At 36.9% G+C, this 72,089-nt stretch overlaps 1 protein-coding gene across 2 annotated transcripts; it reads left to right on the plus strand.

Annotated features, from left to right (window-relative positions):
• The first annotated feature begins 4,748 nt into the window (after positions 1-4,748).
• LOC117399380 (ALK and LTK ligand 1-like) lies at positions 4,749-37,017 on the plus strand. Of its 2 annotated transcripts, none has more exons than XM_033998485.3 (5): positions 4,749-5,368; positions 33,139-33,192; positions 34,146-34,229; positions 35,020-35,091; positions 36,371-37,017. In XM_033998485.3, exons 1-4 carry the CDS (start codon positions 5,101-5,103, stop codon positions 35,082-35,084), a joined length of 471 nt encoding a protein of 156 aa, XP_033854376.2. In that variant the 5' UTR covers positions 4,749-5,100; the 3' UTR covers positions 35,085-35,091; positions 36,371-37,017. The 2 variants fall into 2 exon arrangements, with proteins under 2 accessions (XP_033854376.2, XP_033854377.2); XM_033998486.3 differs by having other exon boundaries at positions 4,751-5,368; positions 34,149-34,229.
• Positions 37,018-72,089: the final 35,072 nt, after the last annotated feature.

Below are 72,089 nucleotides of genomic sequence, written 5' to 3' on the forward strand. Positions count from 1 at the left end.
AGCAGAGTAAAAAACAAAAAGAGCAGATGCTGTAGGCTAGAAAGCAGCCTACAATCAGAGGGCGATGTAGGCTGTTGAAATAAAGAAAGTTTTTCTTTTTTTTTTTTAAACGGAGCGCAATTGCGCAGCATTTGCTCAGTCCTCAGAAGCCAAGTTAAACTTACTTCCAGCAATATTTGCCATGGAATTAGCAGAAAATCGAAGTGAGAGCTCTTTTTCAAAGATATAATCACACAACTGGAGAGATTAGTTATAGCGACCTTATCTACCTGATGGTGAGAAGCAAAATAGAATGAGTACTCCATGTAGTGACTATTTATTACCTCAGTGAGGCGGGACCGAGGACGTCACTCCACGGAGGGGCCTACCGGCAGCTCTGACATAAAATGCTCAGTAAGTACCTGACCTGTGGCAGGCATATCCTAAAAGTATGTTGGTGTTCGTCTTTGACTTGAAAGGGAACTGAAAGTTAGCCCATATCAGAAGATGACGAAACATAATTTACTACTCTAATAAGTGCAGTTTCAGTACTATGACCAGGGCGGAAGCCTGATAACAAATTCTCATATATATTATATACTGCAAAAAATGTATTAAGTTGGTTATCGACTGCTCTCTCTAAAAGGGTTGAATAGAAATAGACATTAAATTGTTAAGAACTTTGGATAACATAGTACAGCAAACTTAAGGGAGTTAGGAACAATACTAGACAAAGGGTAACTATTGATAATACTTAGTACTAAAGTATTAATCCTAGATATAGTTATTTTAATCAATCAATTATTTTTTCTCTTAGTGATAAATAAACCCATGACAGCTTGTTGATGATAATGTATTTACAGCAGGCACCCTCTTTCATATTTGTTAATTTAGCTATAGTCTCAAATAAATGAAGGATTATTCATATTTGTTTTGATTTGAATAGTATGCTGATCTAGCTGAAGACAGTCCTGTATTTAAAAAAGAATATCTTTCCAGGTGAGATAATGGACCTGTAATTTGTTGTCTTTCCATCTATGTTCTAGTTTATGACACACACGTTTATATGGCAAGCCAAATTATCATTTAGATATATCTCTAATTAATTTATAGATATCTTCAAATATTTTAAAATATCTCTAAATCATTTTAAGATATCTAAAATACATTTAGAGATATCTCAAAATGATTTACAGATATATTTAAATGGAGCTTTAAATGAGCTATCTAAAATGCATTTTTAGATATCTTTAAATCGTTTTAAGATATCTCTAAATGTTTTTGAGATATCTCTAAATCCTGTTCATTTAAAGATATCTCTAAATCATTTAAAGATATCTCTAAATCATTTGAAGATATCTTCAAATAACTTCCTGTTCATTTAGAGATATCTCTAAATCATTTGAAGATATCTCTAAGCCATTTCAAGATATCTCAAAATAACTTCCTGTGAAAATGTTCTATGTTTTCAATGGACTTCCTCTCCATTTAAAGATATCATCAAATGAACAGGAAGTTATTTAGAAATATCTCTAAATGAACAGGAAGCTATTTGAAGATATCTTCAAATGATTTACAGATATCTTTAAATGAACAGGCAGTTATTTGAATATATCTTTAAATGATTTAGAGATATCTTTAAAACCCTCATTTTAAGATAACACTGTCTCAACAGCTGTCACAATTTATTGAAGAACACATAAAAGGCCTATCTATTGAAATCCTTAACAACTTATTAGACTGTATTTGAATTACTGTGTGACTGTTGGGTGTCAGTTATCTAGCTAGAATGATGGTTGCAGAGGATATACCGGTATATGCAATTATAAACTGAAAAAAGGTTGTTTATAATTAGCATTTTTTGTTTTGTGTAAGGGAGATTGGGAATGATGTGTGTGCATTGCATACACTTCTGTGTTGTGCATGTAACAATTCTTAGTAAAAACAATTAAAAAAAAATTCCTAAAGTAAATTTTCTCTGTCTAGTCTTTTTTTTATCCATTAATAAATTAAGAAATAACTTTAAACAAGATGTTGAGAGCTGTGAATACCTACTGACCAAAAACAAACTTTCTCTGTGATTGCTATAATCCTATGATATCAGAGTACAGCATAACTTGTCTTTTACACATACAAGAAGTGGTGGATCTAAATCCTGTACAGTGAAATGAGGCTAAGAAATATTAGGATATAGGTATTAAGATCTGCCACTGTTTAGATTAATCAAATAGACCCCACTATTGGATAAAATGTGTCTACAATATGTATTTAATTGTAAAATTGTACCAGTTGAATCTTTACACCCCGACACTCGAGAGCCGATGTCAGTAAGGTACCAGACCACGGAACACAAAGGCCAGTCCTGCAGGTGTCCGCTTGGTCTCATCTTCGGGATTCCCTTCTGAAAAGCACAGGTTTTCAACTTCAGACGTTTTAAATATATATGATGGCTGTAGCCAGCCATGTAAAATCACCGCCAGCCCCCTATGGTGTCACTGTCTGCAATGACAGTAAAAGATTTTGAAGAGCACAGAGGCTATTGATGGAACTGTCTTATGAGGATATGCACACACTGCAGTTTTCTAAATAAGGTCTCTCAATACTACTTAGTGTGAAATAGGGTTTCACCTCCTTGTAGCTATATAGCTGATAATGTAAATACAGCGTGACTAAACTTCCTCCATATTGCTGTGTAAACTCCACAATGCTATGTGCACAGCTGTGGTGCAACAAAGATAAAAATTGCTGTGTGTGTGGTTCTGCATTCTGACGCTGGGGGTACAATAGTACAGTATCATAATAAGCCAATTAGAACCTGATCAACAATCTGAGCACAATATTAGGGATCCACAACACAAACTATTGACCAAGACCACTATTTTCCCAAATATTATATAAAAAATTGATATTTAAATAAAAACCAGGACACTGATTGTGTGAAGGAATTAGGTGTGATGTGCAGAAGTATTGCTTCTAGTAAACGTGTTCACAGATGGATAGGCCTAACCTTTTTGATATTATGTACAGGCATACAATTATGAAAACAACAATACATTTTAATTTAGTAACAGTAACATGCTAAAAGTTATTTGCAACTGATAACATCATAAAACAGTGTTTGTTTGTTAACATGGTGTAGATTTAGGAGGCTTGGTGGTCTAGTGAATCCTTCAGATGAGACTTAAAACGGAGGTCCTATTGTAAGTGCAGCAGCAGTTGTAATGCATAGTTCAACCCCTAGCCTCTGTAAGTCGCGTTGGATAAAAAAGCGTCTCCTAGATCACTAATTAATAATAAGATTAGAAATATCAACATCTAAGCAGTGACCTTTTTTTCATGAGCGTCACAGGTCAGATAAATAACTGATTGGTTGACTTCTTAGGAAAAAAACAAACTAGTTTTAAGAACAATGTACCCGCTGGTCGGGTCAGCTGTAAAGCTAATTAAGCAACAGTCTGTAGGTTGGGACATATCTGTTCTGATTACAGGTAGGCTATCTTTCATCAGCGGGATCCCTGAAACGTGTAGGACTCATGCCAGTTCTATTGCAGCTACAATAAACGGGCGTATTCAGACGAATATAATTATCCTGCTACAAAAGCATTTGCAGCAGTTCTTAATATTGACTTTAATTGTGATGTACTGCCGAAAAAGGGCACCTGCCAAAGGGAGCGACCACGAGCAAAAGAAAGAATGCCAAAATGTCTTCACCCAGTAAGTCGATAGTATTAAATAACTAGCACTTGCTGAACATATATATGAGAACTGTATGGGTTTTTTTTTTGCCAGAAACAATACAACGCACGGACCAACAGGCTGCTAACTCCTTCAAAAAACAAATTAGCAGTACCGGGGAGATTGTTTTTGTTGATTGATTCGACTTTTTTTGCAGACTTCAAACAAAACAAAACAAAAAGTTTTCAACCAGATCTTAAAGTGTAAGTTATGAAATACAATATTTATTTTATTTTGCAATGTTGTTTAACACCATTTAGATGATTTTCGTGTTGCTGCTGTTTCTTTTTGTTTCAGTTTAAACCCATCGCAGCAGTTGTGGAAATACTGTCTGGGTTCACATGCGGTAGATCATAGGGTTCATGTTGAAGAATGCTAACTTAGAAATAGTTCAGAATGGACATCATAATAGTTTACAGTCCCACATGCAGTTTCTCTTAACCTTTACATGGTAGCCTTTTGTTAGCGTTTCACTGTTCCGTCTGCAGATAACTACCACTAGTGAAGTAGACGATTATGTGGGGTCTACCTAGCATAAAGTTACAAAAACTCCAAAACCCCATATAGCCAACAATAGACGTAGCGATGAGACAATAACGTTAGTCCTTTCATCAGAAAATCCTTGGCAATAGTTTCGCATGTATGTTTGGAAATGCGGTGACAGATTTCACAGTAATAACTGCATGAATATATTGCTTTCTAATGAAGTGTTAATGTGCTTTTCTGATTGTTTCTCCAAAATAAGTGAACCGCACTTCACTGAAATAAATGACAATAGATATGTACGGAATAGGCTAATGACTAACTTTTCTTTATGTGCTCTAGCATTTTCCCCAAATGCTAAGAATAATTAAGCATATATGGCCTTATATAAGTTACTCGTGTGGGTATGGTAGTTTAAGTGGATATTAAATAACATCTGAGTTATGTGAACAGTCGTTCAGGAGGCTATACAGTATAAGCATCAGTCACAAGCGTTTATGCAAAAATCTTATGCCACTCCCACTACAATTTCATTCAGTAATGCATCTGGACGTTTTTAAAAACAACTAGAACAAAATATTCTGGCATTGTTGCATAGACTCACTGATAATGTGAGGATAAGTGCAAAGTAAATCTGAACTAAAGCCTGGATTGTAGTGTGTTACTTTGATAAGACCTTTTTCTAATCCGTAGCTATAAATCCGTCCTAGGCTAGGGAGATGTGAGTTATGGAATTAAATCAGTGCTGTGGGAGGGGAGTTTGTTCAGTCAATTAGGGTGAATAGTCAGACCATGTAAAAAGAAAACAAAAAGAAAAAAAGAAACCAGATGAAAAGTGTGGATCAGAAGCAGGAGCTTTATATATATTTCTGTATCTTTATTTGCATATGCAGATAGTAAGCGATGCAGACTGAAAGGAAATGGCACATAGTCCTGGGCATTATCTTTCTGCTGGTCACCTCGGGTCAATGCATGGACAGCAAGGAATCTAAGCAGAAAGAAAAGAAAACACTTCTAGATCTCATCCTACAGGTCATTGGGGACAATCAAGATGATTCAAGTGTCTCCCGGCGGTATGCCGGTGGTATGTACTCTGTAGATCAAGACTACAGATTTTCCTCCAGTGAAAAGACCTTGGTTATTCCCCGGCCGGACAACAACAGACCAATAGGTAAGCGGTTACATTTTATTCTGAGTTGATGACACACTTTAATCCTGTGGTTATTGTATCTGACTAATAGATAACGCTCATTGAGGCTCTTTGGATATCTGAAGTAGCGGAACAGTCAGGTCACTTCCCAAAATTCTCTTTACCTGTATTTGTGTTTTTTTCTAAAACATATTCCAAGTTACTGAATAATACCTGTTTATTTATTGTTTGATTATTTTATTTGTTTGGATGTTTATTTTTAACAACATGTACTTATTTTAATATTCATTTTGTATAATGTTGAAATAAATAATCAGTTACGTTTTTTTTTGTGGCAAAAAGTTATTTGCTGCCTTTCTGTATTTCTTTTCAAAATCCAAACGCATTTAGTTAATGCAGAAAGTTAAGTATAATGTGCCTTGTATTGTGTATAGTGTATTTCATTTGGAAACGTTTTTTTGAGAGGTAGCTTTTACCAAAGCATTCTATTTCGTTAAAATGTAACATTTACCCAAGGCTATGATTTAGAAAGTTTTGATTGAAATGCGTGTAACCATTAGTTTCTTACAGAGTAATCCAGCTGTGATAAACACCTCAGTGGAAACAGAGGATCATATTTTTTCCAAGAATAAATAACCTAAAAAGAGCAACAAAACAAAAACAAAATAAATAAATAAATAAACAAATAAATAAATAAATAATATTAGACGATTCAACCGCTGCTATGTTTCTTAGTTTTTGTTTAAATCACCTGATTAGCTTTGTACATCGGACACCGAGAATGACTGCAAAAACTCATTCTTAAATAAAGAAGGGATTTCGGATAACCGATGCAGAACGGTCACTTTGTGTATTTAGGCACATAGGTTTGCGTTTGGAGTGTATGCCTCATCGATTTAATTCCAGTGAATGTCATAATAAATAATCAATTTGATAATTATATTACATTAACAGCAGTAGATTTAATTAGAGCAGAGTACCCTGTTCCATCTTTTGCATGGCAGTAAAACATGATGTTTGTTTTGTTTAATTCAGCTGTCTGTTAAAACGGGGTTATTGTCTTGAACAGTTTCTGCGTAGGGATGATGAATGGCCAGAGGCGAGATTACTAAAATTAGAGGGATTTGTTTGGTTATTTTGTTAATTTAGTCAAAGATGTTAGGATTCCCCTGTATTATTCTACACAAATATACTCTGATAGATACATAGAGATAGGAAATCCGAAGTGAAGAGATACACTTTGGGGGATAGGGACGTATCCCTAGCTGTGTCATGTGCTTACATAAATTCCATATCAAACAGATGTTGCCCAGGGCTGTACTCTGAGTTTAAAATGTTTAAACTGTGTATTTATACAATATACCTTGAAGACCACTGTTTAATTCTTAAATCTACACAATGTATTTGACATCAGTAAAATTGTATATTCTGAGAATCAATTCGGCAACAATACATTGGCAATGTATGGTGTGAACGCATGTGTCCAAAGTCCTGTAGTTTTGCCCAAAAGCATTGACAGTGCTTCAGAAGGAAGAGCAGAACGAGAATACCAACAGCAGTCATGCTTGAATCCCATGATTAACAAAGAGCAGTACCACTTGATAACAAATAACAAATAATGAACATCCACATTTTTATAAATGTAAGGGATTCAAGAAAAAAAAAGTTATTAGAAAATCATTGAAAAATAAAACTGTATTCACAGTATGCACATTTAAAGCAATTTGTGTTAATATACTATTACTATTCAATGGTTTGCATTTTTTCTGCCCAAGCTAATCTTTGTCCATTGTTTGCTACTGCATCTTCACCCCAGTATAGCCTGAAGGCATTCTACAAGATATGACCATCTAATTGTAAGCAATAGAAATATATAAGCAGAAAACTGTATATTGGAAACAATGTTGTGTTTCTGAAAATTTAATAATATTATTACTTCTTCCTTGAAATTTATGACATTGAGTATTGAACTGAGCTTAGTTCATAGAAACAGCTCCGTGAAGCATATTTAATGCTAGTATTATGGGTAGCCGAATGTGAGAGCGATCACGTGCAAGATTGCAATGCAACATTCATACTCTACAAGTCAGTCTTTCCAAACACTGCATTGGGGCGACAGTATGGAGTAGTGGCTAGGGCTCTGGGCTCTGGACTCTTGACCGGAGGGTTGTGGGTTCAATCCCCAATGGGGGACACTGCTGCTGTACCCTTGAGCAAGGTACTTTACCTAAAATTGCTCCAGTAAAAACCCAACTGTATAAATGGGTAATTGTATGTAAAAAATAATGTGTAAAAAAATAATGTGATATCTTGTAACAATTGTAAGTCGCCCTGGATAAGGGTGTCTGCTAAGAAATAAATAATAATAATAATTGTACTTTCACATTGCCATATTCATCCACAGTACTTGTTTCAGTTCACTATGCATACTTGCCAACATATAGAAAAACTGAGGGGGAGGGGTTGGTGCAGCTAACTGAATTTCCTGACGTTCCATTGGCTCCCACATTTTACTCTAAATTATACACATCACATTTTACTCCAAATCATACCCATCAAATTACATCACAGCAGCAGCGAGGAAACAATATGCTTTTCCAATATGACTAGATATGACTTGTATCTGTGACTGGGTCTCGTGAACATTGTCCCTGCAAGCAGTGCACAAGGGTCAGCAGTGCTAAAGACAGAAAAAAATAAATACATATAAAATAAACCACTACGGATGCTAGAGGTAATGCCCTAGGATAAATGTCAAGGCTTTTTTCCTATGGACACGGGATATTTTCTCGGAAATCGGGACTGCATGACCATATAGGGACTGGCGGCATGCATGTAGTATGTGTGAAACTGATCACATCGGTCTCGTTTACCTTCTGTCTTATGCTGCTGATAATATGGGGGGTCAGACTTTGGAGCTCTGCTGAAGTGGAACCACGCAAACATGCTTTAAGGTTTTCGGATGGCGTGTAGCAGACAAAGTTATTGGCAATTTGGATAAACGGAGGCAGGTGCCTGCGCTGCACTGTGCTGCACTGTGCTGGGTGGTGCCGTGCTGTGTGCCGCTGTGTGGCACTGTGCCGCTGTGCTGTGGTGCACTGTGCTGGCCCTCCCCGCTCCAACAGGTGTATTTCATCATACATGCAGCTATTACGTTCATTCTCGTTCCAGACACCTGCTTCTGTAATTGCACGTATATACAATCATTCACACTCAGTTCACCAGATCAATGAATAATTCAAACGGTAACTTCATTGCACCCTGGGCATTTCGATATTGTTATTTGCATTATTTAGCAAGGCAGGACATTCATATCTTGTCTCTTTGCTCTGTATCTACAGTGAAAACTCCACTCATTCAAATTTTTCGGGTTTGAACTGGATTTACTTAAATTTCTTTCTGAAATATGACAACCGACTGAATCAGATAATTGCACGGGAATCGGGAGATGTGTGTGACTCTTGACTCTGCAAGCATGTAAAATACACGGCGGTTATCAGCGACTCCGATTTGTGTACCATCAAAAGTGGAACTGTATAGGTTGGGTTAATTATCAAAGGGGAGTTAATTTATATTGGTACGTGAGCACAGGGATGTGAGTTTGTGTGTGTGTGGAATAGTGGTGACAGGAAGCCAGTTAAAATCCTCCCTGTAAAAACACGTGGGAATGTGGCTGGAGCCATGAATTGAATAAGTGATGAAATGATTAATTAAGGCTCCAGCCACAGGTGTATAAATAGGGTGATCACAGGTGAGAAAGGGGTTGGAGCATTCAGGAGTGGAGAACAGAGATGGTGTTTGAGAAATCTATGAATGAAATACAGAAAGCAACTGCTACCTACCGGATCACTGTACCTGCACGGCATTTGTTTTGTGTTCTGTTTATTGTGTTTGTTTATTTTGGCCCTTGTGCCATTTTATTTTGAGTTCAGCGTTTGTTCCTGTTTTGTTAAAAAACCTTGTGTTTATTTATTAATAAAACGCACAAGCCACACTTTCATACCCTGCAGTACTGTCTGTGTGTGCTACTTCTTCCGGGTATGACATCATCACCACCAGCCAGCCTGGTCACAGGCATGTAGAGAATCAGACACTGATGTTTTTTTCCTAGTGCACCCCCACAGAAAAGAGATCACTTAATCTCTATATAAGCTCTATATAAGCATTTTCATAACAAATCAGTAAAGATCCTTAAATTAATTCTTAAGTTAAGGATCTGCCTATAGAAAAAAGTACTGGAACAGGGTTCCGGCTCGACTACACCAGTGGCTAGCATAAACTATGACAATAATTAACAGCTCGAGCCATCAGTAAAGAGCTGAGCCTCCCCAAGAGGGGCTTGCTCTTTGGCCCATTACTGGCTCGCTAGCACAAGTCTCTCTACCAGTTTACATGCCCATTGTTCAAGGACCTCATCAGATACCAATTCATAGACACACATTTGTGATACAGCATTCAACCTAATGGCTAATCATTTTCTAAAGCAGCCAAGCATCCTATAATATGGGGTGGCAATTGCTATCAGATTCAGTATGCAATCAAATTCGGGTTGCATACTGAAAATTTCTACAGTAATTGTACTTTTGCTTACTCTGTGTATTTTGGGTCTCTCTTCTCTATTAAGAAGGTCCCTACTAAGAACATCCCCTCTTTAATTACAGTTGAATCATGCTCGGTCATGTCAACTACTGGGAGATCCTCTAACAGTACCATGCTCAATCTTCAAGGATCTCTATATTAAACCAGCGTCCTCCTCAGATTCCCTTATTTCTGAATCAGCACTCAATCTAATGGCTAACTCAGTTTCTCAAAGTACCCGAGCAACCTATAACTCACCCTGGCAATTGTTCCTCAGATTCTGTTCCCTTTCCCATTCATGTTTTACCTCGCCCGGTGAACATTCCATTATCGAAGTTATCACTTTAAGTTCTTCTTCCCCCTCTAACTTCCTTCCCACGGATTCAAATGTTGCTACAAGCATCCAACGATCTGCTTCCAGTCCTCCATCATCCAACCTGCCCATTACTAAGAAGTCCTGGAATTCCTTGTTAACACTCTTCACTCTGGCTGCTTCACTCTATACAAAGACGCCCTCCAGGAAGCAATGCTCATCTCTGCATGCTGCGGATTCCTCCGCTGTGGCAAAATCACCTCTAGGAGCCAAGCTTTCGAGCCATCTTCCGACCTCTGCATCGGAGATCTCCATCTTCATCAGGTCATGTATTCCTTACATTTAAAACATCCTAAGACTGTCCGGGAAAAGAAAAGGGGTACACATATGTTATTTAGAACAAATGATATTACTTGTCCTTTCTCTGCTCTTTCAGTTACCTGTCCATGCGCCCGACTGCCAGTTCATCTGAACCCCTTTTCCTCACCCCAGAAGGATCAGTCATCTCCAGGAATTGGTAATGCAACTATCTACGCGCATCTCTTCTACACGCTGGATTCCTCCTGATAATTACTCCGAACATTCCTTCAGAATTGGCATCGCCACTTCAGCTACGTCCAGGAACATTTCTCCACATGATCAAGACATTGGGGCGATGGACTTTGGGGGCATACAAACTTTATATCTGGAAAAAATGACTCAGACATTTTAGCAGCGCACTAAATCACTAAAGAAAGGGAAAAATGTATTCTGTTCTGAACCCAGAGGAAGGGTAAACCCTCGACCATGGATTCCCTAAGGTTTCCTCCTGTCGCCTTTCTGGTGAGTAGGATTTTTGCTCGGCGGTTTAATTCTGCAAGGTGAAGGATTTTGAAGTGGGGAAAGTGGTCTTGGCCACTTCTCCTGCCCACTGGCTAGATGTTTTCATTTTATTTATTATTTTATTATTTTATTAGGTAGGTTGAACTCCAGTGATCAGCCCTCAAATGAAAATCCATCAATTAATTATGGGGATTCTTCTTTTCTCTATTCTATATAATGTCATTTATTCTAATCATGGGCTGGGCAATTTATTTTGTATTGCAAGGTAGGCTAGGTGGCCTTGTCCTTTTGGGGGAAGGTGGCCCAGAGTGCCACTTGTCCTGCCCACTGGCATTAGTTATCATTCAATCAATATACATTTACATCATAGTCAGGACAACGTATAGGGGCAACTATCAAGCTCTAATGGACAAGGCCATGGGCTAAATTAGATTACGTTTCATTATGGGCATGATCATTTGTCAAATGCAATAAAAAATTGTTCATTTTAAATCGTTTGTGGACGTCTCCTTTCTGAATCTCAGGAGATGCACCTCCAAGCTATTTTGTTTTTTTAAAGCTTTTACTATTAGAGGCACCACTAAGGGGTGCCCAGGAATCATTCTTCCTACCAAAATCTGACCTCCATGCAAAAGTTTTAGGCAGGTGTGAAAAAATGCTGTAAAGTAAGAATGCTTTCAAAAATAGACATGTTAATAGTTTATATTTATCAATTAACAAAATGCAAAGTGAGTGAACAGAAGAAAAATCTACATCAAATCAATATTTGGTGTGACCACCCTTTGCCTTCAAAACAGCATCAATTCTTCTAGGTACACTCGGCAGGTAGGTTGGCCCAAACATCTTGGAGAACTAACCACAGTTCTTCTGTGGATTTAGGCAGCCTCAGTTGCTTCTCTCTCTTCATGTAATCCCAGACAGACTCGATGATGTTGAGATCAGGGCTCTGTGGGGGCCATACCATCACTTCCAGGACTCCTTGTTCTTCTTTACGCTGAAGATAGTTCTTAATGACTTTCGCTGTATGTTTGGGGTCGTTGTCATGCTGCAGAATAAATTTGGGGCCAATCAGATGCCTCCCTGATGGTATTGCATGATGGATAAGTATCTGCCTGTACTTCTCAGCATTGAGGAGACCATTAATTCTGACCAAATCCCCAACTCCATTTGCAGAAATGCAGCCCCAAACTTGCAAGGAACCTCCACCATGCTTCACTGTTGCCTGCAGACACTCATTCGTGTCCCGCTCTCCAGCCCTTCGGCGAACAAACTGCCTTCTGCTACAGCCAAACATTTCAAATTTTGACTCATCAGTCCAGAGCAGTCCTGCTGCCATTTTTCTGCACCCCAGTTCCTGTGTTTTTGTGCATAGTTGAGTCGCTTGGCCTTGTTTCCACGTCGGAGGTATGGCTTTTTGGCCGCAAGTCTTCCATGAAGGCCACTTCTGACCAGACTTCTCCGGACAGTAGATGGGTGTACCAGGGTCCCACTGTTTTCTGCCAATTCTGAGCTGATGGCACTGCTGGACATCTTCCGATTGCGAAGGGAAGTAAGCATGATGTGTCTTTCATCTGCTGCAGTAAGTTTCCTTGGCCGACCACTGCGTCTACGGTCCTCAACGTTGCCCGTTTCTTTGTGCTTCTTCAAAAGAGCTTGGACAGCACATCTGGAAACCCCTGTCTGCCTTGACATTTCTGCCTGGGAGAGACCTTGCTGATGCAGTATAACTACCTTGTGTCTTGTTGCTGTGCTCAGTCTTGCCATGGTGTATGACTTTTGACAGTAAACTGTCTTCAGCAACCCCACCTTGTTAGCTGAGTTTGGCTGTTCCTCGCCCAGTTTTATTCCTCCTACACAGCTGTTTCTGTTTCAGTTAATGATTGTGTTTCAACCTACATATTGAATTGATGATCATTAGCACCTGTTTGGTATAATTGTTTAATCATACACCTGACTATATGCCTACAAAATCCCTGACTTTGTGCAAGTGTACCTAGAAGAATTGATGCTGTTTTGAAGGCAAAGGGTGGTCACACCAAATATGGATTTGATTTAGATTTTTCTTCTGTTCACTCACTTTGCATTTAGTTAATTGATAAATATAATCTATTAACATGTCTATTTTTGAAAGCATTCTTACTTTACAGCATTTTTTTCACACCTGCCTAAAACTTTTGCACAGTACTGTCATATATATATTAGGGCCTTTAATCGATTAATCATGCCTGTGGGTGTTGATCGATTTAAAAAAAACATTTTTCCATAGCTCAGAACAGTGTTTTTCATATGTTATTAGGGGGGCCCCAAGACCTGACTGGAAAATACATTTTTCTGACTTCCCGGCGATTGTAAAAGCTCCATGGTAAATGGCAGACTCGGTGGGTCTCCAGGATGATTGACTCTATAAACTACCCAGCCAGGGATCACGTTTAATCTGACCAACCCCCGTCCACAGAGCTTGTGTCGTTTCAGACTTATTGTAGCTCAGCGCCTTCGCCCAGCCTTCCTTCATTTGAAAGTATAGTGGCGGCGGATTTTAATATCAGATATATTTTGTTCACAAATAAAATAAAATAAAAATCTAGATTTAGAAACAGCTTCAGTTTATAAATGGGGGGGGGGGGGGGGGGAGGGGGGTTGGCTTATCTTTAGTTTAATTTACGTGATTTGCTGTGTGCAGAATGTAGAAAAGGGGCAAACGAGGGTACAACATTTTATTAATCAAATCTTTAATAAAGTTATAATAAAATAAGCTGGACAAACATTACAATTACTATTTGTAATTGCATTAACATTATTTAAAGGCTAGTCACTGGTATACTGTAATAACAATACTGTAATAATAATAGTAAAATCTGTTTCATTTACAGGGTTTTGCAACTAAATGGGCTTTTAAATCCTCTATGTCCTTACTTTCTCATTTAAAAGTGGAATGAAGAACGAGAAAACGAGAGCGCAACATTTAAGTGACTAGTTTTTTGTATTGGTGTTAATACAATTACTAATGGTGATTGTAATAAGGTGTAGCCATCTTAATATATATATATATATATATATATATATATATATATATATATATATATATATATATATACATTTTATTTGACTGTTTTAGAAGTGCGGGTAGGGAGCAAAAAAAAAAAAAGCTCTGAACGGGGGTGCAGCAAAAAAAGTTTATGAACCACTGGCTCAGAAGGAAGGAAAAAAGACAACTTGCAAGATTTGCTCAGGTATTCTGTACATTATGAAATATTGCAGGTTTAAAGGGTCCAGAGGTACCTATTAGTCATATTGGTCACTTTAATGTCCAAAATCCAGCAGTGTGTTCATGATGTTACAGAAAACTGTAAAATTAAGTTGAGAGTTTTCCTGAATATGGTTTTAAGTATGCTGTGATACCAAATGTTTAAGACTTAAATCACACATTCTTGATTGGCTGATCTGGACTGTGAATGGATTGAATTTGAATGGCATATTTGTATAAATCAACTATGCTAAAATAGCAGTAATTTCATAACTTCTTGCTAGAAAAACGTTAGCGCTAATGCATTTTTTAAACATATACCATTGCTTCAGTGCTGCAGAAGTATTATGCACTTTCTAATAGATGTACTTAAACCTGTTCTAAATCATGTATTTACTTAAGGAAAAGAAAACCTTATGTAAGTTGCTATTTTAATGTTTGAGAATATATTTGCAAAAATGTTTTAAACCTGTTGTAAAAATGTTATATTAAATTGTTCGATTACATTGAACTACTTTGGATTACATTGTAGTATAATTCCTTTATCTACAAGGACGAAACAGAATTACATGGTAAGGGTAGGGTGGATAGATAAAGGAATCAAAGGAAATAGAAAGCCGAAGAGTAGATATTACAGTGTCAAGTCCTGAAACACATGCTATATCAGCAGGAAACAAGCTATCTCTTGAAGTAGAGCAAATTCCATTGGATAAACACATAGAGAAATCCAGCTTCACCACAACCACAGGGTTTATTGCATACGTCTGAGAATAAAGGCTACAATAATGAGAATGAGATCAGTTGGTCTACTTAGACAAGATGTTAACAACAGTTGTCTGTCTGGAGTCCATTTTCCAAAATAAATTGGCTAACATCATGTAGAGAGAACCATAATACATTGGCATGGGATATACCCTAGGTGTTATAAGAAAAAAAGCACAGGTTTGTAAGAGGGTATGTAATTGACTGTGCATTGGATTGTTTATTATCTCTGTTAATTGCAAGATTGTTTTGTTCTTGAATTATCATGAACACAGATCATGGTAAGTGAGACACTGCTACCACATAATTTACTTCACTGGTCTATGTTTCCATTCTTTAGAAACTCAAAACTGTTAATCACTTCCAGCTCAGTCAGGGATTCAACATGAATCACATCATAATTACTATAGCTTTAAGGCTGGTTTTGTGCAACTGCACATTTATCCACTTGGTAGGGCCCAGTATTGCTCTTAGATTGGTGGAATCCAAAATGTCCTTGCCTTGAGTTAATATTACCAGGTGTAATTTTCATTTAAAATGAATTCTACATGCTACTGCTGTACTGACACTTCCTAATGTAAATACATACATGACATTTTCAAAGGCCGATTGATTAGCTGATCTGGACATATACAGTGCTTTTTTAATGGCATATTCATATAAATCAGCTATGCTATACAATAGTAATTCCAGTATTTTTAGGGAGTGTGTCTGTTGACTTGGAAAGGTAGCGCACAAGAGATTGAGAAAGGAAGATTTACAGAAAACAACTATAAAAACCGTAACAGCCTCGTACTAGTGGGAGGAGATTCTGTGAACGCAGTTGCTAACTACATCGATAATAGCAACTTCCCAAACTAGAATATTATGAAGGCAGGACTAAATAGCTACGAAAAAAAAAAAAAAAAAAAACATATACTGTACAGAGCGCTCAATATATTACATTTTCCAAAGGATTTCACTGTGTGCAACTTCCAGAGAGTTGAGCAATTCTGATGGTGATGTATGTTAGGACAGAGAGTTCCAAAATGGGGACAACTTGAGTCCAGTAAGAAAATCCTAAATGGTCTCTGATATGTTCCCCAACATTAGTAAACTTCGTTACCCTTTTCCAAAGTCCCAAACCATTTATCTTCCAAGTGCTTCTTAAAACAATACTTTTTAGTAATCATTATTAAATATTCCTTACGCTTGGAATCAATTGCTGCTAAAATAGAACCACACTGTAATATTTGCAATTATAATACAGTTTGATGCAGTTTTAATGTATTCTGTAAAACTTAGTAATATATAAAAATTACCAGTATTTGTATAGGTTGTAGTATAAATGCATATATTTGGTAGTCTGTTGGAAATCCCTAAACTCCAAGGTGAGGAAACATTTTCCATTCTCAATTGTGCGTATGCACATATAAACCAAAATGATGTGGCACATCAACAGAGAAAGTTGAGTGAGAACATTCTTAGATTCACACACACTTGGGAACAACATACAATCATTTGTTAGGCTACTGCAATTGCCAACAGCCTACACGAAATACATAATTGTCCCAGCCATGAATATTGGAGAACAGCATCCATCCATTTGTACTGAAATAACACCACTGGTTTTGCCTTGTGCCTCATATCACACTTTAGTGTTTTATTACTTAAAGGTAGAATGAAAACAGCTTTAAAACAATGGATTATTCTCTTACCCGCAAGTCATTCATGTTATTTAATGTTAGACTTATTTTTAAAAAGTAGAGTATAACATCAGCAAGATTTATGGCCTTGCTGCTGAAGATCGTTTCAAGTTGCCTTTTGTTAAAAAAAGCACCCAATTAAATCCATCTCATTAACAGCAATAATTAACACAACTAGTGAATCGCAATACAATTGTCAGCAGGAAAACATGCACAGGTGTTGAACCCACGCATCATGTGGTGCGAATCTGACAGAATCTCTCTGTTTCTCTTTTCATTAGGATTATTTTTTATTATATAAATGCTGGGGAAATGTGTGCTTATGAACACTCATTTATATAGAAAAAAAGAGTGAATCTTAAACATTAAAAAAAAGAGAAAAGCCTCAATGATGTGATAACTAGAAACAAGACCAGAATTAGAAACCAAATAAGAATGAAAACATGAACGACAGAATAATATATATTGTATATTAATATATACACTTTCAATTCTGCCTTTTAAACATTCTGTATATGGACAATTAGAAGATTGGAATTATCATAACCAACTATTCTGAACATCTGCAATTCCATACAACAGAAATTTATGCTAGAACATAGATTCATATCCCAACTACTTTGACTTTGGATGCTAAAATATAAAAATTTGTAAATGAAAGGGGAAGTCGCATTCTATTTCAGTTTTTGTTTTCAGCTTGTTTGCCCTCAGTCTTGGAATGCATTCTTCTCTTCAGCAGTTTCAGATGATTCCCTACAAAAATTACTTAAGAGGAGTTTTCCAGAAATTAAAAACAATTAATTTCGAATTACAAACATTTTAAATAAAAAGTGCTATTATTCCAGATTAGATTTGAAAAATAACCAACAGATGCTCAGCCATTTATAAAATGTAAGTAAATGCCGACTTGAATTTGTATAGGGTTACCATATTTCCGATCCTCAAAAAGGGGGGTTGCTGACGGGCAACCAATTTTTATTTAAGATTAACCTTTCGTTGTGCAAAATGAACACGGAAAAACTAAATTTAAACTAAACTGTAAAATTTATTTCTACTTTGAACATCTGAAAATGATTAAAAAAATTAGTATAATGACCTGCATCAAACATACATGTAACTTTTTACAGTCAGTACTTTTATTGCTTAGCAATCAAAGTTTGCAAGATAACTGTCAATCTGTGCACCAAACATCCCTTTCGTAATGTGCTTCTTTTTGTGCCCATGCATATTTCTCTGCAGAGCGTATCTTTCTCAGTAGTGGTTGAAGTAGTGCTGAATGTCTTTGCAAGATGTGTGCCTGAAGTTGTACTGTACAAGCAGGATCCCTTTCAGAGAATCACCAGTCAAGTTGTTCCTTTCCTTTGTCCACTGGCTTTGCATCAGTGAAAGACCTTCCTCTACATCTGCATTGTGAGAGGGAACAGCAAAGAACTGTGCAATCTTTAACAGTGCTGAGTGACATTCAATATTTTTGGACCTGTCGAAATATTTGGCCCATTTCTGGAGTGCTAGCAAGTTGAACTCGTCATCACTTTTGCAACATTCCACACATTTCTTGAACTGAACTGTTCAAAGCACTTACCTAAACCACAAGAAAACATAAGGTTAGAACTCGCTGTAATTCGGTGTTTACATTATCATCTGTGCCCTGCTGCAGTTTGACGTTCAAGCAACATCTACATATTTTAAGTGATGGAAACTGAAACTTTCAAGTACTTTTTTTTTTTAAATTTCAGTTTTCTTAAATACCAGTACAGTACTAGTAGCATTTAATAGCAAACTGTATTTATTTTACGTACCGGTATTTGAACCTCAGCGTTTCCAGAAATATATTTTAAGGGGAATTCTCATACCTCCCACTAAAATCTACATTATGCCACACTCGCGTTAGCGTTCAGGGATAATTAAGATCACATTTTAACATGAAAATTGGAAGGTCTCAAACCTCCGCTGGTAAAAGTACAATTTGTCAGCACAATACGTACCGGTAGTAATTTTGTTATGTAAATCTCTTTGATTTATTTGCGTAGGGCAACTGAATGAAATAATTCCTGTATATTTATTTATTTGGCAGACTCCTTTATCCAAGGTGACTTACAAGTGTTACATGGCAATACAAGGTTACAAGAATATGTATACAATATATAAGCCTATATAATTTGTATTTATTTTCATTGTTTTCTAGTGATGGCCAAAAAACAGAAAGATAAAAAATATGAAGTCAGACCTCTTTTTGAATTGGTTACATGTTTTGACACATATGTATTTGGCTCGTTTAACAACATTTGTTATGTTATAGTTGTACCAAACAAGTGTTTTATTTTTGTTGCTTTTTGGGGGATGTGATGCAAATGTATTCAGTGCACACAAAAAAGAAGGGCTGTTTTATCCGGTTTCATTTTACTATATTTTGTATTACACAGTGCATTCAAAGCAAAAACTAAAGGATTGCAGAGCACGCTATAATGAAATAAACCCTAAGAGGCTTTTGCCGATCACATAATACGCACTCTCATCTAGTTTCAGTCTATGAATGAGCCGCTGTAGTTTAAGTTCCTCCATTTAAAAACATTTGATCAAGCTCTGATCAGATTGTGATCCTGCTCTGAAGCAACATCGAGTTAGGATCAAATTCTGGGCTCAAATTGAGCTCAGGATCAACCCAATATGTCACAGGAGCAAAATCCGGGATCCAGTACAACCGGCCCCAGTGAGCTATATATTTAAATTAAGTATAAAATCAATTAGTGTCACTATCATACATTGCATTAAGGACTGTTTAGACCCATTTCCATCTCCAATGCCCTCTGTGCGGGACTTATTGTTTAAACAATACTGTATCACTTTTGAAATGAAAATGCCTTTAAGAAAACCAGGTTTAGAATACTTTAGAATTTGTGTGCATGTAAACACATGCCAACAATACATAAAACACAAAGAAACGTGCATCTTGTTGTTATATTAAAAATAAAGTTCTAGCCATGCTTTAAAAATCAATCCTGCAATAGCAATACTCATGTTTACCTTTTTCTTTCTGAAGAACTGGTCTATCAGCAATCAGAAATAATAAAGCTGTTTTCTTTTGTTGTTTACCATGTTTAACAATTCCAGCTAAAATGTCCCTTTTCAACAACCTCCGAATGCTGAATCTCTGAAGTGAGGTTGGAGATTTAAAATGTTCTAATTCACAGTTGCCGAAGTTACTGAGGGGATACAGATTACAGTTGTATTCACCTGGTGGACATTTCTAGATCCACCTCATTTCAGAAATCCAGATTTTCAAAGTGCTTCAAAATAAATAGTCTATTGCTGTCCAATGCTGGGATACAGTACTATCTCCAAAGCTCAAGCACAAGAACCACTGAAAGCACAAAAAGGACAAAGTGGTTATCAGTTTTCTTTGCAAGGTGGCTGTGACAGGGTCACGTCATCATGGCCCAGGCTGGTTACCGGCAGGAAAGACCCAGAGACAGAAACCTCCAGTTCAAGCGCTGGTGCGCACATTTATTAACAAACACAAATGAAAGAAAAAAGCACCAAAATAAAAAGTTTAAACAAAGCACCGGAACAAACACCAAACAAACATTTTCCCTTACACTGGGCAGTCGCCTTCACTAAAGGTTCAGAAATCAAAGTAAACAAGTAAGCAAGCAAGCAAGCAAACAAACAAACAAACAAACAAACAAACAAACAATTACACTTACCTAACTCCCTCCACCAGACAACAGAGTTCTCCTTCCTTATACATGTAGCCACTCCCCAGTTAGCACCAATTACCTAATTAGAGAATGGCCACACCTGTGATTGCTGGCAGGGATACATTTAACACCATCCCTGCCAACCTTACATTCCCACACACACACTATTTACAGCAGCAGGGCTTCTGCCCTGCCACATACCTCCCCCCTTGTGAAATGCACACATGGCCACAATCGGCCACCTCCCCTTTAAAACACCAACCCTTGTCCGTTTTTCTCCCTCCAGATTCTTGTGGGTGGGTTGGCAGGTGGGTTGGTCGGGGTTGTGGTGGAGGTGGTCCCCACTCCTCCTCCTTCAGCTTGGGGGGGGGGGGGGGGTCGGGGTCCTGGGCCTTGTGGCAGTGGGTCGATGCTGACACCAATCCTGAAATGGCTAAAAAAAAGAATTCCAGGAGGTGAAAACTACATTCCTGGTGTAATGGAGCCACTACACAGTACAGAAACAAAGGAAACTTTTACTTGCTTTCTACCTTGCCTTTCATTCGTGGCTTTGTTAAGGTGAATTGGGATTTCATGGAGGCAGCCCATGGAAAAGGGCCTCATGATGGTGTTGGAGGCACAATCGAGTCCACAGCTGAGAGAATTTTAGCAGAAGCACAGGATATTGAAGACTGAGCAGCTTTTTACCTGAAAGTTCAGCAATGCCCTAATATCACCATGTATCAGATGACCAACTGACAGTTGTTCTTAACCCTTTACCTGTCCAATAGTTAAGTTCAGTATGTAAAGTGTTACAGATCGATTCAATGGTCCTTTTGTTTTGCACTTAGTATAAGCATTTAAATACGTGGCGGTTATTCCGCTCTTACCTGCGAGTACACAAAGCGGTTCAATGCTACATGGTTTGTTAAAGGTTTTTACAACAGAGATTGCGTATGTCCAATTTGCTGTCTGTAATCACACCTTTGTGTTTGTCCCATGCCCTCTAGTTTTTACTGGCATCATCCCATTGTGTCCTAGACATACACACTACTGGCATTATGGCTTCAAAGTAACAATGCACATGTGCAAAAGCCTCGAAGTGCCAGTACTTCACAGAAAAGGTTTTTCTAGCAATCAATCAATCTTTACTTTATATAGCGCCTTTCATAGTGGACCACCATCACAAAGCGCTTTACAAAATGCAGTAACAACAAGAAATCTATAATACTTTAGATACAGAGAAATGCATAATACGTGATATACAGTAAAACAAAAACAAAAAATGCCTAATGGCTCTGTATTTGCTCTAGAGCCCCATTTGTGGGGACATTGTAGCATGAAAACCAAGGTAGTGTTAATCATTTGAAACTGTGTTTTTCTTTTACTCTGACATGCACTGTTTCAAACTGTGTAACTAAAAAGATAACTTTAAAGCAGCCTTCCTAAATATTGGTTCTTTCATAACTCAACCTCATACTTGCGCAACAGGATGGACATGTTCAAATGCATTCATATACATGTGTGTTACACTTTTTATGTCTCATCTGATTTTGTTTAAAAGTGATAATTGTGTTACAAGATGCTAGAACATGGATATTAAATACACATAAAAGCTAATGATTAATTATTTGATTTACCACATAAATTAGTCCTTGCCTGGTATGAATTCGCAGTAAGTTCACTGTTGATCAAAACTTTAATCCTTCAATTTAGTCTATGTCCTACACTTGAAACTTACTTGACTACTTGCAGGCACATAAATATGTGATTTCCAGTCAATACAACATTGATATTATAGAGATTAAAAAATAAATTAAAAAAGTGAAAGTGATGATGCCATTTTATTGTTCACATACTGTGATTATTGAAACAACTGTTTAATTTAAAAATATAAATTCTTTCCAGTAAGTCTTTGTGACAAGCTGGCTTTAGTGGTGATGTTAGGCCAGAAAGAATCACACAGACAGGCAGTACTTGCAGTGAAACTGAGACGCTGCGGTGCTCAGTGTCTTATTAAACAAACAAAAATAAAAGGTTGAAGAAAAAACAGGACACGGCACTTGAGGCCAAAATAAATAGACAAACAAAACGGATTAACACTAACAGTGGACGAACAGACAAACACGGTGAGTCTAAACAACTTATATTTACTTTATTTTACTTTTTATTTTCTCCTCTCCACACCCGTTCTCCACTCACCGAACACACAACCCTGAGTGAGTAAAACGTGCATCTATATATACTGTTGTGCCGGGATTCAATTACTAATTATTCACTTGAATCCCAGCACGTGAACTAATTCTGTGCAACCCCGTGCTCACATATTATTACATCCCCGTGCCTAAATACAATTATACATTTTAAACACTTGTGCTCATTACCCGCATTATATCCCGTGTACCAACTACAATACACAAACATTATCACACTACATGCAACATATAACACACAAATGTACACAGGGGCGGGGCACATTGCCACAGTCTTGCAACAAATTAATAAACAACCACCTAATCTGATTGGAATCAGTTGATTGAATGGGACGTTATCAAGGAAAATCATCCCATAGGAATGGGCCAGTAGGTACCTAGTAGCCTCTCAAGAGGTACAGTAGGTTGGGATGAAGCTCTTTAATGGACGTTATATGTAGTAGCCACTAGAGGGAGCTAAAAAGCGGTGTTGAAATAATAGTAAAAATTACTTTAATAGTAAGGTTTAGAGGTTGAGATTAGGTTTAGGGGTATAGATTGGGTTAGTTGTAGACATTAGGTTTAGGGGTAGGGGGTAGATTTAGGGGTTAGTAGTCTAGTAGGTACCTACTGGCCCATTAATATGGGATGAGTTTGACTGATAACATGCCATTTAATCGACTGATTTCAATCAGATCAGCTGAAACAACAGACAAGTCTTTAATATATAATAAATGACAGACAATAAGTCTTGAATATATACTAATAAGGAAATAGTGTTTTTTGTTAGTTATACTGTTCAGCTGACCTTAAAGGCATAAAGGATGAAGTACAAAATCAATAACAAATTTAATAACATTGTGACACTTTTCTTTTTGGAGAACCTCATAGATAAACAAATAACTGCTAAATAACTTAATAATAACTTAATAAGATAAACAAGCAGTCAAAACAGTGTAGTGATTTCCCCCTTCATTTCAACTGGCAGTTCCAGTCATTGTTAAGGAGAGGGATACCCAAAAAATGTTCAAGAGTATGTTCAAGACACAAGGTTACACTGTGCTGGTGAGCCTCAATCAGGATGAAACTGGTGTGTAGTTACTGAATGTTTTGGCTGCTTGTATATCTATGAGCTTCTCCAAAAAGAGAATGATTTTTTTTTTAAATAAATTTAGTCGTTGACAGTTATTTTTTATTATTTTCTCCCCAATTTGGAAGAAATGGCCAATTATTTTTTTAGACTCAGCTCACCGTTACCACCTGTCCTCCGAACTGTGAATATTATGTAGACAGTTTTTGAAACTCTTGAATATTATGAGACAGTTTTTGAATATTATGTAGACAGTTTTTGAAACTCTGGTAACAGGGATAATGTGTTAATGATTATTTTTAGGTAAGACAAGTATTGCTCCTGGGTTTGCTGCATACACAGCATTCAGGACCTTTAAGCCATCTGTTAACGTGCTTAAAAAATCTTGGTTTATACACCACACAACTACTCCAAAATGCAATTACAAGCAGCACGGAATAACTTGTAGCGTAGTAAAAGGGCATGCTTCATTGAAAAATCTGCAAAACCCCCCCCCCCCCCCCCTGCCTAAACTAAGCCATACAACGCTGGGTGATGCAGAAGCAACAAGAGATTGCCATCTGATAAGCAGCTACAACTCTGAGAAACCGGCGAAAAGGTAACCACTGAAACAATATTAGCCATTTCGTAATACATTAAAATGCGCTCACTGTTGTGGAATTCGAGCATTGAATCGACTGGTTAAAATACTCCACCTGTCAAAGTACTGTTTGCTTATTTTTTTATTTTATTTTTTTTCTACTTTTAAGTACTTTTAAGGGCAGAAGTATGGAGTAGTGGTTAGGGCTCTGGACTCTTGACCAGAGGGTGGTGGGTTCAATCCCAGGTGGGGGACACTGCTGCTGTAACCTTGAGATTGCTCTAGTAAAAACCCAACTGTATAAATGGGTAATTGTATGTAAAAAAATGTGAGGTCTTGTAATAATTGTAAGTCGCCCTGGATAAGGGCATCTGCTAAGAAATAAATAATAAAGTATAATTTTCATAATAGGGTGTCGGTTGAAATAATTTAAGTTGGACTGATAAACAGTTGATATAAAATTATTGCTGTTATGTGTTATTTCAAACCTATACCTAATCAGCAACCTTTGACGTTTTGTTTCATTGGCACAGTTAATATTACTTTTTTTTCTTCTATTTGTTCTTTAACCCCTCAAAATCGCATAGCCAACACCCAATAAAATACTTGTTAAAACAGAACACAGTTGTGAGATAGATTTATAAAAGAGGAATTTCTAGAATTTCACCCAACAATTAAAAACATATTATTTTGACTTTGAGTTATTTCAATTTCTAGCTCATAGCCGACAGGCACATTCTATTGGATGATGTTACAAATCATGAGCAGGAATTGAAACAAACAGTAACAAGTTTAATAGGGGGTTTTGCTCTAGCTACATAACTTGAGTAAATCTGTTTGATTCCTTCACATGTAAATCTAGCGTTCCACGTCCCCACGTGTTGCTACAACTGTTTAAATAACGTACCTGTATATTTTCTTTTCGTTATTAACATCCTGACAACTTTTTACACTTACAACTTTAAAGTCTGTTTCAAAGCTCTTTTCAAAATGGCCGCTATAGTGCACTGATAGTGTAAGGATTATTGCCCACATTGTCAAAGAGGTAGCACAGCAATAACGATCCATGATGTGGTAGGGATCAGAAAAGCCAAACCACTTTAAATTTTATCGCTCTTCCTGCAGTGATTTAGAGCAGTGGTTTTCAACCCTGGTCCTGGGGACCCACTGTGTCTGATGGTTTTCATTTCAACTGAGCTCTCAGTTATTTAACTAGACCCTTAATTGAAATAATTGCTTAAGTAGACATTTTAAATTATTTTCAGGTCTTAAACAGTTGCAGAGTTCAAGTTACTTATAACATGTTATAGCTAGCTTGGAGTCTGCAACTGTACAAGTATGCTATTTAAACAGTTGTAGCAACACGTGGGGATGTATAATGCTATATTTTTCAGGACCCCTCTAATTACTCTTTAATTCTGTATGGACAGTATGTATAGACGTTTACCACTGTGGTTGCAAAAATAATAGTGGTTCTTGTGAAATATAGTACATTCTGGGATCTGGAAGCTTTAACCAAATTCTTCTGTAAACTTCTTGGAGAATTTCATTTGACAGCAGTTTTTCTCATATACCAATCACATGCCTGAATTTCTAATAACTGATTCATAAATTATGTGTATATATATTATGTGTGTGTGCGTGCAGGGGGGTTGCATGTTGTGAGTGTGTGCGTGCAGGGGGTTGCATGGTGTGTGCGTGCAGGGGGTTGCATGGTGTGTGTGTGCATGCAGGGGGTTGCATGGTGTGTGTGTGCGTGCAGGGGGTTGCATGGTGTGTGTGTGTGCGTGCAGGGGGTTGCATGGTTATGTATCTGTGCAGGGGGTTGCATGGTGTGGGTGTCCATGCATGGGGTTGCTTTGTGTGTGGATGTGTGTGTGGGAGAATTGGGTTGCAGGTATGGCGCGAAAGACGTGGGGGTGGGGGGAGAGGGGATATAAGGGGGTGCGTGGAAAAGACAGGGAGATTGGAGGAGACGAGTGAGAGAGAACAATGTGTTTAGGGGAGAGAGCAATATTGTGAAAAAAGGGTAGGGTAAAAAAGACAAATACAATTAATCATTTTATTTTTATTTTTGACCCCCAGTTATCTTCCCTTACTTTATGATTTTATTTTATTGATTATCTGTGATAAAAATAAACAGCTTGAGCTTTCAACCCAAGAACCCAGAAACTGTACTATATACTGTATGTTCCGCCTTGAGAATACTAATGTTAGTGTAATGGCATTATGGGGCAAATGGGAGCCATGACTATACTGCCTTATAACCTGTTCCACAGTATAAAGGGCTGCCTTATAAATATATGTCTGACTTCTAAAATACCATTATTTTATTTATTTATGTATTTATTTATTTTTATTTTGTATCACATTATTTTATGCTGCTAAAAAATCCCATGCAAGAATCATTACATTTTGTTGTTCAGTATTTTGTGCTAATTTAAAAAGGGCAGCATTGATGTGGTCGGATTTAAGCTTGGAAGTAAAGAAGACTTTGGGTCTAGAATTAATACTGTCCAATCCCTTATCATTCTCTGTATAGGCAATGTGATGGCTAGTAAAAATAAATAAATACATAAATAAAAATCTTCAAAATTTGGAAGTAAGTTTCTTTAAAATCCCTTTTAATCGAACAACTGTATTGGAAGTGAAAATATCTCATGGAAAAAACATCTCCATCAAAATCTTTTACAGTGCATGTATTCAAGCATTCAAAATCCTAAAAGGTATAGACAATGTCGACCCAGGGAATTTTTTTTGACCTGAAAAAAGAAACAAGAACCAGGGGTTCTTGTTTGGAGATTATGAAGATTAGATAAAGGGGCATTCAGAACAGAAAATAGGAGGCACTTTTTTACACAGAGAATTGTGAGGGTCTGGAACCAACTCCCCAGTAATGTTGTTGAAGCTGACACCCTGGGATCCTTCAAGAAGCTGCTTGATGAGTTCTGGGATCAATAAGCTACTAACAACCAAACGAGCAAGATGGGCTAAATGGCCTCCTCTCGTTTGTAAACTTTCTTATGTTCTTATGTAGTAGTGCATACACTATTGAGAGGTGCCTGTGTTGCAGGCACAAAGTGAATAAACTATTTGAATAAACTGGTTTTGAAAGCATAAACTGGTACAAATGTTATACCTTATAATCCTATTGCAATACCACACCAACAGTTTGAGGTTTATAAACATTTCATAAACAGTGTAACAGATTATCATGTTATTCATGGAAGCCTTTGTCTTATTTCAGAATATGGAATACCGCATATAAACTTATTTGTTCGAATAATTTGATAAGCCTAAATAATTTCCAGAATGTTGTTAGCTTGCTTGTAGCATGTTTAAAGCTCTAAACAATCTTACTAGCTATGTAAACCTGGATTTGAGGGGAGAAGGCTTAAATCAACTGTTGGTTGAGTGCTTGAGCTTAGTGAACAACATCCAATGGTAAAGGAGCTGGTATCACCATAAATTTTTAAATATATATATATATATATATATATATATATATATATATATATATATATATATATATATATACCAAGCATCATGTTTTTGTTTTCTTTTTAATCACTCAATCATTCATCCTTGACTATGACACGATTGAGTGACTATGACTGAAGCATATGCATGTAATCACCAAAGTAGTGAGACAGTTGTTTGGACACTGGATATGGAGTGATTTCAGCTGTTGAATTACAAGCTTGAATAAAAGCAATAAAGAAAATCACAGAAAAAAAACCAATATGCCATGTCTGTCAAGAGAGCAGCGCCTTCGTGCAATCAGCATGTTGGAGGCTGGACTAGGGCAGCATACTGTGGCTCACCATCTTGGGTGCTCACAGCCAGCAATTTCAAACCTTGCGAGACGGTATAACCAGACACACTCTGTCAATGACAGGCCACGAACTGGGAGACCAAGAATCACAACACCTGCACAAGATTGACAGATCATTTTGCAGCATCTTCGTGATGTCAATTGTTAATCAGCACAATAAAAAGTCACTACACCTGCTGTAAAACAAAGTTTGTCATTTTTCGACAGCTAGAATTTTATCCAAATATAAGTGATAAGTTTCTTTTGATGCTTAATAAGTGATACGTTTCTTTCGTTTTTTTTTACAGTTTTCTATGTACAGTACATATACCTGTTTACACACTAGTTTCTTTTGAAATGTTTATTTTATTAGTTTTACATTTTTTGAAATAGTGCTTTATATGTGGTCAGTTAGAAAATAACCCCTTTTATGTTTAATTGTTCATTTAAATATGGCATTTCGACTGTGCAGATGTTTGATATGGTGTGCTTGAATAAAACTTTTGAGTTGTATCCGATAGTTTGTCTTTCATTTTAATACTGATGTTGTATAAAATGTAACCGTGGTAATGACTGCTGGCGGCGGTTTTAGTATAACCGCGGCGATTCTAGTGTTAAATGGTGAAATACAAAGTAAAGGGTTTGCCTGAAAAAAGGGTGCTGCGTAAGTCCACTGTAATGTCATTTTAAATCTTCATAAAACACACATTAACCTTTTAAAGCTGAAGTCTACTGTAAAAAAAGAATAGAAAAATCAGCCAGAGTCTGTATTGTCAGATCCAAAGTGAAAAGTGCTTACAATTTATTCAATCAATGCACAGAGCAACTACTGTACTGCACAGCTTGTTCTACTCACTTGAAGCGCAAGATTTGAATTCTCATGCATTATTTGCGCATGGTTATTTTTTTTCTGCATGGTTATTAGAAACGGTGAAAAACTGACTCGGCTAAATTCAGCTAAAAGTGGGGGTGGGGCAATAGTTCAGACTCGGCAGAATCTGGTATATGTATACTGCAGCTAAAATCTGTTCAATTAAGTTATATTTATATTTTTGCAATTGGGATAATAAACATACACATCTTCAGAACAATAGTATGTCTCTCCAGCTGTGCTAATATTCTAAAACTTTTTATATGGAGCTAATTTTCCTGCATTGAGAATATTTAGTGTAGATGTGTGACAAGCAGACTCTAGTGGTTACGTCAGACCAGAAAGGAGTACACAGACAGACGGTGGATGAAATGGTAAATGCGCTTGCTTGCGTCAGTTTATTGTAAAATAAAGGTTTGAACAAAACAAAACACAGGACACGGCACTTGCGGCCAAAATAAACAGACAAACAAAACGAACAGACAATAACAAACAGGGACGAACACTAAACAAACAAGTACTGTGCTGGTCCTCCAGCACCACGTAGCAATTGCTTACTTTCTCTTTACTTTCTCTTTCTCTCCTCACTCTCTCCCGTTCCTTCGCCCTGAACACACAACCCCGAGTGAATGAAATGTGCATCTATATATACTGTTGTGCCGGGATTCAATTACTAATTAATTATTCACTTGAATCCCAGCACATGAATTATGTGCAACCTTGTGCTCACATATTAAATACTTTAAATGCATGTGAAGTGATGTGCAATCCTCGTGCTTAAATACAATTATACATTTTAAATAACTCGTGCTGCACACACCCATTTATATCCTGTGCAGCCAACTACAATACACCAACATTAACACACCACATGCAACATATAACACACAAATGCACACAGGGGCGGGGCATATTGCCACATATCCCCAACCTTGTGCGCAGCACACATGATGCTATAAGAACAAGTACATAATATAATTGGCTACTGTGACAGAGAAAGAATGAATCTTGGTTATGAATCTCCCTCCTGACCTGTGAGGGCGCTGTATAAGGGAAACAGAGTGCCCCGGACTGGATGGTTTGGCAGTTCATTCCAGGGTTACTCGGAAGACGGCCATCCAGAAAGGGGGCGGAGTCACAATACCAGAAGTTATCGCCTTAATGCGGTAGATGATAGGTCAGTCATGAATTGGAGGATAAGTGATTGCACTCACTACCAAAGCGGGCGTGACTGAAGGTATATCAGGGAGTGTGAAGAAGCAATCTGTTCCTTTTGTAGTGATTACGAAAGAAAATCGCTAAAGGACTAAAAAGTACTGTGAGTGTTTAGTGTTTGTTGTTCTAATTGTACTCGTTTGTTATTGTTAGATGGCTAACACGATCCAGGAACTGTCGTTAAAGGACAACACTGCACTACTGTTCACCAACAATTGTATTTCACCACTCACACTTAAAAGCACTCACTTTGGACTTGTGACCGCGTTTGTGTTCTGTGTGCGTATTTGCTGTGATTATTATTTCGGGACTGAACCCCGTGGGTTTTACTGAGCAGTGCACATAGTTGTGTATTGCCAGTGATTATTATTTACAGTTGTGAAGTGACTTTTGGATTATAAATAAATCATCATTTCACTGTGAACTTTGTTGTTTGTCATTACTTGAGCACCACATCACATCTACACCTGCACACTGCAAATCACTTCGCCAGAGCTACACACACACAATTAGTTTTAGTAAGGATTGGCTTATCTGCCACCTGTGTATATTTGGGAATGTACCTGTGATAGGGCACAGTATTGCTTAGAGGATTTTGTTACGTTGTCCTGTGCTCTGGGATAAGCAGTAAAGTGACCTAGCCAACTGATGGCTAGCCACCTCAATGCTGATTGCTCTTTTTAAATGTAATACTGTACCAACCTTCATCACAACCATAAATGACAGATAGTAGCAAAGCACTGCTTTTGACACATTTTTTAACGGAGCTTAAATTAGTTATATCCTGCATTCCACAAACATTCATATACCGTACATAATTACAGTATATTGAGCCTGATTTACAGTTTTAAAGACCTTCATTTAAGTACAATTGCAAAGCTGATGCTGCCTATAATTAGATTATTTGAATCACATAAATAGGTATTTCTCAAACTCTTTAGGGAGAGAGAGATGTTACTACAGTATATGTGCTATATCTGATGGCGTAAAATGTATTGTGCGATTATGTGTGTTTCTGAATAAATTAACCACACGACTACAGTATGCTGACATACAGCACTAACCATTCTAAACTAAAGTGCATGATCTCTGCTGTGGTGATATATGGGACATGGCAGAGATTGTGAGAATGTGTGGTCTAAGACTGTGACTTGACACACGGTTTTCACTCTTGCATGTTTTTTTTTTAAACTGCAAAATGCTTTATTGTACATTCTCAAAGCTGGTTTACAGATATAGGGTTCTAGTCTTGAAAGGAATGCTCCACATGAAAGGGAGTAAATAAAGGGTTTAAGCACTCTGTGAGGATAATCACATGCCAGGAGGCTACCTGGTGCGAAAAGAGGGCATTGCATTGCTAATGTAGGCGCTCCCTGTACATTACAGAAAAAATGTACTTATTCTTAAACAGCATGGGATTGCAAAATGTGTTTTTTCTCTGCTTGAATATAATATTTTTGCAAGCTTTAGGGATGTTTAAAAAAAAAACAAAAACAAAAAAAAAACATAACATCAAAACATCGCTTAATATCATAACACTTGAGAGGAGTTACTACATATTATGTTTTTCTAATGGATACCCATATTCAGGAAAAATGAACTAAATAAACACACCATACTCACAAAAGGAATAATCTCACCATTGCTCAAAGACATCACATAAAAAGTATCTGGTCTATGTATAAACACCACAGACCCCAAAATAGACTTAATAAATACTATATATATATATATATATATATATATATATATATATATATATATATATATATATATATATATAAAATCAACTTCAATTTATATATGCACATCAACAGACTGTGTTGTAAGTGTGAGGAGGGGCTACACAATGATGTGGGGATTTTTTGTTCAATAGTTTACCGTGATTACAAAACTGTATTGTTTGTCAATACGCACACACAGGTCTGCGCCAGTTCCTTTGTTTCACTTCTGACATTAATTTTCATTTTCAGGGCTTTTCCCTGACAAATTGAGATAGGAGTGCTAAATTGTATGAGACAAATTAGTTTCAATTCTGTTTCATTGCATTTGTGAGATGTGAAAATAGCACCTCATCCCATAGGGTAATAGTCCACTGAAAAGGATTGGCGCACCAAATGTATTTGGAGCAAACATTTAAAAAAACAATTCTGATTGACATCATGAGAAGGGAACTTAAATTAGATGAAACAACTTTGTTTGGTCACAGTTCCAGCCTCCACAGAGGTGCTAGGAACAAAACATACATATTGGCACTCTATTTCCATGTGAATTGTTGAGGCAACCATAGATGTCACGTATTTTTGATTGCAGCCAGATATGTTGTACACTTATACAGTTATGGACCATAGCAAGTCTAAAGACATCATCCTCTATTAACAACCAAGTGGCATAGAACCACTTCTTGAGTATCAAACTTTATTTAATTGATAAAAAAAAATAATAATAATACTTTGCGAATAGGGCACTATGTATCCATTTTTCTATCTATCCTAACATAATAATGTGGTACCATAAACATTTTTAAAATACATTTGGAGTAATTTGATGAATTGGTAAACAACAGAACACAAGAAAGACCCACAGGCTTTTATGTGCATGCTCTATCATTATTATTTGTTTATTTAGCAGACGCCTTTATCCAAGGCGACTTACAGAGATTAGGGTGTGTGAACTATGCATCAGCTGTATAGTCACTTACAATTACGTCTCACCCGAAAGACGGAGCATAAGGAGGTTAAGTGACTTGCTCAGGGTCACACAATGAGTCAGTGGCTGAGGTGGGGAACCTTCTGGTTACAAGACCTTTTCTTTAACCACTGGACCACACAGCCTCCTAGTATGCTCTAGTATCATGCTGTCAGACTTTTTGCAGCTTTTGTAGATTTTCTGTTTTTTTTTATTATTATTTTGCACTATATCACTAATACAATATTTTATTCCACCAGAAATTGTCCCAAGAGATGTGAACTTGAAAGACAAGTTTATAAAACATTTCACGGGTAAGAACACTGTGAACCAGGATTGCAGTATTGTTATTTTCTTCCAGATGTGTGTTAAAAGAATCACAATTTGTCTCTTTTCTGCCAAAAACATATCATGGTACATTTATTATGCAAGGCTATTTGCCCAAATGTTCTGGTATTGTATTTGTTTTTAAATATTTACAATGTATTATATAAAGGGTTTTGGCATGGCATAGATTTTATTCCACTGTTATTCTCCATGGATAGTTATTTAAAATGTTGCCCATTGTGCTAACATCAACAGTCTTAGAATTTTGGTCAACCCAATTGGGACAAACCAAACCTACAACATTGCACAATCAGTTTGAGGCATTGAAAGGTGAATGTTCCCTGATTGTTCTGTCCTTCATGTTGAAAGATGGGGATCAACTTTTTAGTTGTTTATATTAGAAATGTAAACACAGTACAATCATATTCAGGAAGTAAAACAACAGTGTGTTACATATTAGCATGATTAGCACAGGACTAAAAACCAAGTGTCTTCAAAGTTGGTCCAAAGCAGAGGACGTCTAGTAACCTCCCAGGCATGGATTAGTTTTCATCAAGGAAAGTCGGTAAATTCAAAATGAAATGTGATGTTGTGGTCAGAGAAGGCACATGATTTGTGCATGATTTGTAAACAGTGAACCGGGTGTAAATAATTAATTCCGGTGTCCTGTAAAAAAAAAAAATCGGAGCACCTCTGAGAAAAGTATCTGGGATAAAAAGAATTGGAAGGTTCGCACGGGACTAAATTTCACTGATGTCGGTAAAAATTTCGAAAAACCACCTGTGGTTATTTTTAGTCCAGTGTGAATCGGGCTATAAATGTTTAAAATATATTACATTTCTGTATCTATTTCCTTCAATGTTCTTGTATAAGTTATTATTGTTTAGCTTTTTAACATTCATGGTTAGAATACATTATAATAACCTTTTTTGTTTTCAAGCAGGACCAGTCAAGTTCTCAGCTGAATGCAGCAAGCATTTCCGTCGACTCTATCACAACACAAGGGACTGTTCTAGACCAGCCTGTAGGTTCCAGTGTTACTGTCCCGATACTGCGACTGTTGCAAATTACTTGATCTGTGCTTTACTTGAAAGCCCAAACTTCTTTGTGGCACATGTTTATTATAATTTGTTTAAGATGCAGTATGTGTTTCGTTGGCTAGGTAGTGTTTTATTTATTGCTTCAGGCCCCAAATAAACCATAATATCTAGCATCAAGAAAGTGCTTCTAATATCTGAAAAGGAACCAATTATGCATTTTACAGCACCATAGCATGTCCCTTCTTTTAAAATTAAGTGCAAATGTAGTACTTTATCTATCACATCAGGTAATGTTCACAATTCTCTTTTCTTAAATAGTCAATTAATTTTAGAATACTTTTTATGTCACGATTAATATAAGTGAAGTGAGAAATTCATAAATGCTTTTTATGTCTTTTCATATTAGCTGACATTTTTGAATACCATACAGTGTGTCATTTCAGGAAGGAATTTCATGTTATAATATTGTTTCTAAAATGTCTATTTTACCCTAGCAATAAGATACAGTATATGTACAGATGTGTAAATGGCTTGCCTACGGCACCTCAGATGCTTTACTAGAAATACATGAATAAACATTTTTTATTTAGTATAACGACTTTTAAAGGAAGATCAATAAGCAGATGGCATGATTAAAAGAAAGATAAAATAGCTAAAACTGTGTAGTTAGCCATCATCCCTGTGTTTGACACAAGACTTGTGTTTATATAAGATAGTTCCTTAACTACTTAACTACTGCTTATAAAACAAGTGTTTTTTTTTTTTTCTTGACAGATTACAAAAGGTGTGCAAGATTGCTAACACGGTTAGCAATGAGTCCCCTATGTATGCAGTCATAGAAATCTTGTAAGTATTGTATAATGGAACGTATTGTACTGTAAGTCAGTAAACACTTGCTAAACGGACACTGTTTTTTTTTTTCTCTGATAACAAGAAAAGGTAATTGTCATAACATGAGAGCTGGTTCGTGCAGAACTGGTTGGTAATATTTATATAAATAGATATAAAACAAGTCTGGAAACAGCAAGAAAATATACACCACAATTCTGTATTATTTTATTGCAATTTCAAGAATGAATGGATTCCAAGCTGTGGATTTGATACAAAATTAGGAGTCTTATACCATGTTAACTTTTGTCAAAATAACCTTATTCCACAGCATATTATCTTCTTTTTTTATTTTTATTTATTTTTAATAAATTTAGTTGTTGCCAATTATTTTTTTTTTATTATTATTTTCTCCCAATTTGGAATCACCAATTATTTTTTTAAGCTTAGCTCACCGCTACCACCCCTGCGCTGACTCGGGAGGGCGAAGACGAACACACACTGTCCTCCGAAGCATGTGCCATCAGCCGACCGCTTTTTTCACACTGCAGACTCACCATGCAGCCACCAAAGAGCTACAGCGTCGGAGGACAACGCAGCTCTCGGGCAGCTTACAAGCAAGCCCACAGGCGCCCAGCCAGACTACAGGGGTCGCTGGTGCACGGTGAGCCGAGGACACCCTGGCCGACCTAACCCTCCCTCCCCCTGGGTGGCGCTCGGCCAATTGAGCGCCACCCCCTGGAAGCTCCTGTCCTCGGTCGGCAAAGGAATAGCCTGGACTCGAACTCGCGACGTCCAGACTATAGAGTGCATCCTGCACTCCACGTGCAGTGGCTTTACTGGATGCGCCACTCGGGAGCCCCCACAGCGTATTATCTTCTATATTTACTCCTTAAATATATTTCTAGGGATTCTAGCAGAGCTAGGCCCAGTGGCAGAGATAGGAAACAATTGGAGGTGCAACATTTGAAGGAGACAAACTAAGGATGAAGATGGTTACTGGATGTAGCCTAGAAACCTTGCAACAAGTCCTAGAGGTTGATAAAATCAAATAGTTAGTAAAGGGATTCAAGTTAGGTAAAATGTGGTCCTTATAAACAACAGTGCTGCTTACCACCATGAAAAACAGATTTGTCTCAGTCATGGTGGGACATTTAAAAAGAAAAAAAGAGACTCTCTCTAAGGGCAGGAATAGTGTTGCGGATGTGTGTTAGAGAACAGTGTGCTGTTGATGTGATGGATATTATTTTTAAAGATAACTCAAGTCCTATTGAATGTGTTTTTTTGTTTTTTTTAGGTCCAAGTCAAATGAAGATGGAACTCTAAATTGCCAAGAAAGTGCCTTTGAATCTTCCCCAAGATGGTTCTTCAATGTCATCTTGGTTACATTATTTTTTTTTTGGTTTACAAAACAGTTTTATTACTGACCACTTTTTATTTTCATATATTTGAAACATTCCTTTTTTGTGTTAATAAAAAAAAGATATTTTTTGTATTCATAATATTACTCCTAGTGTTGATGCAAGTCAATTATTTATTGAAATACTATGTATATAATGATCTGCAGAGATAAAATATTTCAGTCATAAGCAGAAGTTCAAGTGGATTGGCTAGATATTTTATTTCATTATACTCATGCCATTTTTTTCTGAGATGCTCGCATATTGCACTGATCTTAATGCAAGACAACATGTAACTGACTTATTCTGAGAACTTATTCTATTTCTTTTAAATTAACTTGCTGGATATTATGAGCTTCGTGAATATACAGTTGTATATTATGAAATGTTGCTGAGACAAATACCGTGCTTTCAAGAATATTTGTATAGTGTCATTAATTATCATCAGTTACATGTGTACTGGCACTTCTGTAAAAGTTTGCAAATAATGTAAATAATGACAAAGACTGGAAGACTGCAAGTTTTGGAGGAATAAACATTATTAATCAAACATGTTGTAATAATGATCTCTTTAAGTTGTCTGAATTGTTTGAACTTAAATGAAGAAAAATGTCATGTTCAGAATTAGAGAATATCACCGCGGCATCAGGAGTACACCACCACGCACACACAAAGACACCTTAATGCCCGATAGAACACAAATCTAGTTTCACATCTAGTTAAAGCAAGTGAAAATATTACAAGTGATATGGTTGTGTAAATGAATTCCATTAGAAAACATACCATTTATATACAGAAATGTATTTTTTTTGGTTTAAATGGTATATGAAATACAAATATGCAATTAGATTTTTTTTTTAAATCTTCTTTTGGTATGCACATTTAACTTTTTTATATTCTGTGCACACACATAGAGGGGCAGCACTCCAGATAATGGCTTGTTTCACTGTAGTGATGGCTTTCTGCAGGAGGTATTAATTATGTTATTAATTATAAGTTTTACATTATGTGTGTTTTTCTTTTATAGTTGAGTTGTTTTTAATCATTATGTTTAAATTGAGTGTGTATGTGTTTTGTTTCTTGTTTTAATATACAGTATTGTGTAAGTTTCGAGTTCTTTCATTTCCAGTCGGCAAAACCAGCTACTATCAGTTTTGCATAGCCTAACACGACTGGAAGTCACAGATAAGTGTTGGAGCTAAACACCAAAAGGCAGGATATTAGCAGAGATAGTGTGAGATGGGGGGAAGGGAAATGAAAGACAAGAGGGATGCACCCTGCTAGGTACAATGTGGTATTCAACCCCCCCTTTTCCCCCGCAGCAGGAATGTGCAATGATAGAGTGGTAACCCCTATCATTGGACAGAAGTAAGACAAATGGGAGTGGAGTCAACAAGTGTTTACAAAGGTATAAATGCCTAACATTGTAAAGTTTCGTCAGTCTTTTCATCTCTTTCGAATTGACTCCATGGATATCAATGATTTTTAATACAAACATATGCACTGAGCTGTACCGAGGCCTTGTCCAAAGTCAGTTTAAATCTTGTGCTTATATGATTGTATTGGAGGTATACTTTTTTTGTACATAAGTGTTTTTGAATCAAAAACCATTTGTCAGCTTAATTTCTTCACTACATCACAGACCCTAGCACTAGTCTTGGACTTCCTTACCTAATCCACGACTATGCTAATCAGGGTCTTACATTAAACATTCAGTTTAGAGGTTGTTTTTTTTTTTTGTTAAATCTATAAAGGTAATTATGTGCTGATCTACTGTTACCTTTAGGCTATTACCATTTAACTGCATAAAAAAATATAGCAGTATTGTGTTGCCAGTTATTGCATTTTTGCTTGATTTCATGGAACTCTTTTACACTTATGAACAGGAATCAACCAGTGTCTGTGTCAATTGTTTGTTTTGAAATTACTGAGACCAACACAAGTATGACTGAACATGGTCAGGACCTTTACTAATCATCTACTTCCACGCCCGGTCACACGGGACATTTCTATCTTAACCCATTAACTCTAGGTATGGTTATACATCTTACTACAGTCTTTAAAAGAAGCAAGTTTTCTTCCAGGACAACCTTGTACTTGGCTTGATTCATGCCAAAGCTGCCCGATTCCAGCCTTGCTGAAGCACCCCCAGATCATCACCGATCCTCCACCACATTTCACAGTGGGTGCGAGACACTGTGGCTTGTAGGCCTCTCCAGGTCTCCGTCTAACCATTAGATGACCAGGTGTTGGGCAAAGCTGAAAATTGGACTCATCTGGGGGTGCTTCAGCAAGGCTGGAATCGGGCAGATTTGTCTTTGTGAAGGACGCATGAATCAAGCCAAGTACAAGGTTGTCCTGGAAGAAAACTTGCTTCCTTCTGCTCTGACAATGTTCCCCAACTCTGAGGATTGGTTTTTCCAGCAGGACAATGCTCCATGCCACACAGCCAGGTCAATCAAGGTGTGGATGGAGGACCACCAGATCAAGACCCTGTCATGGCCAGCCCAATCTCCAGACCTGAACCCCATTGAACACCTCTGGAATGTGATCAAGAGGAAGATGGATGGTCACAAGCCATCAAACAAAGCCAAGCTGCTTGAATTTTTGCACCAGGAGTGGCATAAAGTCACCCAACATCAATGTGAAAGACTGGTGGAGAGCATGCCAAGACGCATGAAAGCTGTGCTTGAAAATCAGGGTTATTCCACCAAATATTGATTTCTGAACTCTTCCTAAGTTAAAACATTAGTATTGTGTTGTTTAAAAATGAATATGAACTTATTTGCTTTGCATTATTCGAGGTCTGACAACACTGCATCTTTTTTGTTATTTTGTTATTGCAAATAAATGCTCTAAATGACAATATTTTTATTTGGAATTTGGGAGAAATGTTGTCAGTAGTTTATAGAATAAAACAAAAATGTTCAATTTACCCAAACACATACCTATAAATAGTAAAACCAGAGAAACTGATAATTTTGCAGTGGTCTCTTAATTTTTTCCAGAGCTGTATATATTGCAGTTGTGTGATTAAATTGTTCTGTGTTTTGGAAGACTTCGATATTATCGATATCAATATTGAAATACATGCATGATATCGATATAAAATGTTCATATCGTTGCCCACCACAAGTAATATATTTATCAGCCAATGAAAAATATTCCACCTAAAACTGACGAGAAACATCAGATGCCTACAGTACTTATGCATCATCAGCTCAGATGATTTGTTTTCTCTGAATATATATAATAAAGGAAACCAAGATTACATTACAGGTCTGTTATTTATTTTCTTTAAGTTTGGGCATTATTTGGTTACTACCCTAATATTAATTTTGTATATTATTGTGTCAGAACAGTTAATTGTATAGGGTTTCTGTTCTTCTGGCGACCATTGGGACCTAAATCCTTGTTTATAGATTTGGGAATTAAGAATTTCACGACCTGGATTCCTTTTAACTGAAGTGCAATTAACTAAGGGAAGGTAAGTCACCGTACCGACAGGTTACCATTTTATGAAAGCTCATTGTTCACAAGGGTTTATTTCAAAATTTAAAAATGTACCTTTATTTTAAATGTATTTACAAAAAATGTAAGTATTTTTTGTTTGCTGTACAAGTGCAATAGTTTGCATTGTTTGAGGGACGAAGTATTTTTATTTTTTTTTGTTTTTTAAAGTTTATTGTTTCTTGTACTGCCCCATTGATAAAACAAAACAAAACAAAACGTGCAATCATTTAAATGTGGGTATCTCCTAAGAGCTGGTGACACTAAAACAAATCTCAGACTCCACAAAACAATACCAATTTTCTCTTTACTGAAAGATACAATTTTGATGACCATAAATTGTGATTTTGGTAGTTTTTTAAATCACGTCATCGGGGACTTTAATTAATCATTGTCTGTCATCATATGTTCCTCCTGTGATGGTGTAATACTTCTAGGGTTACAAGAATGAAAACTCCATTTAGCCGGGCAACAAGAAAGCACCTCATAATCAGAGTGTGACTCGGAATACAGATTACAGGAAAACCTCTCCAATAATAAATTACTGAAGGGTAATGAAACAGTGAAATACAGTATTAGTACAATTTTCTGTCAACATGAAGAACCATTCACAAATTCATGAATAATTGAATTGTAAAATACATTAGAGCACTGTATACAAATACATCCTGTATAACTATAAGGGTATAACTATAACACTCTTTGGATCTCTCGATGGCAGCTTCAGTAGTGGTTTCGATTGTGCTCTGAGCTTTCCTCATGCTCAGCCCACATAGACCACAAATTACTAAAAAGGGGAAGCACTAGGAGTAACCAAGCATTAATACAAAACAACCTTGTATTATACTGTGGTGCAAACGGACACAATCACACTTTGCAATGTTAAGTAAGGTTGAGCTGTTTATTTAAGCGACTGCGGTTTTTGTAAGCTACATTAGCCTTGTCTGGAAGTGTATTTGCATCAGTCACAAAACAGAAAATATTATTTGTACTTTCCAAATGTATCACATTGGTGGTTAGAACCATTCACAGTAGTAATCACTATCTTTCTCGTGTGCATATTCACCCAGTGTAATGCTTATTGCAGGGTGGGGCCAGCATAAAACAAAAAATGTTCAGAAAATAGCTATGAGCTCTTTTCCAGATTTAAGCGCAGTACTTCCAAAATAATCTGGAGTTCACAGTATCGTTCAAATTTTGTATTATATAAAGGCTTAGGCTTCGTAGTCAAGCCTTGCAGTGCAATTTGTTTGTGTTTATCAAAGTTTGGCCATCTTAATGATGGTGCTTATGGATTACTGATTCTGATTATTTTACTATAACGTTTTCATGTTCATGTTTTTATTTATTGCTTTAATTAATTGTATTGTAATTTTCTGTTTATATTGACTTGTAAAACACTTTGAGATACTGTTGTATGAAAGACGCTATATAAATAAATAAACTTATTTACAACTAATCGCTTTCTTAAATGTGGAATTTCAGTTGCCTTTTCTATGTATATTTCAATGTGGATTTGCTGCAATTCAGTTTTCTTTTTGTAATGCAGGGAGGAATATGGTGCATGATTCAGGAGAGACAGCCCTTGCATTACTTCACTTTCCCAGTGCTACATCACATCCCTCTGGGTATAAATTCACAGTATTCCAGTCAACCAACAGCACTTGTGCTAGCCTTAACATGCACCCACCCTAACACTAACATGGATTCATGGCCACGAAAAATGAAGTCTGCTGTTAGTCATCATTATACCTAGTACTTTGCTGATTTCAACAAGTATATCTGGAACATCCTGTCTAACTGCAGGATACTGGAAAAGACGCAGCTACTGTACAGCACATCACTAAGCATAAGTCCTGATCAATTGTAAGCAGACCCCACGATAACATATTTAAAGGGTTGACATCTCTCATTTTTGGGTGAAGATTTTCCCTTCCTTTTGTCTGCTTGAATTTAGAGGAAAACAAGTTTTAGAAATGAGATAAAGAATGTTTTTGTTCTGTCAACAACGAGCCAAAGAATTGCTGGTCATTATAGCAAAGCTCATAGGTGAGTGTTTTATGTGAAGCCAGTACCTTCAACTGCTATTCAAGAACAAGGAAATGGTCATTTATTCTTCCAAACGTCCTTGTTTTGTTGAAGATGATTCCAATGTATATGCATAAATAATTTAATTGTATGTAAAAATAATGTGATATCTTGTAACAATTGTAAGTCGCCCTGGATAAAGGTGTCTGCTAAGAAATAAAAAAAAAAAAAAAAAAAAAAATAATAATAATAATAATAATAATACTAATACTAATACTAATACTAATAATAATAATAATAATAATAATAATAATAATAATCCAATAAGAAACTCTAAGTTAATCTTAAATTATTATTTTTGCTGGGAAAATTTGCTATTTACAGTATATTTATATATTATCTATCTGATCATTTTTATCACAGGATAAAAAAAAAGTTATAATGTGACAATCATTTCTCTCATACAGCAGACCAGTTCTGTACTGTATATGTCATTTACTTTTATAGGTAAATTTACTTTTATTTCAATAGGTAAAAGAAAAAGAAAGAGAGATCAAATTTCTTGGCCACTCAATAGTATCAGTTAATTGTACCACCTCTTCTAAATATTCCCAATCTGCAGATTACCCAGAATTGTTAATTATAAATGATTGCTGCCTCAGAGAAAAGCTTGTGATGGTTTATCAATTTTCAGAGAAATGACATTGAGAACTATGAAAGCATTCATAGGCTTCTTAAACAACACTTGTTACTAAAGTATTGGAAGCAAAATATGATTAAAATCTAAAAATGTTTCTTGAAACAATGTTTTCTTATGGTATTACTGTTGTGTTGCTTACAATAATTATGATAATGAAGCTAATTCAATTTAAACTATATTCTCCTGGGTGGATATCTTAAACCCTTTCACTGCAATTCTCAAGCCCAAATGCAAAACCAATAATAGAACATAAAGGCCTGGGTGGCTCTCCTTTAAATAATAACATGCCAGTGGTTCTCTTTGTTGACTGGCATATTTCCATTCCCACAGAGAGCCAAACTGCCCCACACATTTAGCTGCAACACTAAAGGGGTTTCCTCATGACATGTTACAATCTAAAAATAAAATAAAGCTTAAGTTTCAGAATGTTATGCTACAATGATTTACATTGCCAGATGGGGATGCTATCAAATTAACACATTTGCAAAGTGTTTCACAAGTCATAAAATGAACATTGCACATAATTCAATGCAGTATTTAACAGATCTACTGTGATTATCCAAAAATCTTAAATAAGTCAATTGAAAAAGGGCTCATGTATCATCTATTCCCAGTAACAAAGCTCTGTCTTATATTGAGTTGAGATAATCCAGATGTTCTTATCTCAAAGCATTATAAACTATGTTAAATATTTGTACCCATATTTTGCTTATTGTAGCTTAAGCAGATTTAAGAATACAAAAAAAAAAAAAGTAATCGTTAAATTAATTTATTTAACTCAGACAATAACTCTACTTGCTGTCGGTTCACTATAGTCTCGACAAGCGAGATGTTTTATCAAGAGTATATTACAATATTAAAAATAGTATGTTACAGTATTATACACAGTATATATATATATATATATATATATATATATATATATATATATATATATGTTACGGTAAAGGTTTTAGTATTGGCAAATCCCAACATTTACGGTAAATGTTCGAAATAAACATGCTAATGCTTTACTGCAGACATTTACCAGTAAATCTAAAGAAAAAACAATGTCCGAAAAGCAATATATTTCTTCATAATTCCGGACATTTACCAATAAGCTTTGGTAAATCATAAGATTAACCAGTAAATGTCCGAAATGCAATATATTAGTAATAACCATTTGAATAAAAAATTCAGAGACAGCTGTAAACATTTAAAATATATATTATAAAATCAAGATGTTGAAGCTTGGTGAAACAAACAAACTTAAACATGTAAAAGGTAATAAGCAATTACAAGAACCTTAAAAGCCTTTAATTATCATTATTTCATTATTAGCTTCTATGATCAATATTCTGTTCTGGCTTATTCACAGGGCCGCCGAGAGCTGTCATGGGCCCCGGGGAAGCATTGGTATGTCCCGCTGCCACCCCTGCACCCCCCCCCATGGTACTACATTCATCCGACTTTGTAGTATACTGTAGTCTAAACCAAGCTTCTAAACCAAGCAATGATACTTGCAATCTTAGCAGTGTCTGAGGAAGATCATTTCAACCGATACAGTATTTTGATAATGAGTTTGAAGGAAACTGTCAACGACGCGTAGAAGTTTCAATATCTCAGTTAAAATCTGCAGAAGGATAGTTTACACGTTCTCAAAGTAGCTATGTTTAGTTATTTACAGTATTCAAACTTTTTTTTAGGTAAGTGAATAAATATTTTTAATAATAATAAATAATTCATACTGTGGTATATATTGTGCAACTTTAGGGTTCTTTTAAAGTTTTTAAAAGTCTTTAAAAAATACATAAAATTGCTATGCCTTTTTTTCAGCTTTTTGGTGTAGTAAAATTTGAAATGCGAAAGTTCAAATCACTGTGTGAAAGGAAGTGTTTGACAGCGCCTGGATACACAATCATTACACAACAGAAGCACATCAGTTCCCCCTTCGAGGCGTTGGGCCCCGGGGAAATTTCCCCATCCTTCCCGCCCTCTCGGTGGGCCTGCTTATTCATAGCTACTTTGTATCTTGTTATTGTAAAAAACAAAACAAAAAATAATAATAAAAAACTGGGTCCAGCCATACACGGTTGCGTTTGTTCATTCCATAAACCCTGACATTATGGGGTTTTGTTCTGTACAACCAGTGAATTTTTCAAGATTATGGATTATGTTTACACCAGTCACATCTGATTCTGTATGCCTGCTTGTGTACCTCTCTTGCAATGTAATCTTCTACCTGTACTGAAGGTCATCTGCCTGTATGGTGGATATGCTATGAACTTTATGAAAACAGTGTACATTAATTCAGGACTCCACACAGAGAAGTAAGCACATCATTGATATGTTTAACCAATTTAATTTATTTTTTGTGTGTATAGATATACATACAGTTTTAAACCATGGAGAATCTTGCTACCTCGGGTAGCCATTTTACACACCTCATTTATATGCACTGGGCAGTATAGACTGCCCTTTTCATTTCAGGGTTTATTACAATACCATAGGACAAATAAACAACCACAAAAAAATATTCACAGTCAGAGAGGACAGAGAAAACAGCAAAGGGTAGGACCTCTTAAGGCTTGGAGTATAATTAACTAAAGCTCAAACAAACAGTAGAGTTCTGTCAAGGTCAGTACAGCAACCATTCACACGCCAGCTTGTCTCTCTCAAGATGAATATTATGGACACAGGATGTGTGTAGTAATCTTCATTGGTTACTGGAGTCGCTCAGATTCCCTGTAGCATTAGCACTCAGACTTGACAGGGGATTGCTATATGAGAGTTAAGACAGAACTCTGAACCACTGATTGCACGCTTCATACAAAGTTTGGGGTGATCTAGAGAAAAAAAATAATAAATTGCTTTTTTTTTTTTAAACTTTTTGTGAGCTATTTTTGCAAAAGCTCCCCTGTATGTAAATGAATGCCGAGACACTTTTTTTTTTTTTTAATTTAGGTAACATCAACCATACCAATACTTTACCTAGATTGCTCCAGTAAAAACCCAACTGTATAAATGGGTAATTGTATGTAAAAATAATGTGTAAAAAATAATGTAATTGTATGTAAAAATAATGTGATATCTTGTAACAATTGTAAGTCACCCTAGATAAGGGCGTCTGCTAAGAAATAAATAATAATAATAATATTGAGAACAAAGTATGGTAGAAACTCAATATAGTGATGGGTTTGAGATTTGTCCTGGCATACAGCTGTGTGGACGTGAACAATGTTAGACATAGACTTGTGTCTGGAAAAATTGTATACATGATATAAAGTTGGGGAATGAATACAATAGGTCTTTTATTTCTTCAGAATGTTCTAGCTGTCACTATCTGTAACTGCAAGTTGCTAAGAAACTAGATAAACATTTTGCTTGCATCTTCACTTTTCTTAGACAATGCAAAGTACTAGCCACTGTACGATAGAAATACAAGGTTACTATAAAAAGCTTATTAACATGTGATTGGTACAAGTAGAATACTTGTAAAGACTTGATTGGTTACTGCCTTGTGTAGAATCATGCCTGTTTAGCTATATAAACTCATTGTTTCTGCCTGCGAGCAGAGAACTCATGGGTTAACTAGAAGAACTTATGTTCGGTTGCCTTCTGATTGTCTCTCCCTGCAATTGCTGGAATGATAATAAAGTGCACTGAAGAACTTGAATAGTAGATATAGGTTAAATCTGTTTTCCATAGGGACTGTCACATATCATATTGGATAAAGGCGTCTGCTAAATAAACAAATAATAAAATTAATATCTAAAATCTAAAATGTATTGCTTATCCATTTTGGTTCTTAGTTTAGTTGTTACAGTACATGCAGCCAAACTGAGGGTAGAAGGTAGTTTTTAGAAATAGTTCCATTTTCCCAGGACCCCTCACATTTTGGCTGTCTTATCAAGAGTTCATACAGAGGTGAGCCTAAATTCTACACTTAACACATAAACAGGACAAAACATCAAGAGTTTCTGAAAACAGGAAGAGGCTATTTTTATTTAGGGGAAGATTCTGTAGGAACATTAAGTTTACTATAATTTTATGCAAAGTTGCATTTGACTAGTTCAAATTGAAGAAGTTCGACAAGATTGAGGAATTATAATGAACAATACAATCAAACATCTGTATATACAGACGTGCTCAAATTTGTTGGTACCCTTACAGCTCATTGAAATAATGCTTCATTCCTCCTGAAAAGTGATGAAATTAAAAGCTATTTTATCATGTATACTTGCATGCCTTTGGTATGTCATAGAATAAAGCAAAGCAGCTGTGAAAAGAGATGAATTATTGCTTATTCTACAAAGATATTCTAAAATGGCCTGGACACATTTGTTGGTACCCCTTAGAAAAGATAACAAATAATTGGATTATAGAGATATTTCAAATTAATTAGTTTCTTTAATTAGTATCACACATGTCTCCAATCTTGTAACCTGTCATTCAGCCTATTTAAATGGAGAAAAGTAGTCACTGTGCTGTTTGGTACCATTGTGTGCACCACACTGAACATGGACCAGAGAAAGCAAAGGAGAGAGTTGTCTGAGGAGATCAGAAAGAAAATAATAGACGAGCATGGTAAAGGTACAGGCTACAAGACCAAGGCTACAAGACCATCTCCAAGCAGCTTGATGTTCCTGTGACAACAGTTGCAAATATTATTAAGAAGTTTAAGGTCCATGGAACTGTAGCCAACCTCCCTGGGCACGGCCGCAAGAGGAAAATCGACCCCAGAGTGAACAGAAGGATAGTGCGAATGGTAGAAAAAGAACCAAGGATAACTGCCAAAGAGATACAAGCTGAACTCCAAGGTAAAGGTACGTCAGTTTCTGATCGCACCATCCGTCGCTTTGTGAGCGAAAGTGGGCTCCATGGAAGAAGACCCAGGAGGACTCCAGTTTTGAAAGAAAAACATAAAAAAGCCAGACTGGAATTTGCTAAAATGCATATTGAGAAGCCACAATCCTTCTGGGAGAATGTCCTTTGGACAGATGAGTCAAAACTGGAGCTTTTTGGCAAGTCACATCAGCTCTATGTTCACAGACGAAAAAATGAAGCTTTCAAAGAAAAGAACACCATACCTACAGTGAAACATGGAGGAGGCTCGGTTATGTTTTGGGGCTGCTTTTCTGCGCCTGGCACAGGGTGCCTTGAATCTGTGCAGGGCACAATGAAATCTCAAGACTATCAAAGCATTCTGGAGCGAAACGTACTGCCCAGTGTCAGAAAGCTCTGTCTCAGTCGCAGGTCATGGGTCCTCCAACAGGATAATGACCCAAAACACACAGCTAAAAGCACCCAAGAATGGATAAGAACAAAACATTGGACTATTCTGAAGTGGCCTTCTATGAGTCCTGATCTGAATCCTATCGAACATCTATGGAAACAGCTGAAACTTGCAGTCTGGAGAAGGCACCCATCAAACCTGAGACAGCTGGAGCAGTTTGCTCAGGAAGAGTGGGCCAAACTACCTGTTAACAGGTGCAGAAGTCTCATTGAGAGCTACAAAAAACGTTTGATTGCAGTGATTGCCTCTAAAGGTTGTGCAACAAAATATTAGGTTAGCGGTCCCATCATTTTTGTCCATGCCATTTTCATTTGTTTTCTTATTTACAATATTATGTTGAATAAAAAATCAAAAGCAAAGTCTGATTTCTATTAAATATGGAATAAACAATGGTGGATGCCAATTACTTTTGTCAGTTTCAAGTTATTTCAGAGAAAATTGTGCATTCTTCGTTTTTTGTGGAGGGGTACCAACAAATTTGAGCACGTCTGTATTTATATATATATATATTTATGAACCCATTTGAAAGGCCAAATTTACTGAACCTTTGCTCTAGCGCATTGTATTTAAATATTTGTATTGAATTGTCATTAATGTATAACAATAACAATCAATAGCAGATGAAAAACAAGCTTCTCAAGAGGAACTAAAAATAACTGAGAAAGAAGAAAAAGGGAGAAAAAGATAAGAAAGGAAAGATAAGAGAAGGAAGAGAGAGAGAGAGAGTCACGCTTTCAATGACAGGAGATTGTAAAATTATGGGATTGGAGTCAGCCTGAATTGGTCAACATACAGCAGAAAAGGTTGCAATGTCTTGAAGAATTTATCCCTGTATCCCCTCAGGGTGTATTTGATTTTTTCCAATTTCAGGAAATATAAATCATCCCTAACCCAATGTACAGTATGTGAGAGGGTGGGGCAGCTGACTTCCAGACCATCAAAATCAGCCGTCTTGCCAACAAGGTGGAAAAGGCCAGGGTGTCAGATTGTAACTTTGTTAAGAAAGTATCACTGGGCACACAACACCAATGAGATCTGTAAGTGGGGAAGGATTAATGGGTACTTTAAGAACTTTATAGTGTCTCAAAAACAGCCCAGGACAGGTCTAGTGCATATGTATGAGTGAGGCAGGTTCTGGCTTGCACCTGTCACAGGTGGGGTCCTATCTGGGTAGATTTTAGTCAATCTAACTTTCAGATGTAGACCATGTACAATTTCAACTGCAGCATATCATTCCCATTCAACCTTGCATGTAAATATGAAAAGATAAAGCATATGCTCATGAAATACAGATGTTTTGTTGCTACTGAATACCAATGTTGCAAACAGCAAAACAATAAAAACTACACAGACATCTCAATTCACATTAATCTTTCTTTATTGTAAAAGTTGATAGTTGTTAGTTGATAATTGTGCCCAAAGGTATTTGAAGATGATAGTCTGAGGACGAGGGAATGCCACATAACTGCTACACTCCCCACAAAACATTGTTTAAATGTAATAGACATTACAAATCACATGTGAAGGATATGGATCATTTGATACTAGCAGTATAAGCCATAATCGCATAAACACTGTTTAAATTGTTTATGGGAACACAGCAGGGAGCTAAAGGGAGGTTGTGATTTATTTTTCTAACAGAAGCTTAAACTATCCTGAAAACACATGTGATCTCTTTCAGTTCACAGAAACATGTGCAGAGGAAATAATCAGACAGAAGGTTATTAAAGCTTTCAAACAAAACTAAGTTAATTTCCAGGAATTTAAACAAATAAATAAATATACGCAGTGATAAACTAATTTTTTTTTTTCACCAGCTCTCGTCTTCTGCGCCCCCTGTCAGAGGTTACCAGCACATGACAGTGAGCGTCTTCTCCACTTACTCGATTTAGAGCAGTGCATTCTTCACAGCACTGACCGTCCGTTCAGTGCGTTGATATCAATGGAGGGTGCGGCGCATTCGACAGTAGAGAAAGACCACCAGAACAAGGGTGACAAGGGACCCCAAGGAGGCAACTCGACCTTTGCCCCTGGTCCAAAACCCCATCCTGAGGAAGAGGCATGTGATCTGATAATCTTGGTGTCAGCTTGCGCCATATCAGCGTGTACCTCAGCCATCATTGCTTTGTGTTGAGCCTTGTCCAGAGGAGTTTTCATCTTCTGTATCGTTTGGAGGAGGGCTGAGTGATCAAGAGTCCCGGCCAGAGTCCACATATAAGCATGGTAAAGCATATATGGTTTTAGAACCTATGCAGTGTGAGATATTGGTGGAACTTTGCCTATGTTATATGGAAAGGTGAGTGCGATCAGAAGTAATACACCAGTGAGTACGGTTCTGATGCACGACCCGCTCAAAGCCTTTAAGAGGCCTAACAATAGCAAGCAACAATATTTTAACAATTAACAATTATTACCCACCCAACCTACAGTGGCTAGCATATGTACATGATTACCTTGTTGCATTGCTAAATGTCGGACAGCTATCATTGCCCTCGGTTATAAGTTTGTGGTGTTATAAGGGCCCCAGAATGGACGGGTGAGTACAGCATCCCATACTTCAGCAGCCCATTCTATCCGTAAGCCACCTTCAATAGTTGCTCGTATTTGAGCTCTATGATTCACTGGCAGTTGTCCGGACAGTAAATCAGTAATATCCCTTTCAAATTGGTTTACCATAGCAGTCCCATCCTATAACATCTTTCTTCATGCTGAGTAACATTATCATTCATAAGCACAATTAATAACACTCTAATAGATCCTAAGGTTATATTTATAGCTTCAGCATTGTTGTGTATAGCCATAGCAGCTTCTGCTAACCCTTTAGCTGCATACATATGGGTGCTGTCATCATATTGACGTTGAAACTATGCATTGATTTAGATAAGATTTCACGCCGCTGTCTACCTCTGGTTTTTCCGTCCAGGGTGACCTTACTTTGTAGGACATATCGTTTAATGGTGTCATTAACCTGACCCATAAACAGTTGACACAGAGTAGAAAAGGTAGACAAAATAAATTGACATAAACCTGAACCCAGTGTCAGATATCGTTTTCTAATAAATCCAGAGGTTCCCCAATTTCAATCAGACCGTGTGATGGAGGTGCATATGTATGTGGACATGGAGGACATTTGTTTTCCCTGTGAATCAGTCACCCAAAGGAAACAAGACCCCACCCTTGGGTCCCTCACTATCCTCAGGACAAATCGTGATTCACTCCACACCTCTTAGCCTGATTAAGCTGCCACATGCCTAGATGCCACACCCCATACAGATCCTCCGGACCATATGCGTGTGGCAACCAGCGTATGATCGTATCTTTTCAGTCCCGCAGGACGTTCCCTCCCTGGCACTGAGGGTATTTTAGTCTCATAAAGTGTAACGTATGATTAACAACATATATGGGGTCAGCTTCTACTTGTGAGGTGAGAGGGACATGTGTGTAGTTTGCATCCCAAGGATATTGCCTAGTCATATCAATCCATTGGGGATGGGTTCCACCTCTGGGCCAGCCCGGTAGTCGTTGGAGCTCACTCTGGTGGAGAAAAATAATTTGTTAAGTACACCTCCGTCCCTCGCTGCTCCTCCTGCAATGAGACATTACATTACATTATTGTTTATACAGTTTAGTCTGGGTCTTGTGAACCCATTGTCCTTGGTCTCCCTTTTGTATATAAACACTGGTAGGGGAGTTACACTCTCTCAATATCCCTTGCTGAAGCAGATCCTGTATGATGCCTCATACAGCTTCTACTGCTTCAGCTTTGACTGGATACTGACGTTGGGGGGTGTGGTTCTCCTTCCACTGTGATTTCCACACCCCTAGCCTTCCCACAGTCATTGCTGGCACGCCCATACATGCGGATACTTTTCAGATACCCGTTGTACTTCCAGACTCAACTCACTTACATGAAACAACTTCAGAGGCGCTAGTCGTCTGCGCCTTCCACACTGGGAATTTTCATCTCACCTACCAAAACCACACTATGTGCTCCTGTGTCAATGATCAATCCTAATTTAGACTTGATATCCAATCCTAAAATACTTTGTTCATGTGTTTTAATTCTACCAAATTACATAGTTCTCCAATTTTCAGCTGCAGCGGTTTTGTTTTACATGCAACTTGCGTTCCTCCTACAACACCTTCAATAATCACATAGTCGGTAGTAAGAGGAACTTATACATCAGTTATAGAGACACTGGCTCCAGTATCTACTAGCATTTCACACTGCTGCTGGGATCCTTTTTCCCTCAGCATCACCTCCCTCAGCCCAGCAAGTTCCTTTTGCATGTCCTCTACAACCACAATTAGAGCATTGCTTGGCCCCACTTTGGCCACCCTTTGGTGTACTGCCCTGGTGTTGCCATTAACTCAGCATCTGTCCTGTCCTGCCCTGTCAATCCCTCACACCAACGCTCCTATTTCATTTCCAATCTTATTTATGGTTCAATTATCACATTAATCTAGTTATCATCACCTCTCCTGTGTATGCAGATACTACAATACGTTAGACTGGCTGAAAAAGCAAACTCACAAGAAGCTCTGTAAAACATTAACTGTGATAAACATAAAACATATTGTATCCTAGTGTGCCAAGGGATCTGACACCAATTAGTATATTCTAAACCACACCATAGGTACTTGTAGCTCTGATACTGCTTATTCTGTCTTTCAGCTGATGCACCCAACTCGCGGTGACTGCAGCCTGTTGCTGCACAGTTGAAATCTTTGCTGATCATTTGTGTAACCTCTTGTTCCCATAGCATCCATGCCTGAAATGCTACCTTCCTATTTTTTCATTTTTCAATCCGTGATTCTTATTGTAACAGATGCTAATTTGTAATTTAAAACTTACTATCCTAATTTATGCATCAACATCAGAATAAAACCACACCTGTATTTCACTTATAATCATTACAATATTACCAGTATACTTCTATAAAACCTTAACATTTTTAATTTGTTTTCATAGTGTTTCAGATGTACAGATCTACAAAAACATTTGTTTTCTTTCCAAAAGTCTTCCAACACAGTCTGTGTAACAGCGACCTTCACATTCTCTGTCTGTGCTGACCTCACCCCCCTTTCTCCTAGTACCAAGTTGTTTAGCTAAACAGCACTCTTAACAGAAAACAGCTATTTTCCCCTGTATCTTGCCATTGCCTGTAACATATTTTAAACATTATTCAAATTCCCTTGGTTTTACACTTAAATAGCCTAAGAAGAAGTAATTTTATTCAATTGGCAGTTGTTAAGCTAGATTCCTTTCTAAAGGAACAAAGCCTTCCTGTGCCCAAATAAGATCATGCTCTTTTTCTTTGAATCTGCAGGACACTTTCAATAGGTCTTCATAGGCTATCTGTGCATTTTCCAAACATGATTCCAAATTATTTATCTTTTTCTGACAATCTATCAATTGTTGTCTTTGCATTGCATTTTCCTTACGCATTTCCAATTGCCGTGTAGCAGACAATTGCCTTTCAACCAAAGTAGTACTTGTAATTGTTTCTAACTACTTGACTTGCTCTCTCAAATCTTTATTCTCAACAGACAATTACCTACAATTTTTCTTTGTAAAATCATATCACGTTTGTAACTCCTCAATGGTCTGTCACATCGCTCGCACAAAATTCAGTACCTCAGTACCCCGTACTTATGATCCTCACTATGATTTCCATACCCCATACTGACGAATCTCAGTACCCTGTACTTATGATCCTTTATGGTCAATTGACACATCAAAAACACAACAAAAATACAACAAAAACAAACCAACTATCATACAACTCAAGGGAAGTCCCATATTTAATTAGACACTGTAATACGGTTAAAAATTGGTCTGTGTCATACACAAGGACCAGAAACACCTCAGACCGCAGTATCCTGCCGACTACGCCAAATTGAATAGGGACCAAAAATGAATTAAATCTCCAAGAGTCGATGATAAAGAAGGTAGTTTTATTCAAGCAGATATCTGGAGAGACAACACGTCGCAGGCAGTCTGCTAATGCTTCTCTGACAAGTAGTTACAAGGTACAGCCTTTTATAGTAATGCACAAACAAGACAAAATAGTGTGTCCTTGCAGCAGAACATATATTCATCTTAAAAGGAAACGAAGTATCACAGATGTTCTCGGCAAACAGCCAGTGTGATGTCCTTGTAAAGTGCTGACTCATTTCAACATAGCTTACACAGACATACTGAAGCATTTTCATACTACTTTAATATTTATTTCAATCCTTCAAGTGGAATATAAGACAATGAGCAATACCACTCATATAACTTCTACCAGCAGCATGAGCAATTGACCTGATTCTTCAGAATTTCACAAACATGTGGAAGCTGGTCCAATTTTGAATCAAAAACATGCACAGCTCATAAAAAAATTGCAAATCACTTTGATCCCATTTATTGGCCATGAAAACAGTGTTTTAAAAGAACTGGATCCAACTTGGAAAACACACTAGTCCAGTGGTTCCCAACCTGTGGTCCGCAGACCACTTGTGGTCCATGAGTAAACTCCAGGTAGTCCGCAAACAACTCCCAAAATTTGGTTAGGCAGTTCTTGCAAAAACCCATTTCTACACAATCACACGTAGTGCTACTACGACTATTACAAAGCAACACAACAGTTTTAACCATGTGATATATAATTATAAGATGTGTATGTAGTCTGCATTTTTTCCCTTTATCTGTTTTTTTTTATCATTACAGGTGTGTTTATAAATTAAGCAACAGTGTGGAGTAGTGGTTAGGGCTCTGGACTCTCGACCGAAGGGTTGTGGGTTCAATCCCAGGTGGGGGACACTGCTGCTGTACCCTTGAGCAAGGTACTTTACCTAGATTGTTCCAGTAAAAACCCAACTGTATAAATGGGTAATTGTATGTAAAAAATAATGTAATTGTATGTACAAATAATGTGATATCTTGTAACAATTGTAAATCCCCCTGGATAAGGGCGTCTGCTGTGTACATGCATATCTTTCTAATCTGCTGTGCAGGGAAAAAAAAAAATACATAATCTGGCTGTCCCAGCATTTTTGATCCATAATAAAGTAGCGAACTGCATTGAATATTCCTAACTGGAAAAAACAAACAAACAAACAAAAAAAACATTAAAACCACAGTTTTGGTACTTTTCATTTTCAGCAATATAAAATACGTGCTACTGTTTAATATCTCACAAGACTGCATGCCAAAAGGAAATTCTATTAACACTACTAATGGAAATAATGTGTACAGTGTTCCTGATGTCGCCATATTTAACCAAAAATGCTATAAATACTATCGACTGTACACTCTCCAACCGTTTAATTTTTCAATTTGCTTCCCACCCACCTCGTCTTCATATTCCGGTGTGTTTTTCTATATGTAGATTGAGTGAAGTTTGCGACTCAGCGAGTGCAATAAACTGTGTTAGAGATTGATAGATTAATTTGCCACATGAGGTAACTCTTGCGGGGACGCATATTTACATTTACTGGATCCGAGGACGACCCAAGGCCCAGTGCATGATTTGCCAGGAGGTTTTGTCAAACAAAACAAAAGCCCTTAAACCTGCAAAATTGAAATGCCATTTATCAACAAAGTATTCAGAATGTGAAAAAAAGAAACAAAAGAAACAGGAACTTTGCCATCAGCAACTTTCAATGCGCAAAATTACAACATTCCTTGCTGACCTGGTTAGGTACGTTATATAAATACTTTCTACATGTACTTATACATATACATATAAAAACTAGTTTCAAAATACTGTTGTGAAAAAATACGTGGCAAGTAGTCTGTGGGAAAAATCCAGACACCAAGGTGGTCCCTACATTGAAAAAGGTTGGGAACCACTGCACTAGTCTAATCCACAGAAGGTAACTAGACTGTCAAAGAGCCAATGGCTTGATTTATTCTGCTCTATACAGCAAATGCAATTGTTTAAGTACAATAACACTCTTCTGATGTTTGTTAGCAGTTATGTTATACTGTATAAGGTATTGCAAGATTTTGTTATGAATAAAGTTTATAACAACCCCTTTGCTAAACTTTACTTTAAAGGCTCTTCTGACTTACTGGAAATTAATTCCAATCAATACAAATCATAAAAGGGTATCATAAAAAAAGAGATGCATCACCTAAGAATCTTTCATGACCAACATATTCCTCAAAAAATTGCACAACCTAATTCATTGCAACCACATTTTCCATAAAAACTGGTGGAAATTTGAAAAAGCAGGAAACTAAGCAGCAGCTATTTGTGAATAGGACACTTACTGTTAAAGTACAAGATAAAATGTTTTACTGTTACAAATGCTTGGTCTTTAAGCTCCCAAACAAAACTCAATTTAACAAAATCCAATATTTAAAAAGACAAGTGATCAATCACCTTAAAACAATATTTATGAATAGTAGCTTAACATAAATTATGCTAAAAATGGTATGTATCACTTTGTTTGTAATCCTCGGGTTTGACCCAAAACCATAAAACACAGTCCAGGTTCTTTCCTCACCCACACGTAACACAGAACACAAACACAGTGTTTATTTTAGTGCGTGAAACTAGTGCTCGTGGTGAAAAGACAGGGTGTCCGGGTTTGATGCTGGCCTGCGGCTGCAGCTCTGGATAGTGTTTAGTAGTCTTTTGAAACAAACAAAAAAAACAGTTTACTTCATACAACAAACAAAACATAACACTCACGTCTCAATCCCAGGTTCTCCTTTCAGGTTGTTCTAACCATTTACAAAGGAACAGATCACTTACACTACGACCCTTATTTATACCTTCGCTCATGACCCCTAGGTTAACGAGCGCATCTGCTCCTCCAATCCTCGGATGCCACGCCGTTTCCCGTCGTGGTCATTGAGTTTGGGTACCGTAGCTCCGCCCCCTTCCTAAATGACTGACTTCCACCTACTCCAAAGAATACGTTGTCATGCCATTTATTTAAGGGTACTCTTTCCTTTCACACAGCGCCCTCACAGGTCGGAAGGGAGATCTAACACCAATAATCATTCGATCTCTGTCACAGTACCAGAAATTAATTTCTGGATTTAGGCCAATTTAAAGTATGATTTCCCATCCAAATATGATGACTTGAAGTATGAAAAAGAGTCCCGGCCTAACCATAATAATATCCTACTGTAAAGCATTTTTTTGTTTTGTTCAATGATTTGCAACTGCATGAGCATAATTATTTACAAGTGTACATTTGTTAGGCCAACACACTTCTAGCTATATCTTTCCTAGTCAACTGTAATCTAACAAATGTGGCTAAAGTAGACCATTCTTTTTAAAATTCAGTTAATACCTCTTTAATGATGTCTCAAATTAGCTTTTTTTGCACCTACCAGCGAAAGGTTTATTGAATTGGGCCCAATATAGTATGTATATTTGTCACGGTATTATTAGCTTACCAGAATTTAAAATGGTGTCAAATAAAACCACCCCCCAATACCAGGCATAAAAATAATAATAATAATTTAAAAAAATCTTTAAGAGTTACTTTAAGAGTATATAGATTAGCAGTTTTATTATTTCAAGATGAAGACATGTACCTCCTCAAAGTCATTGCAGTAGGCATTTAAAAAATCTATTCAAGAACACCATAAGTGTTTTCTTTGGCACCGCTGTTTAAAAAGTAAGAATCCCATGAAAATGCATGAGCCTGCAATAGTATCAATAACGCTTTACAAGAAAGTGCACAGTAGGCAACTGCACTATAACTTTGCAGTTTATGCACTTTTTAAAGGGAAATTTATGAAGTTACACATGTGTTTTTTACAATGACAGATTTTTTAGCAACTACTGTATAAAACAAAACATGAAGTCAAAGCCAAGTTCCTTTTACACAGCAGAGAATAGGTATATTATAATGCCTGCACAACCTGGAGTGTGTTATTGCGTTTATAAAATAGCTTTTTGGTACATTTAATGAAAAAGAAAATATACACTAGATTTTAAAAAGTATGTTTTATTGAAGGTATCCTTCCATTAGTGCAAAAAAGTGTTTATACTTTGACTACAGAGACTACAAATTCCCTTGAACTTATTACTGCTAAATTAATTGTTTAATTATTTTTTAGATACACAAATATATTTACTTATCTATTTTTACTTGTTTTTTTCTGTAAAAATGTAAATATAAAACTGCTTACTTATGTTTTATGCACATTGTTATGTAAATTTGATGTCTGAAATGTCTTACACAAGCATAATATAAAATCAGGCTTTAACAATAACTTAATTTTCAACCAGTTTTTGTGACACACTGCAAATTGGCTTTTTTTTCTAGTTCCTGCAAACATAAAACTCCTAGCTTAAGAATTATTAAAAAAATAGCACAGGTACTAATGGGGATAATTTGTAAGCACCATGTGGCACCCTTACTCTTTAAATGTATCGTTTACATCAGTCAGCTTTTTGATTTTCACATTTTTATGGATCAATAGTCTATCATCTTCAGTCTTTCAAGGAAACATGACTCATTTGTTCTTTTTGGTGGTATGGGAAATAATTTACTCTGGGAAAAAGTCAAATTTGACAGCCTACGGTAAATTTTAGACAGAATTACTAAAGCATCAATAACCACCTGCTCTCATGGTGGAGCTGTGGGGAAACCTCTGGTATCGTACAAGCAGGGATTCCCACTTGTAAGAGGATATCACTTAGCTGTGAGACAAATAAGATCAGAGAAACAGACAGATTATTTTTAGAAGCTTCACAAACAAACCGCAAAAGAAGACCTGTGGGAGAGCCCTGAAGAAATTACAAGAAATGTATGATCCGCTATGTGAATTGAAATTTACTTTGGGGAGCAATAATAAACACTTGATGTTTGTCAACACTTCTGTTGTTCAAAATGTGTTATGATAAAAAATAAAAAAACTATTAAAATAGTTATAGCGGTGGCTTTTAATAAAGATATTATTTACTGTTTATTTGTGATAATTTAGTCTAAACAAAGCCATACACTTAAGTATAAAATGTTTTTCCATTTTCCAGTGTTTTTTCCAGCATTTTCAGGATCCTTATTTTAAAAATGTGGCGCTTTATTTGCTGATTGTGCCCATCTGTCTGTCCATCCGTCTGTCACACTATACAGAGTGAATATTTATACACTCCCAGCCTCCTACAGAAGTTTCAGATTGCATTTCATCATAAGCTTATCACAGGAAGCTTACTGCAGTAGTGTAAGTACCATCTGTATGTCCGTGCTGCACTGGTTTTAAAAGTAAAGGTTACACCAAACACAGTCACTCCAGCACTCCTGCAGGTCATTAACCGCTAGTAAAGAGCCTTCCGTGTTGGGCATTAACACTCCAAACCAATATCATTCATGCCATTAGGAGAACAAGTATCATACAATTATAAATAATGCTTAATATTATACACATTTCTATAATATGAAGGACTCAAATATTGTATAAAAATTATTTTAAATGAAATTTGTGATCGACAGCCAAGATATTAAAGGAACTGCACTTGTTCAAAATGATCAATCCCTTACAATTGATTCTAGCAGCTTGCATTGCTTTGCAACGCTGTACTACATACTAATCAATTAACTATACACCTTCTATAGTGTGAGAGTAAATAACATTTACCACTTACTGCTATTATCCCCAGCAGGAGATGCAATCTCCGATGACAAGGATCTAGGAGGCGATCGTATGTCTGTACATATTTATGACCATCTCTATGTCCATACATCGGTACGTATGTCACACATTTTCGCATATCTGCAGAACGGCTTCTCCAATTGGCATGAATCTTGGTATCAACATTATTTAGCAAAAATTACTGAGGATATCAGATTCTGGGGTGTGAACGATGAGGCGTGTTAAAACAACAAAGACAGTCCACACAGTATTGAATGTGGCAGGACAAAGAAGGTTTATTTACAAAAATAAAAGGAAAGTGAGGGATCAACTATAAACAAAAAGTTGAACACTGGTTTGTTCTGGTGCTACCTTCTCTGTCCAGCGATGAGCAGGCTCGAATTTCCTTTTCTCTGCCACAGGTCAGATTGTACAAAGTAAAAAGAATAAGAATAAAAACACTAATTCCTCCTCCTCCTCCCCCTTTGATGAAATGGACATTGACGAAATGTTTTTGGTCTCTTTTTAATCACTCGGTCATTCGTCCTTGACCGTGACATGCTTGAGCGACTATGACTGAAGCATATGCACTTAATCACCTAATTAGTGAGACAGTTGATTGGACACTGGATATGGAGTGATTTCAGCTGTTGACTTGCAAGCTTGTATAAAAGCAATAAAGAAAATCACAGAAAAAAAACAATATGCCACGTCTGTCAAGAGAGCAGCGCCTTCATGCAATCGACATATTGGAGGCTGGACTAGGGCAGCGTAATGTGGCTCGTCATCTTGGGTGTTCACAGCCAGCAATTTCAAACCTGACAAGACGGTATAACCAGACACACTCTGTCAATTGTATCATGCCAGATAATGAGTGAGTGTTTGAAGACTTTAGTTTATCATTTAAAATATTTGTAATTTAAATCAGAACAAAAAAAATCATGTGATAATGCAAAGAAGGTTGTAATCAGCCTTTTTAATCAGTGATATTGACAAGCTAGTAGATGGTTACCTCCTGGCCCATTTGAAGCATACTAATATTACTCAGTAATGTTCTATTAATGGACAGATTTTAATGGTGCATGCTTATTGGAAATATAAATAAATAAATAAATAAATAAATAACAAAAGGCTTCCTTAAAAACTACACTGCATGGCAGAATCACTTATTAAAGCTATGTAAATCAGTGCTGAAATCAATTAATTGATTGTAGAAAACTTTCTCACTATGTTTTTAAGAAATCATTTGTGCCGACAAGCCAACAACAAATTGGCAAAAGCAAAATATGATCCAAAACGCATTTCCACTAAGTGTTTGTGATAAATGTTCAAAATACCGTCCTGCTTTTTCTAGGAATAAGCTAATAGCACAGGTGTGGCTCGGAAGTCAGAGCTGATGTTTTCTCTTAGCAGTAAGAATCATATATTGGCAGACACTCAATGATTAATTCAGTTAAACTACCAAACCATCTGGGCAAAATGTTTTTTTCTAACTCATTTACATTTACATGCAGAGTCATCTAAATCTCACACACAAAAAAGAGTACTCTGAATGAATCTGGCAGTATTCTAAATACCAGTATTCTGAACAGGAATGGAATACTCGATCATGTAGACAAAGTATTCAGAATAGCAGTTGTGGAATTAAGATGCACAGGGAACTTGATTGTTTGCAATAAACTTTTATATTCTGGATACCAAACCCATGTAAACCAGTATCCTGGCTACTCAACCAAATTCCACATTGCCCGTGTGCGGTTGCCACAATGCACTATGCTGTTTATGACTGTAGAGATGAGTTAAAGATTATGAATGGCATCTTTTCTTCCAATATAAGTTGTAATTGATCATTTTTATGTTTTCTGGCATCACTTATTATTTCGTGGCTTAATTGTCTAACATTATTTTGGGTGATGCACCATTTTTAACAATGGGGGGGGGGGGGTCCATCTAATTTAGAAACTCAAATTCTCTCTCCATTGTCGTGAAAATGTAATGCGGCACACACATATCATGCACTCTTGGAAGTGTGTGGCCAAAACATTGTACGTCTTAAAACGGTGGGTAAATCGCATTTGCGTGCTAAAAAGCCCAGCAAATTGATCAAAACCTAATTTTTGCATGGAAACATGTCTGAAAGCCGTACCTTATTATTATTATTATTTATTTCTTAGCAAACACCCTTATCCAGGGCGACTTACAATTGTTACAAGATGTCACATTATTTTTACATACAATTACATTATTTTTTACATACAATTACCCATTTATACAGTTGGGTTTTTACTGGAGCAATCTAGGTAAAGTACCTTGCTCAAGGGTACAGCAGCAGTGTCCCCCACCAGGGATTGAACCCACAACCCTTCGGTCCCACAACCCTGCGGTCAAGAGTCCAAACCACTACTCCACACTGCTGCCCTATGTTACAGAGACTTCAGCAGTGAAGATCCCGTTTGTGACTTAACCTCACACAACTTTCTACTATAACTCAAGGTTGTACCAATAAATTCATTATTAAAAACTGAGATCTGCTGGAAGCAGCCCTGCCAAGCTTGTTCAACCAAATCAGAAAAAAACAAGAATAAACATCCAGTATGAGAGGGTTAGAGAACTCTTCATTCAGTGTTTCTTAAATGTTATCATAAAATGACTGAGCTTTATAGTTTAGTTGCTTTATAAGCAATGTTATTAAAAAATTCTGAAGCTACTACACATTTAAAAAAATGCAGCCTGTTGCAATAAGTAAATAATTAATTAATTAATAATGAAGCCCTTTGCAAAGCACAGAACGATTTTTTTTTTCATCCTGTACACTTTTATTATCTATGTGTTTGGTCATGGGATAGCTGATTGCTTTAAGTCTAGACTTTTCTGTCCCTTAGCAATACGATGCAATTAATTGTGCACAAGCCTTAAGTAGCATATATCATGGCTACCTACCAAGGATAGAAAAGTCACATCTCTTAAATCTAATTCATTGAGCAAGATTTGTTTTAGAAGAACGAAAACATGAAAAAGAAAAAAAAAGTTGGTTCCATGAATTTGTTCAAAAAGACAAATACAGGGCTTAATATCAGCTTGTTGCAAGACTTCTATAATGAAGTTCCAGAAAGTTACAGTGCATTAGCATCTACTGAGAAATGTGCTCAACTCTCCCTCCCGTATATCTGAATCTGAATTCCACAGGGACAGTGCAAGGCACTCGCCAGTAGAATGTGGTTAGATATTTTTGTAGTGTTGTTATTGGGGATCCAGTATACCAGTAGTCCATATGAGTTCAACACATTTCTCAGTTGATGCTAATCCACCTGGAAACTTTCTGGAACTTTGGGTTGCAATGCTACACAATGATTTACTCAAATTTGGAAAGTGAAAAGTTCCCTTTAAAACAGATGTGCCTTCAAGCTTGACTTGAAGACTGGAACAAACTCAAAAATCTAACTGAGGGCGTCACAGCATTCCAAAGGTTATAGGCATAGTATGAAAACACTAACCTTTCGTTCTTACAGAGGCTCAGAGGGCCTGGGACATATAGAACATTCAAGGCAGCTAGGCCATTTAGAGCCTCATAGTTAAAAACAGAATCTTAAATTCCTTCTAAAATGCACTGGCAAGAACTCTGTTAAAAATCTATTGACTATTTTTATACAATCTGTAATCAAGACAAAGATTGTGCAGGTATGCCAAAAAACATGGCTTAAAACAAGCCTCCGTCCTGATTGTAATCTCGTTTTAAATCACGCAAGCGGGGTCTCCAATAGAAATGTAGGAATGTGCTGTCATTCAGTAGTTGGGGCGGGTTTAAAGTATAGAGAACGAATCAATGATAGATGCAAGTCAGGAAGGCGGGACATTGCCCAGCAGCACTGGGAAATGTATTTATTATTATTTTTGTAGTACGTTTTATTTTTTAATGGGAATAAGGTAAAGTGAACGTGAATTGATTAAACATTTCCACAGTTTTTCCGGTGCTTTTCTTTTTTGTATTGGGGGTGTTTTATCGGGATTTATCGGTTAAAACTGAAGTCCTAATTATGCATTTTTCTGTATTTATTATGGATTTTCTTGTTGTTACTGCATCTTGTAAAGTGCTTTGTGATGGTGGTCCACTATGAAAGATGCTATATAAAATAAAGTTTGATTGATTGATTGATTGATTGATCAGAGTACACAATTGCTATTCAGTACTCCAGCAAGAGATTAGAACAAAGGCGGTTTGTTCAGTTCCTGGTAGATGATTGATTCCCTTCATTTGGATTCCTGTGATTTACCATCGACAACATGGCTTGGTAACCCATACATACACTATTCTCTCTAAAGATGTGTCTCCTACACTCTCTCATAAGTCTCTGTCCACTGAGTCCTCTGCATCTTGTCTGTGTGTTTTGCTTAAAGTATTGACTAGGATTAACTTTGTCAGCTCGTTTTAAGATATAAAAAACTTAAATCAAGTGTTCCCTAATCTTTTTTTGTTCTACGCTAAATAGATTATATTCAACCTATAACTCATTCCTAGTTGCTGAACATACTATAGAGTTTTTGTTCACAATTTGTTGGTCATAAAATAAGTTTTTCCAGATGATGTGTTTATGAATAACTCTCTGTCTAAATGTCACTGAATGTCTTGAGTAATCCATTACTTTAAATCAGAAACATTCATAGCAACAAGGAAGTTCTGTGCCAAAGGCTATGACTATATGCCACTTTGACAGGGTGCTGAGTGGTGTTGTGTACATAAGCGTAACATGACCAATAAGTTGCCACCTGTTCCATCAAAACATTACACACAAAAGACAACATTCCTCCGTCCAGGAGAGAAACCACCAAGAAAAGATGTTAAAATCAATCCTTGCCCAGGACAACCGGAAGCTGCTAGAGACTGGAAAATGCTGGCAGATGTTGGTCAATGGCTTGTTTTTCCACCTGAGATTGCCACCACTAACTTTCGACCAGATATTGTCTTGTGGTCTGGATCAGCACGCCTTGTTCATCTGGTAGAGTTAACAGTGCCATGGGAGGATGCTGTAGATGAGGCAAATAAGAGGAAGAAACTGCGGTATGCTCAACTAGCCACTGAAGTGGAACAGCGAGGATGGAGAGTCTGGGTTTACCCAGTGGAGGTGAGTTGTCGAGGATTTGTGGCACACTCTACAACCCGGTTTCTCAGAGACGTCGGATTCAGTGGCCAAGAGTTGCGTCGCACGGTGAAAAACTTATCTGAAGCAGCAGAGAGGAGCAGCAACTGGCAGTGGTTGAGACTGAAAGATTCTGGCTGGGGATCTCAAGCACAATAGAAAGAAAGAAACGCTGATGTACGGGTAAGTAAGCTGGGCTGAGCTGAGTGGGGAACGGAGGGGGGTGATGCTGGGACACCAGAATCACCGTCAAGCCCTCTTGAGGTGTCGTGGTCTAGTCGACGAAACACTGAGGATGGAAGGTGCCCACTTGAAGACCCCAGAGATGTACCCTACTTAGCTCAATCCAGACGGTTGTCATGCTGATGCGCTGGGGAGGCCGCACTGTGGTTGATCCCCGGAGCCAGCATCGCAGCCGTTGTGTGTGCAGATGCGCTAGGGAGACAATAAGCTGATCCCTGGAGCCAGCATTACACTTCAGCCATCAACACCAGACAGAAGGATATCTACATCATCATGCGCGATGATGCGCAAATGGGTGGAGACACAGATGGATCACATTAGTTTACTATAAAGCTACATCTTAGTTGGTGCTTATCTTGGTGAGAGCCGAGTTCAAATCAGCATGAAGTTTTAACATCTACTCACGTGTAATGGAAATAATAATCCAAACAGTATTCCCAAAACAAAACTGTATTTAAAAAAGCAGTACACAAATAATAATCCAATCGCCCCTAGACCAATGATGGTATAGTGGAAATAAATATGGCAGGTTGCAGTCCCAAACAAAAACAAAACACTCCAGTGACCACAATCTTCTGTGCACGAAACAGCTCTGATGGGGAAGTCGAGTGCCTGTGCTGGCTGCTGTGCTGTGCAGAGAAACGGTGAGTCGGGGTTAGCGCTGGCTCCATGGTAGCAGCACCATTCTCCTCCGTGCTACTCGTCTGCAGACACAAAACAACAAAAATACAGGCTCTGGATTATTATTTTTCAGCGTAAAGGGCAGTACTCACGTAGCAGTTTATCTTTTGTACTACCCAACTCCTCCCTGCAATCAGCCCAGCGACAGCCTTTCTCCAATCGCTGCCTGCCCCATAGCTGATCGCAAAGGATTTGTTAAATGTATGTGCTGCTACACGCTTCTGCCCAGCTGGCTGACTCGACCAGTCTACGGGGAAGCATACCTACTCACATAGTGCCCTTTCTGGTTGGGAGGGAGATTTTCAGCTTAGACTCTCTTTCTTTGTCACAGCCACCTAAACACCAACATTAAAAAAAAAAAAAACATCTATTATCACTTTTACCAAATGTATGTATGTCCAGTGTTTTAAATATCTCGAAAATCCCACATACAGTAAATGCAGACTCAATAGTTTGTCTTCTTCAAAGTTGAAAATGAGTGCACAGCAGTGGAATACCATCACAAGTGCCTCAGGCCACTTTCCCATTTTAACAATTTGTCTGCACTTTTACAATTTCTGTACTCAAGATTTATATCTGCAGATTCTAGACAATCTAAGTTATCAGCTGTGTAAGTTGTGACTCATTCGGACAGAGTGACTTGAATGGGCTCAAATTCTATATATATATATATATATATATATATATATATATATATATATATATATATATATATATATATATAATTTTGCTGCAACACTCCCTCTGCGTCAGTAGTAGTCATCCCATTTTTTTATAATACCACTGAATTAAAAAAATACTATAAAGAAAAGGATTCTCTTAAACCACTACAGTGATTTAGCAACTGTGTTTTAGTGCCCACTCTGCAAGTCAGCGTTAGCGCTTGACATGGACTGAACTTTAGGGGAGTGTCCTCATTTACATACCAATGTAATGAGAGAGAGAAAAAGGGAAATTAAAGAAATATGGAGTGTGCACTGGATTAATGTGATACTTTGTAATGTGATACTTAATACTGTGATTTTGTAACAATTGTAAGTCACCCTGGATAAGGTTGTCTGCTAAGAAATAAATAATAATAATAATAATAATAATAATAATAATTTCTACATGGCCAGACAAAGAGAGTAGGAGGAGACTTCCCCAAATATTTAGCAATCATCTGTCTTTTCTGAGCCTGTCTGACACACAATGTATGCAGCAATTTCACCTCAACAGACAAACAATCACTGACATCTGCCAACTGTTTCAGGCTGACCTGGAAGGAGACATGCAGAGAGCACAGTTTGTCTGTAGGCACTAGGGTACGTGCACCAACACAGAATAGGCACCTCTATGTAAATCGTAAGGGGACCTATTCTGTCAATGTGAAAGTAGTGTGTGACCTGTGATGCAAACAACTACATCACAAATGTGTATGCAAACTATCATTTATCCTCGCTAATTTGCAGGTGGCAGCTGCGTTTCAGCGGGATGACAGTCTGAGAGGTTGGTTGATAGGGGAAAACGGGTATCCACTGAAGCAGTGGCTACTGACACCGCTGCTCAACTCCATGACCCCTGTTGAACAGAGGTGTAACCGTACCTTTAAATGTGCTCGTTCTGTAATTGAGCAAATATTTGGAATCCTCAAAATGCGATTCGGATGTTTGGATGTCTCTGGGGGAACACTACAGTACACTCCTGAGAAGGTTAGCAATATCATCCTGGCTTGTTGTGTTTTACACAGCATAGCTCTTCGTAATGGATGAAGAATTTACAGAGGAAATATTACAGAGTTTGAAGGAAGCACATGCTTAACTTGAAGCCCCAAGTTTGGAGTTACAGATGCTGCAAGTGCCACGCACAGGTGCACTTAAAGGGAATGTTGAATCCTTATTGGTTGTTACTTTACTCCCCCCAGTGTGCTTTGATTGGCTGGGTGCATGATTCACTATTTGATGTGCGTTAGTCCATGCATGAGACCCGACTTCTAAATCACGTTTTTGTGCGCTATCGCAGCGGTTCACTATTGCTGTCATTTTTGCCCTAGCGATAGCGTCTGCTCACATATTTGCTAAATAGGGCCCAAAATGTTTTACCAGTCACAACTCAAAACATCATCGACATTCGTGCAAAAACTTTCTGAAAGTAAAAACAAAATAAAACAAAACAAAACATTCCTTTCACTTAGCAGCCTTATTTTATTAATAGCAAATCATGAAAGAACATAATTTATAACAATTTATTTTTAAAAGTTGTCAAAATATTTTTTTCTTATTTTTTAACATTCATATATTTTACACAATAGTTCTTAGTGAAACTGAAAACGACAGATAAAATATCAGCGTGAATTAAAGCATTTTATACTGAGAAGACAGGGATTGTGTGAAAACTTACATAAGACCAGACCTGACATATCCAAGAGAACATGTAAAAAATATATAAAAATGAACTGCACTTTATGCTTTCATTTCAATGAACACACAAGGCACAATCAATCAGAATCATCATGGATGAAAACTAAATAAACAAATCCCCTCCAGGAGGAACGAAAGGAAGGGGGTAGATTGAATCGGCCTATCGGTGACTTGCTTTGTTAACAAACGTGCTAAGGCAGGAACTGCCAAATCACTCACTCATTCGATTTCCTGTGTCTTTAAAAGGTGTAGTCTGGAGGTGCACTAGAGGCACACACATTCGCTGTTGTTAGTGACAGCAGTGTTGACAACTTTTCAGATCTGAAAGTCGCTATTTGAAAGCAAAAGTCGTCAAACAATCATAGTACATAGACACACCAACAATTACACATAGTACGCAGTGGTGTAGTCCTTAATCTAGAACAACTGGAATGGTTGTGAGGGTGATTATTATTGCTGTATGATATTCGCAGTGGAAAATAACTAGATTTTATGTTTCTTTACATACTTATTTAACACATCATAATAAGAACATGTATGTATGTACTGCATTTAGGTACCGTTATATGTGTAGATGTATTACTTTACTGTTCGACATGTCTGACTTCCTGTTAGTTGAAGCAACAGACAAAATAATCTATCTACTTGATAATATGTTGAATTTCTGGACAGTTCATTTAAATGGGTTGTTTATTCATTTGAATTTTGCTATTGCATTTCTTATTATATTCACAGGCTGTCCTTTAACTGTGAATCCTATAAATAATTTGTGAAAATCAATACAATATCCCATATGCATGTAGTATATGGGGATGAATGAGGAAGCTTTTTATTAGGAACCATATCAACGACAATTCGTGCATATGGGGTATTGTGTTGATTTTCACATGTATAGGATTCACAGTTAAAGCAAAATATGTGAATATATTCACAGCTGGTCAGCTTCCCAATAAAGTTGGTTTGAAATATTTAGGTGATATGGCTGTGAGTAAAGCTTCCTCATCCACCCCCATATAAAAAGTGATATTTTATTGATTTTCACAAATTATTTATAGGATTTTCATTTAAAGGAAAGGTTAACTGCTCAGCTTCACATTTACAGTTGGTTTGAAACCTCTTGTTGTTACGGTTGCAAATATCAAATGAATATCGAACTTCAAACCAACTTTAACACTGGCAGCGCAATGTTGCTAGTTTGTTTAGAACTAGGTTTGTGGTTCTGAAGCAAATGACGCATTGACTTGCCTTGTATATTCAAATGGGACGGGGCAATATTGGATTCATTTTAATTACCCCAACAATTATTCTAAAAGGACTGACAATGATACTAAAAGGACATTGCTAATACAGGATAATCAAAACGCTTTGGCGATTTTATATCGCTCAAATTCGCTAAGTTGGCAACACTGAGTGACAGTCAATGTTTCTAGCTGCCCATCACAGACCTTTTGCTGCCAGTCAAAACTGATGGGCGGCTTCAGTCTCTGCTGGTCAACCAGCTTTTGAAACTGTCTGACTGGTATTTACCAGTTGACGGAAATGCTGCTCTGAAAACCTGAACCAGTTCAGATTTGAAAATGATGCTTCTAAGGCCCAGCTGACATTATCCTGCTTGTTTTTCTTCGAAATGTAATCATTTTTCATTGTGAAACTAGATCTCAGACAGGACTCAAAGTCAAAATTGAATTTGTGTCACGGTAACTCTCCGCAAAGGGGATTCCTCATACAACTCAATCTTCTTTTTTTACACCATGTCATAAAAGCCACCAGCAATATGTTTAGCAACAAAAGAGACATGGTGATCCTTTAGGAAACGTATATCCAGTGAGAATTTTCAAAATATCTTGTTTCCATTACTTTGAGGCTGTAAGTGGGCGTCAAAGGATTTAGCAATTTATCTCTTGATACCTGGGACTAGGCAGCAAATAATGAGAGGAATCCTCACTCCAGAGGGTGTGAAATATAATCCCAGCTGTGGAAGTGAAATGATGGTGATTGATTTCTGGAGATAGTGACGTACATTCTTCATCGGTTAACACTTGTATTTCCATTGACAGTTCTGTCTATGGTCTGTTTATGTTTCCCAAACAAAAACAACATCCGAGCTGTAAACAAAGCCATTAGAAAGACTGTAGACACCATCCTAAAAATAAAAAGTACTGTTTTGTGGCAATGGGATCTGCAGAACCAACTGAATGTGTTTTAATCATTAGCTATGTTTCAGGGGTATCTCAGTTATCATTTGAAATCATCATAAAATTGTATCTAAAGCTTACTACAGGTTACTACAGGTTGAATACCATATTTTGTGTATGGAAAAGAACCATTTTTATTTTCATTGAGATGTTTTGTATGCATCAGCCAACCAGAGTAAATGTCATGAAACACTGGTGATTTAGCGAACCTAAAGCTAATGTAAATAAAAATGGATGTAGAAAATGTGCATCAAACAGATTAATGAGATGACAGATTAATGAGTTACACTATTTTTCTCCACTCAATACATATTTATTTCTGGAGTCTGGAGTCAATTGCCAACCGATTATTCCTATTAAAATTATTTCAGATTTAAGATTTCAGATTAAAACACACACTTTGCAAACTTGAATTTTAGACAAATTAAAGTAGTTAACTCGCTTTTAAAACAATGGTTAGATAATTAGCTGTATATTCACTGTGCCATTGGGAGTCACGTTGTTGTTGGGTCAGCAACAGCAGCACGAAGTCTGGAGGGTAAGTGACTCTAATTAGCTGTCTGAGTCTGACCCCTCACTTATATACAGGCAGGTAATACAAACTTCCTGTAATTACACTTCACACTGTATCTTTGTTCTCTAGTAAATAGCTTATCTTCCTGTCCCAAGGATTCTCACATTCCTATGTTACTGTTGAGTTACTATATTTTGACAGAAAAAAAAACAAAAACGCTCAAGCATTTTGGAAAGTAACCGAAAACACTAATTTCGTACAGTATATCAAAAATGAAAGCCCTGAAAAAAACAATTTACATAAAATAGCTAAAAATAAGCAATGAAAAATTCAGTTAATAAAACCCGAAAAACAGAAGCCCTAAATATAATGTTTATGGCAAATAAAAAAAGTACAAAATATATGTTACAATCAAATAGTCCAGGGACTATTTTTTATAAGCGAAATAACCCACTCCAGGGAGTGCGGCAAGACAATTCTTACCGCACTTCCTGGGTGGTCTGCCGTCTCATGCCTCACAACGCACCCAGGGCGTGTGGTAAGATTTGTCTTATTTCTTACATACCATGCATTTCTATAAACCAATAAAATTATTTAAGACATTCTCTTGTTGCTAGGAGATTGGATGACAGTTTGTAACCTAGGTCAGAATGTTATAATTAAACAAACAAACAAACAAACAAACAAACAAAAAAACACTTTAAATTAAAGAATAAGTAGCGGGGTTCTGAAAGAATCAATCAATTAATCTTTATTTTATATAGAGCCTTTCACAGTGAACCACCATCACAAAGCGCTTTAGAAGATACAGTAAAAAAAATAAAAAAATAAAGCATAATACATTAAATACAGTGAAAACACATACATAATACTGGGGTTTGAGATCTGTCCTCTAAATCACTGCAGGAAGAGCAATAAAAAAAACAAAAAAAAAACATAACAAGTGCTCTGGCTTTTCTGTTTTGTACCAACATCATGGATTGTTATTCCCGTGTTAGCTGTTTGACTATGTGGGCAATAATCCTTACACTATCAGTGCAGTTGAGTGGACATTTTGAAAAGAGCTTTGAAACAGACTTTAAAGTTATAAGTGTAAAAAATTGTCAGAATGTTAACATTGAAAATAAAAATGACAGGTACATTATTTAAACAGTTGTAGCAACACATGGGGACATGTAATGTTATATTTATCTCAAGCCCGCCCCTTACTGTTTAAGACATTATGATGCTCATTAACCAGTGAATCAGCTGCAAGAGCTGTACCGATATGATCAGAATATACAGAGAAAGAACCAGTCCCAGATTTACTAAACATAAGTATGGAGCGACTCAGCATTTTTATACTATCT

The sequence above is a fragment of the Acipenser ruthenus genome, chromosome 4 (assembly GCF_902713425.1).
Source record: "Acipenser ruthenus chromosome 4, fAciRut3.2 maternal haplotype, whole genome shotgun sequence".
NCBI classification, from domain to species: domain Eukaryota; kingdom Metazoa; phylum Chordata; class Actinopteri; order Acipenseriformes; family Acipenseridae; genus Acipenser; species Acipenser ruthenus.

Bases quoted from the DNA above. Each gene is read 5' to 3' on its own strand.
- LOC117399380 (XM_033998485.3), top strand. From the start codon at position 5,101: ATGCAGACTGAAAGGAAATGGCACATAGTCCTGGGCATTATCTTTCTG. The intron at 5,369-33,138 runs GTAAGCGGTTAC...TTATTCCACCAG, and splicing joins GGACAACAACAGACCAATAG to AAATTGTCCCAAGAGATGTG. The intron at 34,230-35,019 runs GTAGGTTCCAGT...TTTTCTTGACAG, and splicing joins GGACTGTTCTAGACCAGCCT to ATTACAAAAGGTGTGCAAGA.